A 72,089-nucleotide genomic window follows, 5' to 3' on the forward strand; every position below is an offset into this window, starting at 1 on the left:
TGGATGTTGTTGTGGCTCCGTTACCTGAGCCTGTGTCATCGGCAGGAGAGGACTCCGAGAGTGAAGGAGAGGAGTTGGCAAGGCCTCCCTCTCCAGGACCCTCCTCTCTGGCAATGCCTTCGGTGTCCGCCGAAGGGCAAGAGATAGGGCCAGGGCCAAGCACGTCCACGCAGCCACAGGTGGACAGTGATGAGGGAAATGAGTCTTGGCTGGATCCTCAGCAGCGTCGCAGAGATAAGCGCGCGCAACAGAAGAAAAGGCGTGCCAGAGATTAAGCTGAGTCACTGGACCACACCCCACAGGGTATAAAAGGGGGTGAGGTGGCCATTCAGACTCTGTGACGGACAAAACTAACTACTATCGAGTCACATTGCATCTTTGGAAACAACATTATCGGCCTTGGATTTATTTTATGAACTGGACAATTCTTGACTGTGTGTATTTTGTTTATTGAGTAAAGTTCTTGGCAAGCAGCTACTGGGTTGCTGCCAAGCTTCTTATCGGAAGAATTGGTTGTCTGCCAGTTTATTTAACCCCCGGCTGTCTGTTTGTGTGCGTGTGTGAGACGGGGACAGAACAGATGTCAGCAGCCATGGAGAAAGGCTGTCTATTCAAAGAACCCACCCGACTGGTCTTGACCTTGGACTTGACCTTGTCAGGTCATCACGTGCTACTAACAGACAATGTGACAGCCAAAGCGAATGTGAACTGACAGGGAGGCACCCATTCCAAGGTTCTGATGCATGAGGCGAAGGACTTATGTCTTTGGGCGGAGAGGCACCTGCTGTCATTATGAGTGGAACACATCTCCGGAGTCTCCAACACTCAAGCGGACCGAATGGCAACTTCACCCAGACCTATTTCACCAAATAACAGAGAACTTCGGACTTCCAGCCATAGGTTTATTTGCCAGTCCAATGAACACTCAACTTCTGAGATTTTTCTTCATGTTCCAGACACAAGCGGCCTTGGGCACCAACGCCCTTCGCTGCCCGTGGCCTTCCAACCTGTTATATGCCTTCCCTCTGACCCCCCTCATACCGAGGGTCATCAGAAAGATCTTGGAGGAGGAGGAGGAGGTGCTGTTGGTGGTACCTCACTGGCCATGGCGCCCGTGGTTTGTAGATCTAGTGACGCTTTCCATCTCTCATCCATGGAGGATACCACCTCACAGGATCTCCCTCAGCCAGGAGGCCATGCAACACCCGGACCCTCAGTGGCTCCAGTTGGCCGTTTGGCACTTGAAAGGGAGATCCTGAGGAAGGGACACTTTTCTGGTAAAGTGATTTCGACTATTCTATCTTCTCAACATGCATCAACGAACAGGATATACGAAGCCACATGGACATCCTTTTGTCACTGTTGCACTAAGGAGAAATTAGTTCCCACATCAGCGACAGTTCCAAGGGTGTTAGACTTTCTGCAAGTGGGACTTGATAAGGAATTATCCATGAACACCCTCCGCAGGCAGGTGGCAGCTTTGGCCACAATCCTACCAGGCGAGGGAACAATCCCTCTTTCACAGCACCCTAGGGTGCGTAGTTTTTTGAAAGGGTTATCCAACCTGTTACCCCCAACTGTCCATCGATACCCAACTTGGGATCTGTCATTTGTTCTACAGGTGCTCACGCCTCCTCCGTTTGAGCCCTTGGGGTCCGCCAGCCTCAGACTGCTTACCTTCAAGGTTGCCTTTCTGGTAGCGATCACATCTGCACGCAGGATCTCGGAACTGGCGGCCCTTTCTGTACAACAAGTTTTGTGCATTTTTGGACTTCCGGTTGGCACCACAGGCTTCGTGGACGGTCTCCTTAGACCGCCAGCCCCGTGACTTTGTAAAAGCTGCTTTGACAGCGCAAATCGGCTGTCTGGTGGCTGAAAAACCTCCCCTTTGGGAAAAGAAGGAGAGGAGAGCTGGTGGGTTAGAGTTGAGCTCCCCGAAAGTCCTCTGGAATAATTCCAGAGGCTTGGAGGGTGAGAGCTCCCCAGCCAGCCCGCCAAGAAGCTCCGAAGCCGGGACGACTCTGTGGAAGCAGAGCTAGAAGCCGCGATCCGATCCTGCTGTCAAAAAGTGAGTCTGATTGATTACAAGTGCAGGCAGAGCGGAAACAGGAGAACAAGCATTAAAAGTAACAGAGCTTAACTCCGGAATTACTTTGTTTCAAACTGAATTTCTTTGAGCTGGAGGCTGAAGATGGTGTCTTTGTTATGGTTTTGAAAGTGAAAGTCAGAAACGAAAGTGCTTATTGAGAACTTTCCGTGAGAGTGGATTAAAGCTGCTGGGAAGTGAGAGCTTGTGGAGAAAAGACTATTTTGTCTGATAAATTAGAGACTATAAATTACAAGCATTTTAAAGTTGTTCAAGGGACTTTGTGGCTTTGAAAAAAAAAAAGAAGGTTATGATTTGTTATATGGATGGCATGCTTATCTTTTATATGAAAAAAAAGTGGATAAAGTGTTTAAGGGTCATATACTCAGAAATGCGTTGCTGAGGGTTTGGAAAAAGTATCAATATAAGATAAATTATAAGATACCCATATGGGCAAATCCCAGACATGCAATAGAAAATATAAGTATAGAGCAAAAAATAGAGGTGATTACTTATAAAGAGCTTCTTCTTTTGGAAAGGGGTAAGCTGCAACTGAAATCTTTAGATGTATTAAAAGAAGAAGGGATAATTTATACTTGGTTTCAGTACGGTCAGCTTCAAGCTAGATGGAGGGAAGATCAAAAAATTGGTATTATGCAAAATGAGGAAAATCTGGTGAATCAGATTAGAGATCAAAGTCAGATGCATATTAAAAGGTTGTATAATGCATTATTGGAAATAGATTCAGAAATGGAATTGGTTAAGGATCGTATGATAAAATGGGCACAAAACTTTCAGGAACCAGTGATGATGGAAACGTGGGAAAAGATTTGGGTCAGAAATGTTAAATTTACGCAAGCACAAAATTTGAGAGAGAATTTTTATAAAATGTTTTATAGATGGCATTTAGATCCTAAAAAATTATCATGTATGTACTCGAATTTGCAAGCTAAATGTTGGAGATGTGAATGTAATGACGCAACCTATTATCATATATGGTGGACCTGTAAGAAAATCAAGGCATTTTGGATAAAAATTTGGTGGGTCATGCAGAATATTTTGAAAAGAAGGTTGAAATTTACTGCTCAATTGTTTTTACTGGGTATAACGATGGATTGTACAGTATTAGAGACTAAATTGATTTTGAACTTAATATCAGCAGCTAGGCTGTTGGTAGCGCAATACTGGAAGAAGGACTTTTTGCCTACTATTGAAGAGTGGATACTGAAAGTAACGAACTTAGCAGAAATGGTGAAAATCTCAGCGTATTTGAAGGACTATACACAAGAAAGATACGTATCGGAATGGAGAAGATGGATTGATTATATTCAAAATAAGTATCAGACAAGAAAATATCAAACAGCTTATGAATAAATGTTAAGTATTAGAAGTATTAGGTTATCTATAGTGGAGTTAAGGTTTCGGGGGGGAATTAGTAGTCTGAGGATAGGTAGGTTAATTTAGCTTATGATTGTTAATTGAAATACCTTGTATTTTGCTCTGGGAAGTCTGGGGGGGAGGGTGGGGGGAGGGGAGGGAAAGGGTGGGGGGAATATTGGGGGGGAATTCTTTTTTTCTGTAAAACTTTTCAATAAAAAAAAAAGGATTTGTGCATTTTTCATCCAAATAGGGTCATGCTCCGATTAGATCCGACATTTGTGCCTAAGATTAACACCTGTTTTCACAGGGAGCAATAAGTCATTTTAACGGATTTTTGCCCAAAGCCCAGACATCCACATGAACGATGCTGGCATACCTTGGACGTCTGCAGAGCTCTTCACAAATACATACAACGTACGGCCTCATTCATGTAGACTGAATCTCTGTTCATCTCATTTCAACCCAGGTCTATGGGCAAGTAGGTATCACCATCCACCATTGGACGCTGGCTGAAGGCGTGTATTGCGTTGGCCTACGAACATCAGGCCAGGCCTACACCAGGTTGCATCACGGCACACTCAACCAGAAGCACAGCCACTATGGCAGCCTGGCCTACGCAGGCCTCGATCCAGGAGATTTGTAGGGCGGCTACCTGGGCTTCCCCTTCGCCATTTATCAGGAATTACAAATTAGACATGTTTGCCTTGGCTAAGGCAGCGTTCAGAAGACGGGTGTTACAGTGGGTTCTGCCGGCCGAGGGGACCCTGGACCAATCTGTTTCCCGCCCTACGACGATTTAGCTTGGGTATATCCCATGCTTGGACTCTCCAGCGCACAGGAGAAGGAACGTTGGACTTACCTGAACGTTCTTTCTATGTGCGCTGCAGGAGAGTCCAATCCCACCCTGGTTCTGGAATGGTCCGGGGTCCAGGAGTGGTCAATTTCATCGGTTCGGCTATGTCCTCTCCAGATCCATGTCTTCATTGAAAAAACTGAGGCTTGGCCGGGCAGAAGAGGCGTGGCCAAAGAATTTACAACTCAGTCTCTGGCCAATCAGATGAATTGAATCCCATGCTTGGACTCTCCTGCAGTGCACAAAGAAAGAACGTTCAGGTAAGTCCAACGTTCCTTCTGGAGCAATATACAAAGACTTCAGATAGTTCAGTTTAAAAACCAGAACCTCAAGGATACAAAACAGAACCACTGTAGATATTCAGTCCACTGAATTGGTGCAGACAATAAGGTTAAGTTGTATTCTCATTATGTCCATTTAAGCTTCCTCCTAATTGAGCTAAGAATATGATTTTTGAAATATTTTCATGTTTTGGTTTTGAAATACTGATACTGGATCTATGAATTTCAAAGTGCTACTTTATATATTGAGTGATGGCTTTTTTTTTATCCTGTTGGGAAAACATGAATGGCCTTTTCTTCTTGTCTATTACATAACTGAGGTCCCCCCCCCTTTTTTTTTGTTGCATGGTAGGTTCTGCAGAGTAAACAGAACTTAAAAGAGTTTTTGGGAGGAGTGGCACAGAAACCATCCCACGAGATCAGTTAGGCAAAGTGTGAAGTTTCCTTACACTGACTTGGGTCATTGCTTGACTGCTGGCATTGGTATTGTCTGCATGGCATGACAAGTATTTTGTTGGAAGTTAGGATGATGATTTCCTCATCATTATGCTAGAACAGGATTTCCCAACGTTGGCCATGCTGGCTGGGGAATTCTGGGAGTTGAACCAAAGGTGCTTTTTCAAGAGGCAACTGGACTTTGTTTTTTCTTTGAAGACATTTCGCTTCTCATCCAAGAAGCTTCTTCAGCTCTGAAGAAGGATTTATACTCCTTGCAGACAGCTGGTCATTTGCATTCTTTTAGAGAGTTGTTGAGGCCACCTGGAGGTTTATCTGTGTCATTAGGGTCACCTGAGTGGTGCAAATGGGTGTGGAGCTTTCTTGGAACTGTTGAAAGGACTGTGTTGTAGACTGGAGTTAGATGATGTTTTATCCCTCCCCCACTGTTGAGAGAGGGCTGGTCAAACCAGCGGTCCTCTCTGTCCAAAATGTGGACTTTGCTGTCTTCAAAAGAGTGGCCTTTGTCTTTTAAATGCAGATGGACTGCTGAATCTAGTCCTGATGGGTTTGTTCTCCTATGTTTTGCCATACTTTTATGAAGTGGTTGTTTTGTTTCCCTAATGTACAGATCTGCACATGGCTCACTGCATTGTTCTGCATATACCACGTTGCTCAGTTTGTGTCTGGGTCAGGGGTGGGTTCTAAAAATTTTTACTACCGGTTCTGTGAGCGTGACTTATTTTGTGGGTGTGGCTTGATGGTCATGTGACAGTGGGCATGGCTTGATGGTCATGTGACTGGGTGGGTGTGGCCAACTTGATGTCACTCACGTCAAGGGGTGCCTCGCCTGGCCCCTCCCTTCCCAGCCATTCCTTGTCACACCCAGCCTCAACGTATCTATACTTCTGTAAAAATGTTGTTCACCTTTTTACAACTTTATTATCTGCATACTATAGCTGTACTTTCATGGACCACTGAAAGGAGGAAATGGCTCACATGCTTTGCCCAAGAGTGTGATAGGCAACAGGCTTTTAAGGGGTTGCCATAAAGAAGGGGGGGCAATGTATTTTCCAAAGGACCAGAAGGCAAAACAAGAAGCAACCTAAAACTAAGGAGAAACTTCCTGACAGTGAGAACCAATATAGGTGCAGAAATATTTCAGACATAATTTCACATATAAAATAGCCATTCGTGTAATACAACCTGCATATTGTTCAAAACAATCATTAGTATTATGGCTGATGTTTGACAGCAAGCCTAAAAGTCAAAGATCACAAGAGTGCTTCTTTCTCTGTATGTATACAAAACATCACATACCAGGAATAGCATATTAAGATGGACTTATACAACCTGATGTACAAAATAAACACACACATATTTATGCTCTGGACTATAGACATTGAATGCATGTAAATCCCTGAAAAATATGTGGTAGCCCTGGGCAAAAGGAAGGCAGTAAAATCACTCTAGGTGTAGGGACAGTGTAAAATATTAACACATGATAAATAATGGAACAATTAAAAATAATAGCACAGAGGGTTTTTTTTCTCTCTCTCCTTTCCTTCCTCTTTCTTTCTCTTCTATCTTTCTCTCTCTCTCTCTTTCTTTCTTTCTTTCTTTCTTTCTTTCTTTCTTTCTTTCTTTCTTTCTTTCTCTTTCTGTCTGTGTCTTTCTGTCTGTCTGTCTCTCTCTCTCTCACACACACACACACACCTCCCGCGCCACCTTCATTTTCTCTCCCTGCCCCCGCTCTTCTCTCTCCTGGGAAGAAGGGGACTAACCTTAAAAAAAAAAAAGCTCTGCTGCTGAGCAGAGAAAGCAGTACCTGGGAAAGATGTTGCTACAGAGTTAAAACAACGAAAAAAGTGCCCTTCCCCTGTTCCTACCCTCCCTCTTTTTCTCCCCACCAGTTTCTTTTAGCTTTGGCTCCGGTGCCAAAAAAGAGAATTCTCTTTTGTTTGTGAAGTCCCCCTCCGTTTTTTTCCCTGCCCAGCTGGAGACAGACAGGAGAGGGCTGCTGCTGCCCCTATCAGTCCCAGCACAGCGGCTGCATGCAACGCCGGCGGCTTCGGGAGGGAGAAGGGAGCCGGCACAGCAACCTTTGTAGCCACACAGCTGCAAAGCTTGCTGAGCTCCCCCCCATCCTCTGCCCCACCTGCCACCCCAAATTGCACCCTACTGTGAGACACGTATTTTACCGGAGAGTGGCAGCTCCGGGTCGTCTCTCAGCCATTGCGTGCAGGGAGTGCGAGGCAACTAACTTCTTGCACTCAGAAGTTTTTCTTTACTTTGCAAGGTTTTTCCCTGCACACAACAGCTGAGAGACGACCCGGAGCTGCCAGTCTGCGCTCTGCCAGGCGAGCAGCAGAGCAAGTAAGCCAACGATCTGCCGGCTTCCCATAATCTGCAGTTTACTCGTGAGCACCATGCTCACGAGTAAACTGCAGATTAGAGGCAGGCAGCAGTTCACAGGAAGCGAAAGAAACCACTGCCTCCTGCCTCCGTGCATCGAGGAGGCCGAGCAGCAGCGGGAAGAGCACGGGACGGGAGGTGCAAGAAGTGGCTGCCAGCGATGCCCTCAGGTGAAGATGTTGTGGGCGGGGAGGCTCGACCCCCCCCCCTTAGGAGCCTCAGTTTACTCGTGAGCACCATTGGCCTTTCTCCCTGCCTCTCCCGGCCAATGGTGCTCATGAGTAAACTGCAGCTAGGATCTCCCGCGTGCTTCCCTCGCAGACCAGGCCAGGTGGGGGAAACACATGGGAAGAGCTCTGGTGCCGCTATCTCCCGCGCGCTCCCCTCCCTCCCCGCGCGCATCGGTCCACCACCCGCAGCTGGTATCACCCCTCCACCAGCTCTACTTCCCCCGCCCACCCAGGCCCTTCGACCTTACCTTTGCCAGCAGCGGTGAGCAGAAGTATGAGGCTAGATTCTGCAAGTAGTGGCTGGCCAGGGCGGGCGAGTATCAGGCGAGCGAGGTGAGCGAGTGGGGACCGGTTCTGGGGCATGGCCAGCCAAAGGTCACTAACGGTTTGGGGAACCATGTCAAATTTCCGCTAATGGTTCTCCCGAACTGGTCCGAACCGGTAGCAACCCACCTCTGGTCTGGGTGTTTTATCCTTGGGGTGGACAAGCTTCTGCCTTAGTGTATTCTTGGGTTTGAAGTGTGCACATATGTTATGTTGGCTGAAGATCCTCCTGAGCTTTTCCGATATTCCTGCAACATATGGAATGATGACGCTGCTTCATTTATTGTTCTCTTTGTTTTGTTTTGTTTTTAAATATACTTTATTAAGTTTTTCCATTACAAAAGAAAATATACAATCTCTACCTCCTTCAGAGGCACAGTGTTTATACATATTAAAAAGTCATACATCAAATATACTTCATCCTTAGCTGTTCAAGGTTATATTCAATATATCTCATCTTTTAGATGTGTAAGCTAATCATGTCCTAAAGTCATGTTTTTATCCTATTCTTTAACCAATTATACCAATTTCCCCATACTTCATAATATTTAGATTTCTCATCATTATTTAGTTCGCTCGTCAGTTTTGCCATTTCTGCGCACTCTAGGATTTTATTTATTAACATTTCTTCTGTTGGTATGATTTTATTTTTCCAGTATTTCGCGAAGACTAGTCTAGCCGCTGTTGTTATCTGAATTATAAATTGAATTTTGTTGTTGTTGAAGCCGTCTCCAATTATACCCAAAAGAAATATTTCTGGAGATAAAACTACCTCCTGTCCCATTATTTCACATAGCCAGTATCGGATTTTGGACCAAAATCTTTTTGTCTCTGGGCAGGTCCACCACAAATGATAGAAGGTGCCAACCGCTTTTCCACATTTCCAACACATAGCTGAGAGATTTGGGAACATTTTCGCTAATCTAGCTGGTGCTAGGTGCCACCTGTGTAGCATTTTATAGTGATTTTCTCTAAATGTTGCTGATTTCGTCATTTTATAGTTCCTATTCCAGGCCACCTCCCAATCATTAAAATTTAGTCTGTATCCCAAATTTTTTCCCCAAATACTTAGCTGTTTTTTTGCTATGGCCTCTGCCCTATCCTCATCTAATAAGAAGTTGTATATTTTTGCTAACATTTTCTTATCCACTCCCCAAATAATTTTGTCAAAATTTCCATACTTTACTTCTATACCATGTTGGTCTCTATCTTTCTGGTATCTTGAATTAATCTGCAAGTAGTTCCACCAATCTAAGTTGAAACCATGGTCTCTCAGTATATCCAAAGATTTGAGCTTCCCCTTTTCATCTAGAACAGTGGTTCTCAACCTTCCTAATGCCGCAACCCTTTAATGCAGTTCCTCATGTTGTGGTGACCCCCAACCAAGGGTGGGTTCTAAATTTTTTTACTACCGGTTCTGTGCGCATGGCTTATTTTGTGGGTGTGGCTTGGAGGTCATGTGACTGGGTGGGCGTGGCTAGCTGGTCATGTGACCGGGTGGCCATGGCTATATGTATAGGGACTACTCAGAGGGCTGAAAAAAGTCATTTCTGACAGGTCCTCACACTTTTGACTGGTCCTCACACTTATGACCATCCTCACATTTATGCCTGTGCAGCATTCTTAACAACCATGTCACTCATTTCACAACTGCTTCTCTTCAACATGGTATAAGACAGGGCAAAAAACATAAAATGTGAGGACAGTCGTAAATTCGAGGACTGGTCAAAAGTGCGAGGACCAGTCAAAAATAACTTTTTCAGCCCTCTGAGTAGTCCCTGTGCACAAAAGGACTACCCAGAGGGCTGAAAAATGTGATTTCTGACAGGTCCTCGCACTTTTGACTGGTCTTCGCAGTTATGACTGGTCATCATTTATGCCCATTGTACCATTCTTAACAACCGTGTCACTCATTTCACAACTGCTTCTCTTCACCATGGTGACAAGATAGGGCAAATACGTAAATTGTGAGGACAGTCGTAAGTTCGAGGACTGGTCAAAAGTGCGAGGACCAGTCAAAAATAACTTTTTCAGCCCTCTGAGTAGTCCATATGCATAAAAGGATACAGCAATAGAGAGGGATGAAGGAAGGGAAGGGAAATTAGAGTAGGAGTGAAGGTAAGAGAGGGAGGAAGAGAGGAGGAGAAAGAGAAAGAAAGAGGAAGTAGGGAGAAGAAGAAGAGGGGGGAAGAGAAAGTAAGAAAGAAAGAGAAGACAGAGATGGTAGGTTTGAGGAGAAAGATTGCTGTACAATAAAAAAGATGAAAGGGAAGAAAGCCAACCCCAAACAAATATTAAGATATTAAGATAAAGAATGAATTGTTAAACTTTAAAGAATAAAAGAGAACAAATAGCAATAAATAGCAATAATTAGAAACACACATACAAACATACAACGTATTTTCTTTGAATAGAGTATTTGGCCGGTTCACAAATTTAAACAGTTGTAGGAGGTTAGCACCCACCCCTTTCCTAGAAGAATGAAATATTTTGGGAAATATGAAAAAGGCAGAATATTATATTTCCCTACCTGGATGAGAAATGGAGAAGCATATTTTACAGACAAAGCAGCTCCCACCTTCCTGCCCCCCACCCTTTGTTAATGGGCCAGAGGCAGAAAGTCAATCCTTTTGTTAGGGTGTCTCCTCCTTTCTGAAGATGTAAGCGAAATAATTTCCGTGTCAGGTAGATATGGACACCCACAGAGTCACGAACGTAGAGCTTCTTTAGCTTTGTCCAACACCTCGCAGCAGACTCTTTGCCCCGGAAATGGACAAGTTGCTGGTCTCCCAGTGTCAGGCCAATGATGCATAAAGCACGCTCGTTGTCCCTGTGAAACTTCGCTATCTTTTTGGCATCTTCTTCGTCAGCAGCATTCAATGCAGTTATGTCCGGTGGATTATTAACCATGTCCCACAGTCCTTCTTTTCGCAAAAGTAGACAGCATTTTGTGGACCAGGTAACATAGTTTGTACCATCCAACCAGGTTATGGTAGAATAACTTGTACCTTGCTCAAAAGCCATCATCTTGACTACTACACCCACTGCCTGCACTTCTCACTTCCACAAAAACAAATTAAAGAGCCCTGGAACGTTCTGGGCCCATAACCAATGTTAGGGTGTGTGTAAAAAGTATTTGTTGCTTGTGCAACGAGCAGAGCAGAAACACACAGGGAAGGAGATAAACGTGCAGCTCGTGTGAGAAAAATACTTTATATACAAGATAATAAGCAGTCTCGGTGTAAGTAAAACAGTCCAAGGTCATAAACAGTAATATCAGTCCAGTAAGTATCTTCCCTTACCAAAGCAAACAGACTTTAGTAACTCTCAGTATACAATACCATATAACAATTCAGTCTAACACCAATCAGCAGAAAGACGCAGGAAGCAACAGGAACAGGATCAATCAGGAATAAAGAACGCTTCTCTGCGCTGCTTATTTATGCACTGTAGCCTAATTACAGGGTTCAGCAAACCCAGATTACATGGCTCAGTTGTTTCTTAAAGAAACAGATATATTGCCTGACCAACAAGTTAGGAGTAAGCTACAAGCTGAACCTAACACCTTTGTCAAAGGACATTTGCAACACAATAGCAACAGAAACTAACACAATGGGCCCCATCAAGCCATGTGATCCTGTCCACCATTAAACCATCTTTCCAAGCAGTCTCCATGTTTCCAGTGTCTTTTTCCCCACTTGGAGCAGAACCCAGAAGGATATTTCTTCCAACACAGTATTTAGTCATTTCAATTAAATTTACAATTTCTATATTTCCTTTTTACCATATTTATTCCTCATCTATTTTTTTAAAAAAACAATATTACCCTTCATCCTCATCTCTAATCTTAATCAAAATTCAATTTTTCCCTTCTATTCTATATTATACCCCTTCGCATTGTCATCTATTTTTATATCCATCCTCACATTGGTTAATTATGTAATACAGTTTTTAATACAAATTCAACATTTTAATATAAATCAATTAGTTATATAACTATCTTTTTTGTATATTAATCAATATGAACATGAATATTCCAATTATTTCCATGCAATCCAATTTCTTACAAATCAATTAATTATATTTACCAATAATAATAAACCAAATAATTTCCCCCATATATTCCTCCAAACCACAACTTAACCAATTAATAGTATCTCAATTATTACAATTCCCTAGTTAAATAGAGCTTTTTTTCTTTTGTGTTTTAAAATCTTGGAACTCTCCTCTTTTGCCCTAAATTTCCCATTGTTTGCAGTTTTGCACCTACCTTTTTTGGTGAGGAAAAAGAAAAAGAAATCTCTCTGCCTCATTTTGTCACGTTGCAGCCTGCTTACTTTCAATTTCGCTTTTTCAGCATAGCTAGAGGGAAAAAAATCTGCTCCAGGAATTTACCTCTTTGCAGCTAGCTCTTTGAAGCCCCGCGGCAAGAATTTAAAGTTTTTTTCCCCCTCTAGCCATCAGCTGGGACTCCGGAGGCAGCAATAGATTGGGAGTGGGCGGGGTAAGCAAACGGCGACCGGGCGATCCAACAGAGGCAGAGGGTGAGGGTGAGTGAAGGCGTGGGGGGGGGCGAGAGAGGGCTTTGGCGACCCTTGTGAAATGGCCGTTCGACCCCCAAAGGGGTCGCGACCCCCAGGTTGAGAACCGCTGATCTAGAATATCTTTATATGTGCCAAACTTATAATCATCTCTCCTATTTGGGGCGGCCAACGCTTCCATAATGGAAAGCCAGTTAGGTACTTTAATATAGATCCTCTGTCTAATTTCCTCCCACGTTTGTATAAGTGTCTCTCTAATTTTATGTTTGTGGAAATAGGATTTTTTCTTGCTCTTTGAATCCCACAGGTGAGCATGCCACCCTTCTTGTAGATCGTGTCTTTCTAATGTCAGGGTTCTTCTGTTTCGTAGCGTGACCCACTCCTTAATCCAGATTAATTTCACTGCCTTTTGGTATACTTCCCAATCGGGGAGTCCGAATCCCCCCAAATTTCTTTTCCCTTGCAGTGTCTTAAATGAGATCCTCGATTTCTTTCCCTCCCATAAAAAATTTCTAATATATTTGTTCAAGTCCAGAAAGATTTTTTTATCTAGGGTCATCGGAATATTTTGGAATAAATATAAAATTTTAGGTAGGATGTTCATTTTGATTGCTGCTATTTTACCGATCAGAGACAATTTTAGCTTTTTCCATCTTTCTAAATCCTGGTATATTTTTTGCAGTAATGGGATGTAATTATCTTCTTTTAATGATGAGAATCTCACGGTGATCCATATTCCTAGATATTTTGTTTTCTTAACTACCTGGAGGCCTAATAAGTCTTCCACTTCCTTTTTTTGTGTGTCTGTCACATTTTTCACTATTATTTTAGGTTTTTTTCTATTAAGTTTAAGGCCCGCCACTTCTCCATAATTCTGTATTTCCTGCAATAGTTTTGGGCCAGTTTCTAGTGGATCTTCTATTATGAGGGCTACGTCATCTGCAAAAGCTTGAGTTTTAAATATTTCCTTCCTTATCTTTAATCCTTTGATTTCTTTATTGGCTCTGATCTTTCTAAGTAGCACCTCTAGTGCCAGGATAAAGAGTAAGGGGGATAGGGGACATCCCTGCCTCACTCCTTTTTGAATCTGGAATATCTGAGTCTTATCCCCATTCATTAATATGTTCGCCCTCTGTTTATGGTAGATGTTCTCAATCATCTTCCTAAAATTTGTCCCAAATCCCATTAGATTAATTTGATTGATCATAAAGGTCCAATTCAAGTTATCAAATGCCTTTTGGGCGTCAACAAATATTAGCACCAGCTGCTTTTCGGGGTGTTGTTCATAGTATTCTATAGTGTTTAGCACTGTTCTCAAATTATCTCTAATTTGTCTCCCTGGAAGGAATCCATTCTGATCTTTGTGAATCCAGCGATTTAAAATTTTTTTAACCCTCTCCGCTATTATATTCATGAACAATTTATAGTCTGAATTTAGTAAGGAGATGGGTCTGTAATTTGAAATCTGTTTTGGGTCAGCACCTTCTTTCAATATGAGCATCAGGTACGCTTCCCTCCAAGTATCCGGAATTGTTGTGCCAACCAGAGCCTCATTAAAAATTTCTAATAGTTCTAATTTCAATGTTTCATCAAGTTTTAAATATATTTCCCCAGGGAGACCGTCTGGACCTGGGGTTTTATTTTTCTTTATTTTAGAAAGGGCAGTTTTTAATTCTTCTATAGTGATTTTTCCATTCAACATTTCCCTTTCTTCTTCTGTAATTTGGGGTAAACTAGCTTCCATCAAATACTGTTCTACCTTGTTTGGCTCAATTTCTTCGTCTTTGTATAGTCGTTCATAAAATTCTCTTATGCTTTCTAATTTATCTTCTTCCTTCGTCAAAAGGTTGCCCTTGGAGTCTTCTAATACCAATATTTGATTTTTTTCCTTCTCTTTTTTTAATTTATAAGCAAGCCATCTCCCCGACTTATTGGCGTTCTCAAAGCAATAATGTTTAGATCTTTTTATTTTTTGCGCCATCTCCTCCTGGTCCAACAAATTCAATCTGTGTCTCGCCATCGACCACTGTTGTTTTACCGTCTCATCTCCCGGATGTTGCTGTAGTTCGTTTTCAGCTTCTACTAAATTTTTAATATGATCTTCCCTAGCCTTCCTTTTTTCCTTGTTTTTAAACGCCATATATGAGATGGCTACCCCTCTCACATAAGCCTTCATGGTATCCCAAACAATTTCTCTGGCTGTATCTTGTTTCCCGTTTTCTATGAAAAATCGCTTTACTTCTTCGTTCAATTTCAGTATGAACTCTTTATCGTTTAGCAAATTCGTCCTTAGACTCCATCTCTGTTGTTTTCTCTTAGTCGCATGGTGCCAGTTAACTTCAAGGAGCTTGTGGTCTGCCCAGGCATTTGTACACATATCAACCTTTTTAATTTCCAATCCTAATTTCCTAGTGGCCCATACCATGTCTATTCTGGACCAGGAGTTCTGCGGAATCGAGTAAAATGTGAATTGTCTATCCTGGGGATGCAAAGTACGCCACATATCTATTAAATTTATTTCATCCACCAAGTCAAACAAACTTTTTGGTAAGGGAGATCTTTTATTTATTTTTTTATTTTATCACTTTTATAGTCTCTATTTGGGTCGACAATTCCGTTAAAGTCCCCTAACATACATATTTCATTATGTGCCCATTTTGCAAGCTGTTCGTGCAATTTGCGATAAAATTTCCCTTGTTTTTTATTTGGGGCATAGACCCCTACCAATAACATCTTGGAGTTACCTCTCGTTATTTCTACTATTAGTATTCTCCCTTTTTCATCCTTATATTTACATTCTGCTTCTATTCCTTTCTTAACATATATAACGACCCCCCTTTTTCTTTTCTCAGCTAGTGACACAAATACTTTGCCAAATTTGGTATAGTCTAAGTAGTTGGCTTCGTCTTTTTTTATATGAACTTCCTGGATACAAATTATATCCGGGTTTTGTTTAGCCAATTTGGACAATATTAACTTCCTCTTTTTGTATTCGTTTAAGCCATTAACATTTAACGATAAGATTTTTGTATTGTTCATTCCTAGTGTTGGTATCTAGTCCCTAGTTCTTGTTTGCTTTTAAGGTTACTGCTCTTACTGGTCTAGTTTTTTTCCCTTTTTCTTCTGTGTCTTCCTTTTTCTTTTCTTCTTCTATATCTTCCCTTGTGCTTTGTTCTTGAGACGTTTCTTCTTCCGTGTTTACTGTTTCAATTTCCTCCTTGCTAGTTTGTTCCTCTTCTCCTCCCCTTAACTGATCCAGAAAATCTTGGGCTGCACTTAAACTGTCAATTTTGATTTTCCTTCCCTGCCATGATATTAACATTCCTTCTGGCAGGAGCCATCTGAATATTATACTTCTCCTATTTAGTTGGCTTGTCAGGAATCTATAGTTTTTCCTCCTTTCCCTAACTCTTCTTGGGATTTGTTTTAGGATATTCACCTCTTTTCCTCTATACATAATTTGTTCCTCCTGGGCTATATTATACAAGATATCTCTCACCTTTTTTCTAGCAAACCGAACGTGGACCTCTCTAGGGAGCCTGTTTCTTCTCATGTAGTTTGTTTGCGCTCTATACACCTCGTCAATCTCTCTAATTATTTCCTGCTTATCTTTTTGGAGGGTCTCCGCGATCAACTCGGCCATCTTGTCCCCCAGGTCCTCTTCTTTGTCCTCTAAAATATTTTGAAAGCGGAGATAGAACGAGGCCTTGTCCATCTCGAGTTGTATCAAGGAGTCTTCCGTTTCCTTATTCTGCGCCAAAAAAATTTGGTCAACTAAGTCCAATTTCTTCTCGTTTTTCTCAATCCTTTGTTCCACTTTTTGGATTCTATTTTCATTGCTGGCAATAGAGACTTGAATCTCATTCATTTTTGAATCTAATGTGTGTATGTCCATCTTTAATTCGGAATGACTGTTCAGTAATTTCTCTTGCATCGCAAGCATGGTTTCTTGGATTGATAACAGAGAAGATTGTACCGTTTGCAGCGTTGGGGTTACTGGGGGTTTATCTATTTTCTGCAGACCTTCTAATGACTTCTGGGTAGCTGGGGATGACATTGCTAGCGTAGGGTTGGATGGCACTTTTTTACCAGTTTTTGCAATTGTTGAAGTCAGGCTTGCCATTTCTTTCAAAGTCACTTTTTGGTCTCTTATTATTTTCTCTATATTTCTCCAGATAATCATCCAGTGGCACTTGCCACTATTTGTTCAGGGACTCTTCCTTAAATCCTATCGTTAACCTCCTTTTTCTTTTATTCCCAATAGACTCTTGATAGATTATAGTTAGTATATGATTGCACACTTAATATAATGGGATAGTTTTGACGCTTCCAACATACAGCAGTCTCTTTTCTCTAATCTCGTAATTATCAATTTATACTTTTAAAAATTTAAGTTTTACTTAATCCTAACCTAAATCTACTAATGACTTAAATAAATATGATAGTTTCAATATAATTAAATGCCTACTGTAATAGTTCACAGAAAAAAATATCTAAATGTTATAATAAATTAGCTTTCTTAATTAATTAATTAATTCCTAACAAGATAATCACATGCAAGCACAAACAGTTAATATATTGTGTACAAAAAATCAGTATCTATTTAAAAGTATCAATACTATATATTGTATATATATACTATAAATTAATATAAGTTAATATAAATATAAATAGGAACCCCAGAGTATTTCATTCATGAAAAAAATTAATCAAAAACCAAATAGCAATGTGCTAGTACGTACAATAACTTTTTTTTTTTGATCTGGATCAAGAGATTTGTTGCTATTATTGTTTTTTTTTTCCTTTTTCACGAAGGCAGCTTGTCAAAACCTGAGCTCTATGATATTTCTTAGTACTAGACTGTCAGTGAGTCAGCTATTTGAATTGTTCTTCAAGCAAGTCTCTGCAATGTCTGCGCTTCCGGTCTCTGAGATAATCAGGCACAATCCACAATCCACCGAGCTTCAGCCTCCGATCGATCTGGTGCTCTAATTCACAAACGGAAAAAAGTATTTCTTAGCTTCCTAGTTCTTCTCACCGATCTTCTCCTTGTGCGCGTGTTTTCGCCACCTCGTTTTTTTGTGTTTCCTCGCTGGCTTGTCAGGCACTTTATCTTTCCGATCAGCTCTCTACTTGTAATCGCCGCTCTTTCCGCCTCTGAGCTCCTCTCACCTGGCTCCACCGGCTCCTTCTTCGGATACCAATTTCACGACGACGGGGAAATCGCGTTGATCCATCTCCCACTGCAGCCTCCGATCTCCGATGCTTCCTATTCAGTTGTTGGCTTCCGCAGCTTCAGGTCGGCCATTAACAGGCTGACTCGCGTGTGCTGGGTCGACAGAGCTGCCCGGTCTTGTGATCAGTGTTGCGATCCTCCTTCACGCTCACCCGGCTCGCTCTCTTGTCCGCGGGGCTCACCTGGCACCGCGCCCCCGAAGGGATCCCCAAAACACAGCGATTTAAAGGGTTAAGGAGCAGCAGTCACTCACTCAACGCCATATCGCCGCGGGTCACCAACCGGAAGTCCTATTGTTCTCTTTGTTGTCTGTTATGGAGGAGCTCCTGTAGGGTGTTTTTTGAGATTTGATGAAGGCCCACTTGGGATAGCCACACATTCTGAGGACTTCCTTTATGTGTTTACGTTCTTTATCTTTCCCATCTTTGCTGGTAGGCAGGCCTTCAGCTCGGTGGTGTGGGGTTCTGATGACTCCCATTTTGTGCTCCAGTGGCTGGTGGGAATCAAAATGTAAATATTGATCTGTGTGAGTGGGTTTTCTGTAAATGGCAATGTTAAGGCTTCTGTCTTCCTTAATGTGTACCGCACAGTCCAGGAAGGCTAGACTATTTTCCTTAATATCTTCCCATGAGAATTTGATGTATGTGTCCAAAGAGTTGATACGTTTGGTGAATGCTTCCAATTCCTGTGTTTTGATCTTGACCCAAGTATCGTCCACATACCTATACCAGTGAGTAGGTGGAGTTCCTGTGAAGGAGTCTAGGGTTTTGGTTTCTACCTCTTCCATGTAGAGATTGGCCACAATGGGGGGCACAAGTAAGCCCATGACACAGCCGTGTTTTTGTCTGTAGAAACCTTCATTGTATTTAAAATAGGTAGTGGTGAAGCAGAGGTCCAGCATGGTACATATGTGGTCTGGGCTGAGGTTGGTTCTGTCACCTAAGGTGCTGTCTTGTAGCAGTCATTTTTTCACTACCATGACAGCTTTGGTAGTTAGAATGCAGGTGAAGAGGGAAGTCACATCATAGGATACAGGGGTGGGTTTTTTTACTACCGGTTCTGTGGGCGTGGCTTATTTTGTGGGCATGGCTTGATGGTCATGTGACAATTATTTAGGATTTAGCAGAGGTACTGGTCTACCAGGCTGTACCAGACTACCCATTTATTTTTGCAGGCACTGATCTACTCCTGTATTTTTGCGGGCACTGATCTACTCCTGTATTTTTGCAGGCACTGGTCTACCCATTTATTTTTGCAGGCACCGGTCTACTCATTTGTTTTCTTTTACCACTGATCAGCTGTAGGGCAGCCCTTTGAAGCCCCACGGCAAGAGTTTAAACAGTTTTTTTCCCTCTAGCCATCAGCTGGGACTCAGGAGGCAGCAATAGATTGGGGGTGGGGCCAAATAAAAGGTAAGACTAACGTGGGGGTGGGGGGGGTCGGGGGGGTCAGGGGGTCAGGGGGGTCAGGGGGGCAGAACCGGTTCGGTGACATATCGTCACCGCTACCGGCAGGGTGGATTTGATTTAAATCAAACTGATTTAAATCACGATTTAAATCACGATTTAAATCACTAGTCAGTAAGGCTTGATTTAAATCATAGTTTTCTACATAAAGACTAATTCTTGCTGGTATAACTTTAATATGCAAGTAGATGAAGATTTTTAGAATAACAACTTTTCATATTAGTTTTTTTATCCCCAGTTTAATAGGTTAATCATTCATATTTGGACAACTTTTCTGTAGTACTTAGGAAGGAGAAAAATAATCATTACCTTAATAATAACAATTTAAATAGATTTATTCAACTGAAACAATAACATTACAGCATATGTTATTTGCTTAAACAAAAATCCATGTTTGTTAACTAATTTGGCTAAACAAAATATATATATTTTAAGAAACTTAGACTGTCAGCCCAGCCTACACATGAAAAACTTAAATACTGTCCTCTGTAGCTCACTCGTCATCTTCATCTTCTTCTTTGTTCATAATCTGGAAAAGAAAAACAAGCTTTCCTGCTTTATCGGGTCCCAAACGATTTCTCAATTTAGAATGAATGAGTCCAAAGGAAGAGAATATTCTTTCAATGCGGCTGAATGCGACCCGGCTGAATTAGCTAACTACCGTCTGGTCTCCAACCTTCGTTTTGTGGCGAAGGTTGTTGAGAGTGTGGTGGCACGACAACTGTCTGGGCACCTGGATGAAGCTATCTATCTAGACCCATGCCAGTCGGGCTTCAGGCAGGGGCACAGCACAGAAACGGCATTGGTCGCGTTGGTGGATGATCTCTGGAGGGCTCGGGACAGGGGTTGCTCCTCTGTCCTAGTCCTATTAGATCTCTCAGCGGCTTTTGATACCATCGACCATGGTATCATGCTGCGGCGGTTGAGAGGGTTAGGAATAGGGGGCACCGTTCTGCGGTGGTTCTCCTCCTTCCTCTCCGACCGCTCACAGTTCGTGTTGGCAGGGGGGCAGAGGTCGACCTCGAGGCGTCTCGCATGGGGAGTGCCACAAGGGTCGGTCCTCTCGCCCCTTCTGTTCAACATTTATGTGAAGCCGCTGGGTGAGATCATCCGTGGTTTTGGGGTGAAGTGTCATCTGTACGCTGATGATACTCAGCTGTACATCTCCACCCCACATCACCCCAACGATGCCCTTGATGTGATGTCTCGCTGCCTGGAGGCCATGCAGGTCTGGATGGGGAGGAACAGGCTCAGACTCAACCCATCCAAGACCGAGTGGCTGTGGCTGCCGGCGTCCCGATATAGTCAGCAGGTGCCATCGCTGACTATTGGGGGTAAATCTTTGCCCCCCACAGAGAGGGCTCGCAATCTGGGTGTCCTCCTGGATGCACGGCTGTCTTTAGAAGAGCATATGACGGCCGTGGCCAGGGGGGCCTTTTATCAGGTTCGCCTGATTCGCCAGTTGCAGCCCTTTCTGGACCGGGATGCCCTGCGCACGGTCACTCATGCCCTTGTTACTTCCCGGTTGGACTATTGTAATGCTCTCTACATGGGGCTCCCCTTGAAGAGCACTCGGAGGCTCCAACTGGTCCAGAATGCGGCTGCGCGGTTGGTTATGGGCGCAACTCGTTGTCCCCGTGTGACACCCCTCCTGCGTGAGCTGCACTGGCTCCCAGTGGTCTTCTGGGTGCGATTCAAGGTGTTGGTTACCACCTTTAAAGCGCTCCATGGCATAGGACCCAGGTACCTTCGAGACCGTCTTCTGCCACCAATAGCCTCCCACCGACCAGTCCGCTCCCACAGAGAGGGTCTCCTCAGGGTGCCATCAGCCAAGTTATGTTGGCTGGCGACACCCAGGGGGAGGGCCTTCTCTGTGGGAGCCCCAGCCCTGTGGAATGAACTGCCCCCGGAAATACGTAAGATCTCCGACCTCCGGGTGTTTCGCTGCGCATTGAAGACCCTGTTGTTCCGCCAGGCCGGGCTATCAACATAATAATTTTAAATTGGGGTATTTTAAATTTTTGGGGTTTTAAATCGGCCAAATCTATTTAATTATTTTAATTTTTAATCATTGTTGTGTCTTGTGTTTTTAAATTGGCTGTACACCACCCTGAGTCCTTCGGGAGAAGGGCGGTATAGAAATAAAATTATTATTATTATTATTATTATTATTATTATTATTATTATTATTATTATTATTATTATTATTATTAATGCCTGCAGAAGAAGCTACTGCTGTTAAAAGTGAAATCATTACTTGAACAGTCTCTAAATCCAAGTGCTTAAGTGACTTCCACCAGTTCACTGGTGTGACTTTCTTTAAAATATCTTCAGCAAACATATATTTCTTGAATGGTTCCCCCTTAGCTTTGAAGTTTATTATAGTTGGCATTACAGATGGATGATTGCTGGATACCCATGTCATAGCTAACTCCTCTTCCTCAGCACTTAAGTTTTGACCCTGATACTGGATATTGACAATATTTGCCAAAAAATGAGCTGGAGACAGTACTTGTCCCATTCGTTTTTTTAATGCTTGTAATTTAATTCTGTCCATGTGTAGTTCTGTTTTTAAGTGTTCACTCAGTTCCTTCCAAATTTCAACAGCATCAGCAATAAAACAGCTATTTTTCTGTATTTTGTTTAAAGCTTCAGAGATGGGTTTCAGGATGCTCAGCATATGTTCAACATTTCTCTTAAGCCCAATGTTGAGGATTTTGGCCGTGACAGCGCCATCTATTTTATCTTGATTTTCTTCACAAACTGTCATCAGAATAGGCCAGTTCTTGATATACTGCTCAAAACAGTCCACCACAGAGTTCCATCTAACATCTTGTGGGAGCATTAGCTTGGTTCCACCCATCCTTTTCAGAGCTGCTGCAGCAAAATGATTGTTACGGAAGTATTTAGCAATTTCAACAACATTAGTCTTTATTTCTGGAACACTTAAGTCTTTGGCTAAGAGGTGCAGCAAATGAGCACTGCAACCATATGTTGTTAGCTTTGTATTCCCTTCCTGCTCTTCTAAATTTCTTCTCATCTTGGATACATTTGCAGCATTGTCTATGACCAAACTACGTACTAGACATTGGAATTTTTGTTCACATGTTGTTATAGCTTTTACTGCCACTTCTTGTAAGTATTCTGCTGTGTGTGCATTTCCTGACGTATCAATTGTTTGTGCAAGGAAGACTTTCCCTTCTTCTGTTGTTATACAAGCACATACAATAGGATCATTGTGGACAGTACTCCACCCATCAATACTTAGGTTAACAATTCTACCCTCCAGAGCTGTTGCACATTGCTCCATTTCTCTGTCATACACTTTATCCAGCAGTTTCCCTGCAACATCTGCTCTGCTGGGTGGACTGTATCCTGGTCTCAGTGACTGAACCATATTAATGAAATGTGGGTTCTCAGTCAGACGAAAAGAAGAGTTCGTTGCATAAACAAACTGGGCAATTTTTTCATCAATTAACTCTTTTTCTAATCTGCTAGTTTTTATCACAAACTTATCTATGGTGATTCCAGGAGGGAAGGGTTTTTTCTTTCTTTTAGGTGATAGTGATATGTGGCTGTGGGTGTCTGATGATGATGATGATGATGCTAAAGAAGCACTATCCTGGATGGATAACTCTGAAACTGTAGAACAGGAGGATGGTGATCTTGAAGGTGGATAGTTTCCAGAATCCATGAATTCCCCTAAACAAAAAATCAATGCTGTTATTTTATTGTTTATACAATTTCTGCTTATTGTACAGAGCACTGCCCCAAAAGGAATATTTGTTTTTCTTCATAACTGTACCAAATGACAGTAACATGCAGTAATAATAAGAAATATAATTTTGCTCAAACATGACAGTTCAAGGCAGTCTTTAGAAATATGATTCAATAAAAATGTTTACCAACCTGAAGATCCTGCCTGTTCAAATGTGTTTCTTTGGTCATTTTCATCACAGCACTTCTCATGATGTTGCCTCATTCGGGCCACCAGGCCTTGCATTTCTTTGTTGCAGTGTTTGCAGTTTACACGCATGCCTGCCTTACCGATAGGTAAAGGAACTTCATTAAAATATTGCCAAACTGGGTCTCTTTTATGGCCTGCCGCCATTATAGGTTTGTTATGATATTTTCAGGATCAGACTCAATAAATAAGTTGAGAATTAGATGTTCAAATAAAGCACTGTTTATTTACAGAAGGCATTCTATATTCACTGAATAATCACAGATAGAAGCGTGGAAGGAATGCATACAGCTCCTTATATATACAAGGGGTGGAGCTAGATATGGGAGTGGTGAAATATGAATATATTAAGTAGTGAAGAATAAGTTAACCCCTGATACCCTGGTCATGTACTATTTACATAATGAAGAATAAGGCATTTACTTGTGACAAATCCCCCTCTAAATGCCGATTCGATATATTACAACAATTACATTCAGATTCAGAACAATATAAAACTTGTAACTTAGAAGTCAAGTATTTATGCTGCTTAGAAGGCAAAGGCTTTGTCAATATGTCAGCTATTTGCTCTGATGTTTCGCAATGAACTGCTTTAATAAATCCATCCTGAGATAACTGCCTCACATGTTTGAATTTTATATCTATATGTCTGGACCTTTGTCCAATAGCATCAGATCTAGATATTTCAATAGCAGCCTTGTTATCTTCATGCATGATAAATGGTAATGTAGGTTTCTTCCAAGTGTTTGATAATAAGTCATTAAACCATATAAGGCTATTTGAGGCCTTAGACAGACAAACATATTCTGCCTCAGTCGTTGAGGTGGCTACTAAATCTTGTTTACCAGTATGCCAGTAAACTGGACAATCGTTAAGGAAAAATATATAGCCAGATGTGCTTTTTCTACATGTGGTATCGCCAGCCCAGTTCGCATCGGCGTAACATGTGAGGATGGGCTCTTTGACATTATTAGGTTCCAATAGTAAACAGAAGTCTAAACTATTCTTTAAATATCTTAATATTCTTTTGACAGCTTCCCAATGATATAGTAATGGTTTGCTGACGTGCCTAGACAACAAGTTGAGAGGCAAAGCAATATCAGGCCTAGTCCAATTGGAAATATATAGAAGGGAACCTATGACTGATCTGTAAAGTGTATTATCTTTAAATTCAGGGGATGACTCGTCTGTGTTCTTCAAAAAATCAGTTTGCATGGGAGTGTCACAGGGCTTAGCATTATTTAAGTTACATTTGTTCAGAAGTTCTATAATCTTGTCTCTTTGAGAAAGTTTGAATCCCCTTTTTGTTTTACTGATTTGAACTCCAAGATACTTATTTACTTTACCTAATGATTTCAAAGAGAAATGTTCATTTAGTTTTGTTACAAATGTCTCTCTCCTCCCTTTGTGTTTACCTATATACAAAATATCATCCACATAAATTAATACAAATTCTAGAGAATCACCCTCTTTTTTGACAAAGAAACAATTATCAGCAGTAGTAGCATTGAAATTCATAGTTTTGAGTACTTTTACTAAACATTCATACCATCGTTTGCCAGATTGTTTCAACCCGTATAAACTTTTGTTTAGCAACCAAGTTTCATTTTTGTTTGTGTATTGACTATGAGGTGCTCTTACATATATTTCTTTATCTAATTTTGCATGTAGATATGCAGTCTGTATGTCGTATTGGAATACATCAAGGTTGAGTGCTGATGCTATAACCAGAGCTGTCTTAACACTCTCAGTTCTTACTGTGGGAGAGTATGTGTCTGTATAATCCTCGGGATATTTTTGTGCATAACCTTGTGCAACTAGTCTAGCTTTGTATAAGGTGTTGCCTCCCTCTAAGTTTTTGATTTTATATATCCACCTAGTGCCAATAACCGTTTTGTCTTTAGGTGCAGGTGTAGGTGTGAATACATTTAGTTTTCGTAAACTATCCATCTCTTTAGTCATGGCTGATTCCCACTTTTTCTTTTCTTCGGGGGGAAGTTTTAACACTTCCTCATATGTGTTTGGTGTTGATGTTTCTCCATCCATATACATTACATAATCTTTGTATTTGTTTGGCACTTGATTTCTGTTACTTCTGATCGTTCTTTCTGGTTTACTATCATTGTCATGTAAATACCTTGCTTCCTTTTTAGTTAATGAATCTGTCTTTATTTTGTGTTGACTGTTTGTCCATGTTTTGATTTTGTTTTTATGTGAGTTGTGATTGTATTCTTCTCTAGTCTTTTTTTCTTGATGTTTAGTGTCTGGATTAGTGTTTGGGAATATTTCATTAAGATGTATTTTAGACCAGTTGGCCTGTTCATGGAACACAGCCGTTCTGGAAACTATAAATTTGTTATTATTATCGATAAATCTGTACCCTTTTGTGCCTGTTTCGTATCCCATGAATCTAAGTCTTCTGGATACGTTCTCACCTTTACGTCTCAATTGCTTAGGTATGTGTACGTCTGCAGTGACTCCAAATATGTGCATGTGTGCTATTTTTGGTTTCCTACTATACATTACTTCATATGGTGTCTTGTTTACAATGCTGGACCAAGTTCTATTTTGTGTATAGTTGGAATATTGTAAAGCTTCTGACCAGAATTGTTTACCTAAGCCAGCATCTTCTAGTGTGCATCTAATCATGGTTTGTAATGTTGAGTTCTTTCTCTCTGCCACTCCATTTTGGAATGCAGAGAAAGGGCTAGATGTGTAATGTAACATTCCTTTGTCTTTTAGCCATTGGGAGAATTCCTTTGACATGAATTCACATCCCCTATCTGTCATAATTTGTTTTATTCTAATATTATGTTGCGTTTCTACACGTTTGTAAAACTCCTTAAATTTCTGAAAAGTTTCATCTTTGTGCTTTAATGTATAGACAAACCCATAACGACTATAGTCATCCACAATGGTTAGAAAATAACGTTTTCTATATGTGATTGATGGTGTTAATGGACCAACTAGATCCATGTGTACCAAGTCAAAAATTTTGTTGGTTGATCTTGTTGACTTTCTGGGTTTGGGACTAGTTTTGAGTTTTGTAGATTTACATACTGAGCATTCCAAATAGTTTTCACAATTTTTTTATTTTAACACCTTCAGCATGTTCAGTCATCTTTTGTACTACAGAAAAACTGGCATGTCCTAATTTCCTATGTAAGACATGAGCACACTCATCATGAATTGGTTTACCAATTTTAGGTTTTTTGTCATTGGGTGTGTCTTTGTGATTATGAATTACCTCATGTTCCTCATTGTCACTATTACTATTGTCTCCATTATCTATGTCATTGTTATCTTCCATGTTGGAATCAATGTTGTGTAACCATCTCTCTTTTGTCATTAAATAAGGTAGACCTCCTTTGATAACCACAGTACCTATGCTTATTCTGTTTTTCTCTAATGTTGCTCTTCCTTTTGAGAACACAATATTTATGTCAGAATCTCTGCTTAGTTTTATTGCACTAAGTATGTTATGAGGTATTTCAGGTATTAACAATACCCCCTCTATTTTTCCTAGGCCAGGTAAGGTTATATTCCCTCTACCTATGACTTGGACCTTTTCTTGATTAGCTACTTTAATTACAAATTTATCTTCTACAAATGAAGATAATATATTTTTATTATTTGTAGTGTGATTAGTTGCTCCAGAATCGATAAGCCAATCGTTGTTCTCTGGCTGTTGTATGTTAGTGTTGTCATGTTTGTTTAACCCATTCAGTGAACCAGACCTTCTATCCTTTGAATTATCCCTGCCCCCTCTATGTTCTCTATAGTTGGGTGGACTTCTATATCTATGTCTATCAATGGATGACTGTCTGTTGTGGTATCTATTTCTATAGTCTGATTTTTGTCTTTCTCTTAGGAGTTTAGGACAATCTCTCCTATTATGTTCCTTGGATCCACAGTTGTGGCATCCAATTGGTTCATGATATCTTTCTTGAAATGCTACCTTCTTATATTGTTTATGTTCCATGTGATTGTTACAACGACTCCTCCTTGAATTGTCTTCAGCTATTAGCTTATTAGATAGATTTTCTATGGATAAATATCCTAAATTGATTGTGTCTAAATGTGATATATAGTTATCCCACGATGGGTCTAATGAGTTAATGATAACACTCTTCATTGTTTGATCTGAAATTATCTCCCCCCTTAAATGCAGTTCTGCTCTAATTTTGTTTAAAGATATTAAATGTTCACTTATGGTAACCCCTGGCTTTATCCTAGATGAGAAGAAATCTTTAGACATTCTTGTTGTAGTGGCTACACTTTCACTGTGAAACAATTTAAACATGCATTGAATAATTTCTGAGACAGTCAGATTTGGCTTAATACTGTGATACATGGCAGGAGATATACTGGAAATTAATAAGAAAAATGCTCTATGGTGTAGGCAGTCCAATTTTAGAGTCCAAGGTCTTTTTGGGGGGTTAGTAATAAAAAATAATAAGTTTTCTTTTAGAAAGACAACCTGGAGCTGCTGACACCATTCTTGCAAATTAATACCATCTATTCTGAGTTTTGGGAAGTCATTGGGCAAATTCCCAATATTGTTGGATCCATTACTTACAACTGGGGGTAGTCCGTGATCTTGTAAATGTTGAAAGTTGCAAAATGGCGTGGGAATGCTTGCAACGAGTCTGAATGGTTCTCTCCGTTCCTCATGTCCTCCGAAGCTGTCTGCGTAGTCTTGCACATGCGCGTTGTTCATTTCGTTCCTGAAGCCGTCGTGAGAGGTTCTCGCTGCTGCAGCTCCCTCGCATTGCTCTTCTTCCGAGGAATCGGTCTCCGGCTCGATCTTGGGAGTCCTGGTGATAGCGGGCGCTCGCTTTCTTTCGTTGAGGACGCTGGTCCTTGGGATCGTCTGTGGCGTGGGGTGGTATCTGCAGGGCTCTCTGGGTTCAGGCGTCGGTGCTCTCGTCGTTTGGATAGAAGCGGGTAGATTTTGAGATGTTTGCTTGCTTGCTTGTCTTTTCGTTGATTCTTTAGTGATTTTCAATTTTGGTCCAAATGCTGCAAAGAGCGTTTTCATTGCTGACTTTACTCGCATATCTATTGAAGCTTCTTCGATCTCTGTGTCTGATTCTTCTGAGGTGTAAATTTTCTCCCTTTCATTTCTTGCATCGAGTAAGGCTTTTCGCGCCAGATATTTTGAATCCTGCTTTCTGATTGGCTCTGCTTCGCTCATCTTAGGGGTCTGTTGAAACCAAGATGGCTGCCATTCGAAATTTTGCACGGGACTGTTAGTCTTCTTTTTTGCTGTATTTTTATCTGCAGGCAGATCGCTCACCGTTTTTGAGTCTTTAGATTTATCAGTAACGATGTGCTTCTCTCTCGCTGCTCCGTTGTTTTTTAATATGTCTTGGAGGTTCGCGACGAGGTTTTCATCGTTCTTTTGGCTTTTTAAGAGTTTTAGTATATCTGACCTGAGTTCGTTGTTTTCTATTTCGTTTTCTTCTTGGTCATCAGTTTCATCCATTATTTCTTCGTTGTCTGTAGTGCAGTCTTCAGATTCTCTCGATATTGCATTCGTGGACTCATCGATTATTTCTTGATCTGCTTCCATTTCTTTGCTGTATGCCCTGGTGTTGGGCCTATCTCTTTTGTTTCTGGAGTTTTCTCTCTCAGACATATTTAAAATTTTATTGAGTCAATTCAACCATCACTGAAGGGGTTGATTCTGTATTCATAGGTTTGTAGAACAATAGGATTAAGGTCTTTTTCTCAACTCTGTTCATGTTATAACCTTTTTGCTGTGAAGAAGAGGCATGTGATCTCTGCTGAGTCAAATTCAGTTTTGAGAACTGCAAAAGTAAACCAAGTATCTGTGATAATATCTTGTAGGCAGAGAAACTGCCCAATAATCTTACCAAAACCTCTGGAAGAGCATGACATTGTGAATGGATTAATGGAATTTATTTACCAAAAAAATGAAACATATACAGCCTTATTCTACATAATTAAAAAACTAATCTTTATTTCATGATGGAATAACCTTTGGATGGTAATATATTTTCCTCAAAAAGCATTTTATTTAAAAAAATCTGATTTAAATAAAAAAATCCGATTTAAATAAAAAAAATCTGATTTTTTTAATTTTTTTTAAAAAATCATTGATTTTTATCCACCCTGGCTACCGGCTCGGCGGAACCGGGCAGAACCGGGAGGAACCCACCACTGATAGGATACCATGGTTTCATCCAGGTCCAGTTTTAGTTTCCAAACCTTTCTAGTGAAGTCCTGTGAATTGTTGATGTGATGGGTGGTGTTGTTAACTAGAGGAGCTAATAAGGTGGTTAGATGTTTTGCAGTGTTGTAGGTGACAGAGTTGATGCTGCTGACAATTGGTCTGAGTGAAGTTCCCTCTTTGTGGATTTTGGGGAGTCCATATATGCATGGGGTGACTTACCCAGGGTAAAGACGGTAATATTGTGGCCTGTCAGTGGCATTGTCCTTCAGTAGGTGTTGCAAGAAATCAATGACCTTTTTCTTGTAACTGCTGGTGAGGTCTCTCTTCAGAGTCTCATATGTAGCAGTGTCCTTCAGAAGACTGTTCACCTTGGCCTTGTAGTCATCTGTGTTCAGGATGACTGTGCATCTTCCTTTAAAAGCTGACGGGATGGTGATGTTTGGGTCTCTTCCTAGGGATGTCACTGCTCTCCTTTCTTGAATTGTGAGGTTGGAAGGGGGTGTTTTGGCACTGGTGAGGGCTGCAGATGCCTTCATCCTTAATTGTTCTGCTTCTGGTTCTGTCAGTTTATTGTTCCTGATGGCTGACTCTGTGGCTGTGAGGAGATCTACAATTGGTAGCTGTTCTGGTGTTACTGCAAAATTCAGTCCTTTGGCCAAAACATTATTTTCTGTTTGGGTAAGCTCTCTGTCAGGCAGATTTCTCACCCATCCAGGAAGTATGCAAGCCTAATCAGTTTGAATAACAGGAATTTTTCCAAATACAAGTAGCTTCTTATGTTTTCAGTCTTTTGCAATTTGTGCATTTTTCTTTTAAAATGTAAAGCTGGATCAGATTGTAGATTGTTTTAGAATTTAGAAGAATGGTATAACCTCACCATCCCTTAAGCAGGAAAGTAAATAGCTATGAAGCAGCTTCCTCATGAATGGCAAGGCCGGACACGCCGCATCAGCAGCAAGAACAAGAAGATAGTGAAGGTCAGCTGGGGGTGCCGGAACACAGGGCAGCAGGGGTCACAAAGCACAGGGGGCCAAACAGGCAAAGATGGGAGAGATAGATAAGTGGAGGGAGTTGAAGGGCCTCATCACTTGTAAATGCAGACAGACTGCCAAGCACCCAAATTTGGATCACATGACCTCTAGGACATAGCAATGGCCATAACTTTGGTGACCGGGCATAAGTACAGTGGATATAAAAAGTCTACACACCCCTGTTAAAATGCCAGGTTTTTGAGATGTAAAAAAATCAGACCAAGATAAATCACTTCAGAATTCTTTCCACCTTCAATATAACATATGAGTTGTACAATTCAGTTGAAAAACAAACTGAAATCTTTTAGGGGGAAAATTAACAAGAAAAAACATACAATAACGTGGTTGCATAAATGTGCACACCCTCTTATAAGTAGGGAGGTGACTGTGTTCAGAATTAACCAATCACATTCAAACTGATGTTAAATAGTAGTCAGTACACACTTGCCATCAATTAAAGTGAGTGTTGTGACCTAGGTTTCCTGAGTCATTAAAACACACAAGTAGTCCCAAAAACCTCTTTTATTGCAACAGCTGTGAATTACGTTCATTCACAGCTGAGTCCCAATTAGTTGCAAAAAGTCCTTTGGGAGAAGTCCTTCGGTATAATCACCAACCTTTATCTCCCTTGACACTCTGCCAAAGACCTACTTGGCAAAGCCACACGGATTCCAGAATCAAACAGAGATGCCGACTGGGAACAGAATTAACAACGTTGCTTTCCTGCAAAGTGCCCATGTGCCTTTGCTCCTCTTTTAAGCCTTATGGGAGAGGCCAATCATCTCCAGACTTTACTCCCAAGTCATCCCTTTTGTTTTAACTGTTTGTGCCTTCTGGCAGCTCTGCGCATGTACGCACTAGGAAAAGGCTCCTCCTGTTCCTCTGCCTCTCTGCTGTCCAACTCTGGAGGCTCCGGAGTCCGCGCATCACTCCCAGATGGCCCTGGCCCCATCTCTGCCTCCGATGCAGAGCCCTTGTCCAGGCCTTCCCCAGACTCCAGGACTGGCCCATGTTCCTCCCTATCCTCCTCACTGTCTGACTCTGCTGCCAGCTCCGCAGGCTGCTGGTGGACCACAACAGTGAGTCTGATCAAGCCCATATAAAGTTCAGCAGTTCTAGTAGGGTTTTTCTGACATTTACTCAGTTGCAAAAGCCATGGTCTGCAAAGACCTTACAAGGCATCAAAGGGATCTCATTGTTGGAAGGTATCAGTCAAGATCACTGGAGAAAGCAATTATGTCTGGAAGAGTTAGTGGTAAAAGGAAACCAGGCCGTCAAGGAACACAGTGGCTGGACACCATCAAAGTTTTGATTTTCTATGGCTGGACACCATAGAAAAACTCAAGTAGTGCAAGATCGGAAGATGTGGAGAGACCTGGCCTATAGAATCGCCAAGAGTCAGACACAACTGAATGGATAACATCATCATCAGTCAGGAGAAGGGTACAAAAAATTTCCAAGGCATTGGATATACCATGGAACACAGACCCTCCAGAATTGATGAAAAAACAAGATAACTGTTCCTAGAGGCTGCCAAGAGGCCTACAGCAACATTAAAGGAGCTGCAGGAATTTCTGGCAAGTACTGGATGTGTACTACATGTGACAACTATCTCCCATATTGTTCATATGTCTGGGCTGTGGGCTAGGGTGGCAAGACAGAAGCCTTTTCTTACAAAGAAAACCATCCAAGCCTGGCTACATTTAACAAAAACCTGCATCAAGTCTGACAAAAGCATGTTGGAAAATGTGTTATGGTCTGATGAGACCAAGGTTGAACTTTTTGACCATAATTCCAAACAGTATGTTTGGTGCAAAAACAACAATGCACATTACCAAAAGTACACCATATCCACAGTGGGGGAGGGAAGGGGCCTCTTCCCAACCTCAATTTCCTGTTTCCACCTTCCCACCATATCGTCGGGCCCCACTTGTCCAGCCAGGCTAGTCCCTGGATCACAGCTTCTGTCATTTTCAGGATGATCACGAACCAGATCATCTCCCAGTGCTGACCCATCTCCAGCTTCACGGGCTCAGTCAAGTGGGTTACTGGGGCCCCTCCTATTAGTGAGTGTTATGAATAAATGCCTATGTTTGTATATGGCAGTGCATGAGTTAACCCCACCTCCCTCACCTAGCCCTTCCCTTGACCCCTCCTTACCTTGACTCCGCCTTCGTGGTACATAAGCCCATGCCCAGGGACTGACCAACGCTGTTCCAGATGTTCACCTGAAAAGAGAAGACATGGTATAAATAAATGCCTTTGAAATAAAGACAAATCGTATTTTGTGATTATTGGGCAAGGTCCTTGGAAAACAATTCACAGTGAGCTATCAACTTGTTCAAACCTCATGGCCCTGGATAGCCTCCTTGCCCAGATTCCCAGACTCAGCACTGTGGGCAGGCTTATTAACCATCAGGTGCAGCCTGAGTCTATTAGGGTCTCAAACTCCCCCTGAGCTCCCAATTTGGGTGCCACGATTCTCATGGGGAGCACAAAAGGGCGGATGGATCTACTCACCATCAGGTCTCTTTCTCCTTCATCCTCGCTGTTTTATGAGGTGGGTGACTGGTCTCCTTCAGCCAGAGTTCCCTCCCCTTGGGTGGGGAAGAGGGGACCTCGACAGCCTGGCGTCCCAAGCTGGACTTCTCTGGTGGCTTCCATGGCAATTTTTTCGGCTTTGCCTGTGCCATCAGCCCCACTTTTGGTTTGGGCGCGGCTGCCAAGCATTCGGCTGCTCGGTGCCCCAGCTGACCACATCGGAAACACTGGATGGGGGCTCGGGTTGGTTTTGTGGGAGCACTGGTGGGCATAGCTGAGGCCGATTGCCTCCCAGCCAGTCGGCTCTCTTGACTCTTTTGCGTCCTTGCTTCAGTGTTGCTTCTTGGCCTGCAGGCCCGCAGTTCCACATCCAGTGCTGTGGCGGCTTGGTACCACTGTTGTAGCCGATCAGGGAGGCCTCAATATGCACAAGCCTGTCTTAGCCCCGTTGAGGCCCTCTTTGAAGTGGTAGACCCTACATGGCTCAGGACCAGGCTATCTTCGAGACCGCCTTCTACCACATAGCTCCCAGCGACCGGTAAGATCCCACAGAGTCGGTCTCCTCTGGGTCCCGTCAGCTAAACAATGTCTCCCTAAAGGGAGGGCCTTCTCTGTGGCTGCCCCGGCTCTCTGGAACCAATTACCTCCTGAAGTCCGGACCACCCCCACCCTATTGGCCTTCCGGAAAGCGGTGAAGACCTGGCTCTTCCAGCAGGCCTGGGGCCATTGATCTCGTTATAGTGATCTTGCGAGACCCGGCCACAAATTGGAGTGTATGTGTTTTAACGTTTTAATGTTTTAATGTCTTCTTTTAACTTTTGTACAGGATATTGTTGCATTGTTTTATTCTCTGTTGTAAACCGCCCAGAGTCCCTTGGGAGTTGGGTGGCATAGAAATGCGACTAAATAAATAAATAAATAAATAAATAAATAAATAAATAAATAAATAAATAAATAAATAAATAAATAAATAGACGAGCATCCGCTCTGGCCAGTGCCACAGCCTCCCTGCGACCATCAGGAATTCTCGAATGTCACTGGCTGTCCCCTCTGCTTTAACTCCTGTATCTCCCCCTCCGCCTGTTGGGGTTTCGCCTCATCTTCGAATCTCGCCCTCAGCTCCCCCAGGAATCTTCCAGCATCCCTCAGCTCAGGGGCGTCCTCATCGTAGAGGGTAGCCACCCATTCTGCTGCCTCCCCCTCAAGCTTGGCAGTTATCGTGCTCACCATTGACCTCTGGGTCGGGTAGACTAGGTGGTAATGATCTAGGTGAGCCAGGACGTCAAGGAAGATCGCCAGCTGGTCAGGGTTCCCATCAAACATGGTGGCCGGGGTGGGGGAGGCTCCATGTAGTGGGGTGGCTGCAGCCAATATGCTGGCTTCCACCAAGGCCCTGGGGGAGGGGAAGGGAGCCTGATACCACCTGGGGCTGTGGGGGAGGGGCTGCAGTGGCTGCTGAGCTGGGCTGGTCGCTCCTGGGGTCCCTGACTGGGACCAGGGCTTACCCTTGTCACTGCCACTGGCGAAGATCAGGAGCTACTCCTGGGACTTGTCCCCGCCACCATGGCTCCCTGCTGCATTGGTGTGGCTCGCTGTGGGCTCCCCCCTCATTGTCAGTCGAAACTTCGGGCTGGCGAGGCAGAAGCTAATGGGACTCAGGCTCCATTGTCCCAGAAGCGGCTGGGTAGCTTGGTGGATCACCTCCTCCATTAACCTCCAACTGGTACAGAGGTTCCATACCCCAGATGGTTGCATGGTCGAACCACTCTCTCAGCTGCTATACCAAATAGCTCCGAAGTACAGTCAAGTATTTCCACTCCCTTGGCTCATCCCAGTCTACTGCTCTCCTTTCCCTCCACTGTGAGGGTTGGACCCTCATGTATATGGGCGCCACCATGGGGACTTGTGCTGCTCCAGGGGCTCTCCTCTATCAGAATTCATCTGTTGCGAGGAAGGGGCTTCCCCTTCTTCCCACGCCTCTGTCAGGTTGGACTTCTCCAGCCACACTTTTGGCTGTGCGATCACCAGTGGGGTGGCCTCGCTCACTTGGGCTCCCATTGGCATTGTCACCAGTTCCTCAACTGGCTTGGCAGTGGCCTCTTTCCCCTTCTTCTCAGCCATCTCTTCCTGAGGATTTCCCTTCCTCCTGAATTGACTGGGTGGAGGGTCGGGGCTCAGGAGTCCCGGAGGTTTGACGAGTTTAATGTGTGTTGGTTTAATGTCATGGTTCCAAGTAATGCTTCCAACCAATTCAAGACTCTGAGGCCTTTCCTCAAAAATCCTGTTTATTGGGTACATCATATCGGCACAGTCAAATGTAAAACCAACACTGAATAATTCCCGCGTTTTTGGTATAATGAAAGAATAGATACTGGCCACCCCCCTTGTGTCACAGGTCACGTTAGCCAGCCAAGCAGGTGATGGACTTCTCAGCACTCCCTCCTGCCGTTGCTAGGGCACGTTGATCTGGCCTTGGTTCTCAGGAGTCTTGTTATGTCTGCCACATTAGAGGAAAACATTCTACATTCCTTAAGTCCCCCCCCCCCCATAAGTATGGCAACTAAGAAACGAAGCAAGAAAAACATGGCTTCAGCTAGAGTCATTTTGAGAGTTGACAGGAGGTGTCTGTGGACTATGATGGTAAAAATGGCTAGATTCAATTTGGAATGGAGAAACACCCTTTCTGTAAAGCTATCTGTTGCAAATAAAAAGTTTGTGTTAATTTTCTTACAGTGCAAATGTGTGTGGGCTGTGTGTGTGTGTGTGTGTGTGTGTGTGTGTAAAAGCTACCAGTGGGGGGAAATGCCAAAAGAAATAATTTAGAAATGTGAAATGTAGTGATTTCAATTTCTTTTGTTTTAAAATGGCAAGTAAATGAGCAGAGCCAAATGACTGAAGACATGCATCTTTATACTGGTCAGCTGAGAGTAGGGCAAAGCCCTAGGAGTGTCTCAGGAGGGCGGTACCTGTTTTTGCATGCAAAACCACTCAAAAGGCTTTAATTACTTGAAGCAACTTGCTGTCATGCCTATGCTGTTGTTTCTTATGCTCTCTGACTAATAATTTCATATGTAGTAAGCATGTTCTTTTTTACAAGAGATACATCAGCGATACACATTTGTTATTACAGGATAGCTGCACTGTTTGTGATCCTATATTTATAACTAGTCTAGCATTAGAACTTCATTGTTCATTGGACAATGTACTCATGCAATATACTCATTTTACTAAAAAGCAAGCAAAAAGCTATAACTAGCTAGGATTCAGGCCCAGTTATGGGACAGAAATGGCATTGGTCGCACTTGATGATGCTCTCTGAAAGAGTGGGATGGGGGTAGTGCAACCATCCTCATTTTCCTTGACCTCTCAGTGGCTTTTGATATCATCAACCATGGTACCCTTTGGGTCAGCTGCAGGGGCTGGGGCTGGGCAGCACAGTTCTGCTCTGGTTTGGCTCCTTTCTCTGGCTGGTCCCAATTGCTGTTGATAGGGAGTGAGAGGTCCAGCCCTTGGCCGCTATTTTGTGGTGTGCTGCAGGGCTTGGTACTTTCTCCACTTCTTTTCAACATCAGGGGTGGTATTCACTTACCTTTGCTACCGATTCGCAAATGGGAGCGCGCGCTTATAAATGATAAACTTATAAATTCATCTATAGCCTAACTTTTACTTAATTTAGCCACTATAGATACATATAGTTGGTCGGAACGCTAGGACTCCTGCCCACTACCGTGAGAGGGCAGTGGTGTTTCTTCCGATTTTGTTTAATCTGGCCGTGTTTCCTGGACATTTTGGGACTATCATTGTGGACCCCTCGGCCATAGTTATACCATCATCCCAGTGTTTTGGATGTACTCATGGTCCAAGCTTCTTGTGCTGCGAAATTCCCCCCTCTCGCAGGTCTGGCCCTCCATGTTATCGAGGGCCTATCTTGATGACGGGTTTTGGAACCCCGAGAGATGGCATGCGTCAAAGAGGGGATTAAGGGGTTTTTTAAATGCATTATTAACTAAAATTTTAAGGGGTTCAGAGATGACCAGAGTGGGAGTGGGGGAGAACCCACAAGGGTCAAGGCCGGGTCTGGCAGAGGGCAGCGGCAGTGGGGATGCAGGGTTGGATATCAGGGAGGGGGTGAGAGCTCAACCTTACGAGGGCCGTATGATCTGTACAGTGGGTGGGAGGGGCAGATATGGTGGAAGCAGGGGGCCATATCATGTTATGGGAGTGTGCTCTCGCTATCTTCGAGCGATTGCGCACTCCGGTCCCCAAGGCTTTACTCGTTCCCCAGGTAGCACAGACTCTCAGGGCCTGGGCCTTTGGCTGTTGTTGTGCAATGCCAGATCCGTGGTAAATAAGGCCCCCCTCATTATTGATCTTATTCAGGAGGGGGGAGCGGATGTGACGGGTATTACGGAGACCTGGTTGGGCCCAGAGGGGGGGTGCCCCTGGTTGAAATGTGCCCACCAGGTTTCTGGGAATTTCATCAGTCGAGGGCCCAGGGGAGGGGCGGGGGGGTGGCGGTTATTATTAAAGAAAGTCTATGTCCGAGGGAGACCACTGTACCTCAGATAGCCGGATGTGAGTCCCTCCTTGTGAAGTGGGGTCGTGGGGTGCAGATGGGCCTGCTGATCACGTACTTGGCTCCCTGCTACATGGCAGTGGCCCTGCCCGAGCTACCTGACGTGATAGCTGGGGTGGCGGTTGATACCCCCAGGCTTATGGTTATGGGGGACTTCAATCTGCCATCTGTCAACGAAACATCTATGGCGGCTTGGGAGTTCTTGGCTTCCATGACGGCCTTGGACCTGACCCAATTAGTTCAAGTCCCTACTCACTTGGGGGGACATACTCTGGACTTGATTTTTGTCTCTGGTCAGTGGCAGAGTGATCTGGAAAGAGGGGATTTAGTCATCGAGCCCTTGTCATGGTCTGATCACTCCCTCCTTCGCATGGACTTTCGAACCGTTACACCCCGCCGCAGGGAGATGGAACCAACTAAGTGGTTCCGTCCCAGGCACCTGATGGACCCGGATAGGTTCCTGATGGAGCTTGGGCCATTCCCCGAGGCTCTGGCTCACGGCGCGACTGAAGAGCTGGTGGCCGCCTGGGATAGTGCAGCCGCCAGAACTCTGGATCGTGTCATGCCTTTGCGGCCTCTGACCCGGTGCCGATCTCAACTGGCTCCCTGGTTCTCCGAGGAGCTGAGAGAGATGAAGTGCCAGAAAAGATGCCTGGAGAGTGATTGGAGGGCCGGTCGCTCCGAATCTGACCGAACACTGGTGAGGTCTCATATTAAGACCTACCTAGTGGCGATAAAAGTGGCAAAATTTAATTATTTTTCTGCTCTTATCGGGTCTGCAGAGAACCGCCCAGCTGCCCTGTTTAGGGTGACCCGCTCCCTCCTTCATCTGAGAGCGAGGGAAGACCCCTTGCAGGGCAGGGCTGAGGATTTTGTGCAATTCCTGCATGACAAAGTCACTCAGATTCGGGAAGGTCTGGACTCTGATTGGGTAGATCTGGATGGACTGATGGAGGGGAATCTTGAGAATGTTATCTGGGAGGGGTTTGACCCTGTGACTCCCGAGGACGTGGACAGGATTCTGGGGAGGCTTAGCGCTGCCACATGTTTATTGGATCCGTGTCCCTCCTGGTTGGTGCTGGCCTCCCGGGAGGTTACACGAGGCTGGCTCCAGGGGATTATTAATGCTTCTTTGAGTGAGGGTTACTTCCCCCCCTCTTTGAAAGAGGCGGTGGTGAGGCCTCTCCTCAAGACGCCTTCCCTGGACCCGGCTGTATTAGCGAATTATCGCCCAGTCTCCAACCTTCGCTTCGTTGCGAAGGTTGTTGAGAGTGTGGTGGCGCGACAACTTCCCCAGTACCTGGATGAAGCCAATTATCTAGACCCATTCCAGTCGGGCTTCAGGCCAGGGCACAGCACTGAAATGGCATTGGTCGCATTGGTCGATGATCTCTGGAGGGCTCGGGACAGGGGTTGCTCCTCTGTCCTGGTCCTATTAAATCTCTCAGTGGCTTTTGATACCATCGACCATGGTATCATGCTGCGACGATTGGAGGGGTTGGGAGTGGGGGGCACCGTGTTGTGGTGGTTCTCTTTCCTCTCCAACCGTGTGCAGTTTGTGTTGGCAGGGGGGCAGAGGTCGACCCAGAGGCGCCTTGTATGCGGAGTGCCACAAGGGTCGGTCCTCTCGCCCCTTCTGTTCAACATTTATGTGAAGCCGCTGGGTGAGATCATCCGTGGCTTTGGGGTGGAGTTCCATCAGTACGCTGATGATACTCAGCTGTACATCTCCACCCCAGACCACCCCAATGATGCCCTTGATGTGATGTCCCAGTGCCTGGAGGCCGTGTGGATCTGGATGGGGAGAAACAGGTTCAAATTCAACCCCTCCAAGACTGAGTGGCTGTGGCTTCCGGAGGCCCAATATAGTCAGCTGGCACCATCGCTGACTATTGGGGGTGAAACCTTGGCCCCCACAGAGAGGGCTCGCAACTTGGGTGTTCTCCTGGATGCACGGCTGTCTTTGGAAGATCATATGACGGCCGTGGCCAGGGGAGCTTTTTATCGGGTTCGCCTGGTACACCAGTTGCGTCCCTTTCTGGACCAGGATGCCCTGCGCACAGTCACTCATGCCCTCGTCATGTCACGTCTGGACTACTGCAACGCTCTCTACATGGGGCTCCCCTTGAAGAGCACTCAAAGGCTCCAGCTGGTCCAGAATGTGGCCGCGTGGGTGGTTATGGGTGGGACTCGGCGTACCCATGTAACACCCCTCCTGCGTGAGCTGCACTGGCTCCCGTTGGTCTTCCAAGTGCGATTCAAGGTGTTGGTTACCACCTTTAAAGCACTCCATGGCTTAGGACCGGGGTATATACGAGACTGCCTTCTGCCAGCAACAACCTCCCCCCAGCCAATACGCTCCCACAGAGAGGGGCTCCTCAGGGTGCCGTCGGCCAAACAATGCTGACTGGCAACACCCAGGGGGAGAGCCTTCTCTATGGGGGCACCAGCCCTTTGGAATGAGCTGCCCCTAGAGCTTCGTCTTAGCCCCGACCTGCGCACTTTTCGCCACACCCTTAAGACCCTTCTGTTTCAGCAAGCCGGACTGGCCTAATATGAATTTTAAATGGGTGTATGTGTGTTTTAAATTGATGGCCAAATTTTATATATCTGATTTTAATTGGTTTTAAATTTTATAAATTCATGTGTTTTAATATGGCTGTACACTACCCCGAGTCCCTTGGGAGAAGGGCGGTATAGAAATTTAATAAAACTATAAACTATAAACTATACCCACAACACGTGGCTTTTTTCCTCCCCAAATTCTGCTGATATACTTGAAGAATTTAAAATGTCCCATCTGTTTCCTTTTAAGAAACTAATATTTAAAGCATTTTACACTGACAACTTGCTCTCTCCTGAATTGCTCAAATCAGCTAATTCAGTGAATTATAACTCTGGTCTATGAACCACAAATTGTCTGTGGGACCACAGCAAAAGCAATAAGAGAAAATACTCAAGTTAATTGCTTGAATAGGCAGTGACTATTTTTGTGCTCGTTAAACCTGAAAGAAACTTTGTTAAATTAATCTTAGTCAATTGAAGGAATTCAATTCAGTTCAATCCAATCTGTGATTGCATATTTTAATTAATAAGTTTAGACAAATGCTTTATTTTTTGAGAGCACTTCTAGTGAATACAGTTGATTCTACAGTCTACAGTTATTGGAAATTGAAAGATAAATGAGTAAATAGCCTTTCTCATGAGTGAGCTATAACTTCTTTTCAATCAATAAAACATTCTTATACTTTAAAGGATTTCAAACAAGTGTGTCAGATTTTGCTGATACATATTCTTTAATGTTATGAGTAAATGCCTAACTTTGTATATGGCAGTGCATGGGTTAACCCCTCCTTCCTCAGCTAGCCCTTCCCTTGACCCCTCCTTACCTTGACTCCGCCTTCGTAGTACATAAGCCCGTGCACAGGGTCTCACCAGTCCAGTTCCAGATGTGCACCTGAAAGAAAAGAAATAAATGAAAGAAATAAATACCTTTGAATTAAATACAAGTTGTAGTTGTGGTTATTGGGCAAGGTCCTTGGAAAACAATTCTCATTTAATAATCAACTAGTTGAACAAAAAGCTTTGTTTTTCATCTCAAGAAGTATAAAAGTGAAAAGGCAACATTTGAGAAGGTGGACTTGGATGATATAACTAATGTATGTGGAACCAGGTTGCACCCAAGTATGTTTTTTCCAATAAATGATCTGTTCCTCTGCTGACATAAAATGCCAGACAACTGTGGCTGTAGTATGCAAAACCTCTGCCTGTTTTATTTCATTTATTTACTTTCTCAAGTCTAGTTCTTCCTATTCTGGTCTGTAAAAATTCAGGCAACAATTAGATGGCATTAGATACAGAAGACTCTTAACTGGTGCAGTCCAGTTTTTTGTAGACCATATTTGATAATCATGTTCTCTGCTTTTCAGCCAAGATTGCCTTATAGTTAAAATACACTGATAGCAGCGATGGAATTCTCGGCGGATGCCACCCTGGACACAGCCAAATTCGTTTCCAGGGCAATGGCTTCAGCGGTGATGGCCAGACACATGCTGTGGCTTTGCAACTGGTAGGCAGATGCCAAATCAAAATGGAGGCTAGCCTCTGCACCCTTCACAGGTGGCAAGCTGTTTGGAGAGGCCATGGAGACCATCCTGGTAGAGACCAAGGACAAGAAGAAAATCCTGCCATCCTCTCCTGGTTGCCTCCCAGTTTGATTCAGTCTTGTATCCAGGAGAGATGTAATTTCTTTTTGTTGAGCTATTAGAGAAGTAGTTTAGGTAATTGTATACTTTGGATTCTAAAGGCAGAGAGAGAACTGTCAGAGAGATTTAAGCAAACTAATTTCACCGTGCAAGGACCAGAGTAGATCAGCCTGCTGGTCAGAACAGCTGAGAGGAGTGGAAAACTGGAGCTTCGGAAGCAGCGCTTCCGGGGCGTCCAGAGGGAAGGAAGGTCAGTCTCCTCTATTATTATCAATAATCAGCTGTAGTGAGAACAAGCGGAGCAAGCAGCTGGGAGCCGAGAGCAGCTCGAATTGTAAAGAGTACCGCGGGAGCATGGAGGCTTGGAATTTAAAGATTTTAAAGTTCTTGATCGTGAGAGTATCCTGAAGGAAACTATTTATTTATTTATTTATTTATTTATTTATTTATTTATTTATTTATTTATTTTTAAATTTGTATACTGCCCTTCTCCCTGAGGACTCAGGGCGGTGAACAGCCAAGTAAAAACATAAACTACAAACATTAAAATACAATTAAAAAGATATATATAAATTTGGCCCCATGATTAAAAACAATAACAGACAATTAAAAACATTTTAAAAAGTGTTAGGCCAGCCCGGCTTGCTGGAAAAAGAAGGTTTTAAGGGCACGGCGGAAGGCACCGAGGTCTTGGATTCTCCTTATCTCTGGGGGCAGCTGATTCCAGAGGGTAGGTGCCCCCACAGAGAAGGCCCTCCCCCTGGGGGTCACCAGCCTACATTGTTTGGTTGATGGCACCCCGAGGAGGCCCTCTCTGTGGGAGTGCACAGGTCGATGGGAGGCCGTCGGTAGCAGCAGGCGGTCTCGAAGATAACTAGGTCCTATGCCATGGAGCGCTTTAAAGGTGATAACCAACACCTTGAAGCGCACCTGGAAGACCACTGGGAGCCAGTGCAGCTCACGCAGGAGAGGTGTTGTATGGGAGTGCCATGCGGCTCCCGTGACTACCTGCACGGCCACATTCTGGACCAGTTGGAGCCTCCGGGTGCTCTTCAAGGGGAGCCCCATGTAGAGAGCGTTGCAGTAGTCCAGGCGAGAGGTGACGAGGGCATGAGTGACTGTGCACAGGGAATCCCGATCAAGAAAGGGCCGCAACTGGTGAATCAGACGAACCTGACAGAAGGTGCCCCTGGCTACAGCCATCAGATGTTCGTCCAAGGACAGCTGCATATCCAGGAGGACTCCCAGATTGCACGCCCTCTCCGCGGGGGCCAAAGACTCGCCCCCGATAGTCAGTGATGGAGTCAACTGACTATATCGGGATGCCGGGAACCACAGCCACTCAGTCTTGGAAGGGTTGAGCTTGAGCCTGTTCCTCCCCATCCAGATCCGCACAGCCTCCAGGCACTGGGACATCACTTCAAGGGCATCGTTGGGGTGGCCTGGGGTGGAGATGTACAGCTGGGTGTCATCAGCTTACTGGTGGTATCTCACCCCAAAGCCACAGATGATCTCACCCAGCGGCTTCACATAAATGTTGAACAGAAGGGGTGAGAAGACCAACCCTTGAGGCAATCCACATATAAGAGGCCTCGAGGTCGACCTTTGCCCCCCTGCCAACACGAACTGCAACCGGTCTGAGAGAAAGGAGGAGAACCACCGTAACACGGTGCCCCCCATCCCCAACTCTTCCAACTGGTGCAGCATGATACCATGGTCGATGGTATCAAAAGCCGCTGAGAGGTCTAACAGGGCCAGAACAGAGGAGCAACCCCTGTCCCGAGCCCTCCAGAGATCATCTACCAACACGACCAATGCCGTTTCCGTGCTGTGCCCGGGCCTGAAACCCGACTGGAATGGATCTAGATAAGACGTTTCCTCCAGGTACTGCGGAAACTGTCGTGCGACCACACTCTCGACAACCTTTGCCACGAAGCGAAGGTTGGAGACAGGATGATAGTTGGCTAATACTGCCGGGTCCAGGGAAGGCTTCTTGAGGAGAGGCCTCACCACCGCCTCTTTCAAGGCCGTGGGGAAGTAACCCTCACTCAACGAAGCGTTAATAATTCCCTGGAGCCAGCCTCGTGTAACCTCCCGGGAAGCCAGTACTAACCAGGAGGGACACGGATCCAGTAAACATGTGGCCGCACTAAGTCTCCCCAGTATCCTGTCCACATCATCAGGGGTCACAGAGTCAAACTCTTCCCAGATAACGATCTCAAGAGTATTCCTCGCCACCCTGCCCGAATCTACCCAGTCAGAGTCCAAATCCCCCCGGATCTGAGCGATTTTGTCATACAGATATTGTCCGAAATCCTCGGCCCTGCCTTCCAGGGGGTCCTCCCGTGCTCCCGGGTGGAGCAGGGAGCAGGTCACCCTGAACAGGGCGGCCGGACGATTCTCTGATGACGCAATAAGAGCGGAAAAGTAATTAAACTTTGCCGCTTTTATCGCCACTAAGTAGGTCTTAATATGTGACCTTACCAGTGTTCGGTCAGATTCAGCGAGACTGGCCCTCCAACTGCTCTCTAGGCGTCTTTTCTGGCGTTTCATCTCCCTCAGCTCCTCGGTGAACCAAGGAGCCGTGAGGGATCAACACTGGGTCAGAGGCCGCAAAGGCACGACTCGATCCAAGGCCCCACCAGCCGCCCGATCCCAGGCAGCCACCAGGTCCTCGGCCGAGTCGTGTGCCAGATCTTCAGGAAATGGCCCAAGCTCCATCTGGAACCTATCAGGTTCCATCAGGCGCCTGGGGCGGACCCACCTAATTGGCTCCGCCTCCCTGTGGCGGGGTGTAGCGGTTCAAAGGTCCAGACGAAGGAGTGAGTGATCTGACTATGACAAGGGTTTCATGTCTATATCCCCTATAATAAGACCACTCAACCACTGGCCAGAGACAAAAATCAAGTCTAGAGTGTGTCCCCCCCGTGAGTGGGGCCATGAACTAACTGGGTCAGGTCCATGGCCATCATGGAAGCCATGAACTCCCGAACCATCTCCAACGTTTCACCAACGGACGGCAAGTTGAAATCACCCATGACCATAAGCCTGGGTGTATCAACTGCCACCGTGGCTATCATGTCGAGTAGCTCAGGCAGGGCCATTGCTACGCGGCAGGGAGCCAGGTACATAAGCAGCAAGCCCATCTGAACCCCATGACCCCATCTCACAAAGAGGGACTCACATCCGGCAATCTGTGACACAGTGGTCTCCCTCGGACCAAGACCTTCTTTAATAATAACCGCCACCCTCCCACCACTCCCCTGGGCCCTTGGATGATGGAATGCTCTGAAGCCTGGTGGGCACATCTCAACCAGAGGGACCCCTCCCTCCGGGCCCAACCAGGTCTCCGTAATACCCGCCAGGTCCGCTCCCCCCTCTTGAATAAGTTCGTAAATGAGGGGGGCCTTATTTACCACGGACCTGGCATTGCACAGCATCAGCCGGAGGCCCAGGTCCTGAGTAACTGTGCCACCTAGTATCCGAGAGGAGCCTTGGGAACCGGGGCGCGCAATTGCTCTCAAGTAGCGAGTGCGCACCCCCGACACATGATATGGTCCCCTGCTCCCACCATATCTGCCCCTCCCATCCACCGTGCTGATGGTACATCCCTCATTAAGATAGCCTGCCTTCCCCTCCCCAATCCCTCGTCCTGCACCCTCCAAACCGTTACCCCGTGCCGGGCTCGGCCCCGACCTTGGTGGATTACCCCCCCCATCCCCCTTGGTCGCCCTTCCAGTTCCCCTTAAAAAATTATTAAAAGCCCTAATTAAAAAAACCCTCAATCCCCGCTTTAAAACATGCCACCTCTCGGGGCTCCAAAGCCCGTCCTTAAGGTAGGCCTTCGATAAAGTGGAAGGCCATCACCGCGAGAGGGGGGCATCTCGCAGCGTGAGCAGATCCGCCGAGGTGTAAGCCATAAAGTATGACGAGGTAAGGGAGAGTAACTCTGGGTGTCAGCGATGGTCCTAGAGGTGCGAGATAGCAATACGGTTGGATCTGGGCAAAACTGGAGCCTCTCACTCTCTCACAGCGATGGGGCGTCCAGGTCAGATAGCTGCAATGCAAGCAAATGGCCACAGCCGTTCTCTCACAGCGGCTGGATGACATAAGGCCAGCAGAGTTCAACTCTTTTCCTGCAGATGGAGCAGCAGCCATTGTCCAGGACTCTCAGTTTCTCCTTCCAAACCTGCAATCTCCCTTTCCCCACGCCCAGGCCAGAAGGCGGTAATCGGGAGGCAGGGCTGAAACAAACAGCAGCAACGAGGAGATAGAGATCAAACAACACTTTGGGGTAAGAACAGCTGGCGAATCAGTCTATCTGATAGCCGCTGCAACCTACTTAGCAGGCTACCCAGTTTGACTGGTGCCACTAAAAGGCAGAGTGGATTGGCAGGCATTCTGCAGAAAAAGTGAGTGCTGGCGAGTCGGCTTGCTGGCAGCTGCCATAAGTAAGTGGCTGGAGTGAAACGTGTTGTGGTCCCCCAGCAGCCTGCGGAGCTGGCAGCAGAGTTGGACAGTGAGGAGGCTGGGGTGGAACATGGGCCAGTCCTGGAGTCTGGGGAAGGCTTGGACGAGGGCTCTGCGTCGGAAACAGAGATGGAGCCAGGGTCATCTTGGAGTTATGTGCAGACTCCGGAGCCTCCAGAGTCGGACATCAGAGAGGCAGAGGAACAGGGGGAGCCTGTTCCTAGTGCACGCATGCGCAGAGCTGCCAGAAGGCAAGAACAGTTAAAACAAAATATGACTCGGGAGTAAGGCTTGGAGATGATTGGCCCCTCCCATAAGACATAAAGGAAGAGCAAAGGCACGTGGGCCTTTGCAGGAAGCAACGTTATGGATGGTGTCAGTTTGTACTTTGAAGCTCTGTTTTTGACTCTGTGTTTCCGTGTGGCCTTGCCAAGATAATTGCCCATTAGGTCTTTGGCAGCGTGTTAAAGAAGATAAAGGTGGGTGTTTATCAGCCTTATCCGAAGGACTGTGGCAGACGGTTGTCTTACGCACTGGGGAGACTCAAACCTCAGAGATTATTGAAAAAATGAAATTATTGATATCCCTAACGCAAGGACTAGTCATGTCCTTGCAACAGGGTAATCGGAAAAAGTCTATGGCATCAGGCTCAGCCAATGCCTGGCACTCCAAAGTGAGGGGATTGGAGAAAATTTAGGGAATCTAACTCCCCCACAGACTACTTAACATCCCTACAGAGCAGAGATGGGATTTCAGGAGAGGATGAGCAGAGAGAATGGAGCCTTTCAGAAGATGAGGGATCGGTTCCTGATCCACTGGCATTCACAGGGCTGTTCCGCTCCCCGCTATTTAAACCCCTCTTGTTTAAGGTCAAGGCCACAGTTAACATGGGGAATGACCCTAAAGCCTCAGAGACTTCTCCAGGCACAGTAGATCCAAACATGCTTCTGTTTGCACAACCAGTGACGCAGAGTGAGGAGATTTCCTCACCAAAATTGTTTCGTTATGTGGTCCAAAAACAATGGACTCAACCAGGAGCATATCCCAACCCAAATGGGAACGACAAAATTTTTTACAATATAGACTTCCAGCGGCTCCGTAGGACGTTGTGGACGCTCCCTGGGTGAGCGCTAGCCCCGCGACTTTGTTAGCCGCTAGAACAGCAAAAAAACAGCTGTCTAGTGGCAAAGAACCTTCCCCCCTGGGAGAAGAGGGGGAAGCGAGCAGCCAGGTGCAGGGTAGAGCTCCATAAGAGCCCTAGAATTAATTCTGGGGCTTGAAAGGTGTGAGCTCCCCAAGAACCTGGGAAAGCTCCAAAGCCGGGACGCCTCTGCCAGAAGGCAGAGCAAAACGCCACATCCGCCCCTGCTACCAATTGATACAAAGTGAAAATTGAAGCAGGCAGAACAAAGACAGGAGACTACATAATTGCAAGTATTTATACTTTAATTCCTTTGAACATCGCTTCTTTTCGAGCCTCTAAGAGCGGAGCTGGAGTGGAAAGGGAGGGGAAGATGGCGCTGGCTCGTTAAGACAAAGAGACGAAAGTGAAAGTTAAGAAGAAAGTTCTTACAGACTTGTTAACTCATTAACGCCTATCAGCTAACAACTCCGCTTAAAACTTTTTGGATTTAACCTTATATCTTGGACTTTGGGAATCAAAATTTAAAGATTTTAAAGATTTTCTGATTTTTCCTTGCTGGCTATAAGAACTTTAAGAATTGTTTCTGAGACTGTGTGATCTTAAAATGGCTTCAAAGCAGACAAAATTGGTGCTGCCTAAAGCAGGGAGTGCAGGAAGCTCCCCAGCTCAAACTAGCAGGTTGCAAACTTTATTGCCTCCAGCAGATACACAAGCTCAATTACAACCACAATCACAACCACAAGCACAAATGTTAACACTTGAGATGTTTCAGGAAGCCATGAAAGAAATTAAAGAAGGTTTTAAAGAGGACATTGCATTTGCATTTAAAGGAGTCTCAGAACAAATGGAAGAAATGAAGGACATAATTAAGACAAGAAATAAACATATAAAGGAAGATATAGTTCTTGCACTCCAGGGACTGGCAAAACATGTTAGTCATGTAGAAGATAGAATTGATGAGGTTGTTCAAGCCAATGAGATTTTAGATGGTAAAGTTGAGGAATCACAAACTAAGATTGACAAAACAGAAGCTGAAATGTTGTTGACACAATACAAGATGATGGAATTTGCTGTGAGAATAAGAGGCTTGAAAGAAAATTCTAAGGAAATCTTGAAAGAGATTTTTGAAGAGGCTCTGGCACAGTTTATAGGAGAGCCCAGAGGAGAACTTGAATGGCAAATTGACCGGATCTATCGTGTTAATTCATGGGTAGCTAGACAAAGGAAATTACCAAGAGATGTTGTAATTTACTTTGTCACCAGAAGGATTAGAAATGAGATTTTACAAGCTGCTTATAAAAATAAGTTGCAAGTGGCAGGACAAGAAGTTGCAGTATTTAAAGAAATACCACCCAAAATGTTGAAATCCAAGAAAGAGTATGCTTTTCTGGCAGATGAGCTGAGGAATCGACAGATACAATACAGATGGGAAGTTCCAGTTGGATTATCGGTGGACTATGCAGGAGAGCGATATCGTCTCAATACAATATGCAAAGCAAGAGATTTTTATAGTAACATACTAAAGGCTGGACAACCACCAGTGGCGGGAGTTAAAAAAGCAAGAGAGGCGACAGAGGGAAGGAAAGAGGACCTGCAGAAGCAATTGGAAGGTGGAGCTATGAGTATGCAGGAGGAGGTACTGCAACTTTCAAGTGCTGTCCAAGCATGGGATATAGTTGAAAAACAAGAAGAAGGCAAAGATCAAAGACAAACCAGAGCAGCTACTAAACGTAAAGTTGAAGAGTTAAAAAAGTTACAAGAGCAGGCTTTATCACAAGAAGTGAATACTGGCACAGAAGCTGTGGGAGGGGCAAGACCCAAAAGGAAATTCCAAGAGGATTATCAAGCGGTTCTCGCCAAGCTTCGAGAGTCTGAAGATGGCTTCTAGGTTTTTTTTTTTTTTATTGCAGAAGTTTTACAATTACATTTTCACCCCATTTTTCCCCCCATCCCACCCCCCTCACCCCCCCTAACCCCCCCAAACCCCCCTAACCCTCCCCCCCTGACTTCCACAAAATATAATCCCATCAAAATCCCCTTTTTATAAAACTTGAACCCCTCAGACCCCCTTGAAATTTTTTTTATCTTCACAGTTTTCATACATTTCTATTTTTATATAATACTTTCAATGAAAAACTACTTGGTACTTTCTAACTTGATATTTGTTCTGCACATAATCTATCCATTTTTTCCATTCCCATTCATAAGTCTCTTGTGAGCGATCTTTTAAATATGCTGAGATCTTCGCCATCTCCGCAAAACTGGCCATCTTCAAAGTCCATTCTTCGATAGTGGGTAAAGCTTCATTTTTCCAATATTTACCTATCAATAATCTCGCTGCGGTTATCATGTACAATATCAACTTGATTTCATCCAGTGTAAAACCCTTTACTATACCCAATAAAAACAATTGTGGAGAAAATGGAATTTTTTTCCTCAAAACATTTTGCATAACCCACCATATTTTTATCCAAAAAGCCTTAACTTTCTTACAATTCCACCAAACATGATAATATGTAGCATCTAAACAATCACATCTCAGCCGCCATCTGCCCGCATCTGTAAAAAGAACCTCTTTGTATAAAAACCCCCCGAGTGACATTATATTTGTATTCCACAAAGTATGACCAAGATCCAGCCATAGCGGTATTTTATAATCCCATTTGAGTCGGTGCTTCTTCCAAACTCTCATCAAAGAATCTCTAAGTATATGACTTTTAAATACTTTATCTACTTTGTCGTCGTAGAATAAGTAAGCATGCCATCCAAATTCAAGATCAAAACTTTCTGCATTCAATATTCCAGTCTTTTTCCTTCCAAACCAATCACTTGTTAAAGTTAAAGCTGCTGCATCATAATATAACTGTAGGTTTGGAAGTTTAAGACCTCCTCTTTCTGAAACATCTTGCATAATTTTCAATTTCACTCTCAGCTTTTTCTCGTTCCAGACAAACTTATTGAGTCCAGTTTGCCAGACTTTCAATTGTTTATCACTTTTAAGCACCGGAATCATTTGAAACAGGAAAAGAAATCTTGGCAAAATGTTCATCTTAACTGCTGCTATTCTTCCAAGTAGAGACAGCTGCAGTTTTTTCCAAGTCTCCATGTCTTTCTGCACCTCTCGCCACAACACCTCATAGTTATTTTGAAACAATTTCATGTTTGATTCTGCAACCTGAACTCCTAGATATTTTACCTTAGGTACAGTCTCAAAACCTGCCCTCCTTTCAAGCTCATGTTTACGATCTTGTGTCATGTTTTTAACTATCATTTTAGTCTTTTTTGGATTCAGTCTAAAACCTGAAACTTTACCATAGTCTTGTATAATGTCCTTCATCAGGATTATTGATTCCATTGGTTGTGATAGGGTAACAACCAGATCATCTGCAAATGCCTTTATTCTGTAATCCTCTTGCCTAATCATTATACCTTTCAAGATATTAGAGTCCCGTATTGTATTTAACAAGACTTCTAGTGTTAGAATAAATAAAAGTGGGGACAACGGACATCCTTGTCTTGTTCCTTTTTCAATTTTAAACTCTGTTGTCAAACTTCCATTAATAATGATCTGTGCCTTTTGCTCTTGGTAAATTGCTGAAATCGCCTGTATAAATTGATCCCCAAAATCCATCTTTTTTAAAGTCTTTAGTAGAAAATTCCAATCCACTCTATCAAAGGCCTTCTCTGCATCCAAAAAGTCCAGCACTGCAGGAATCTGTTTATTCTTCTCAAGATATTCCAATAAATCTATTACTTGCCTTACATTGTCCTTCATGTGTCTGCCCTCGATAAATCCCGCTTGATCATCATGAATCACCTTTTGGATTACTGGCATCAACCTGTTGGCTAATACTTTCGCATAGATTTTATAATCTGTATTCAAAAGAGATATTGGTCTATAATTCTCTGGTTTTTTAGGACCGACTTGTTCTTTTGGTATCAAAGATATGTAAGCTGTTGTCCATGATGGGGGTATTTTACCCCCTTGTTGAATATTGCAAAATAAATCTCTGAGTTGTTCCACCATTTCAGCTTGCAAAGTTTTGTAATACACTGCGGTCAAACCATCCGTGCCAGGAGCTTTGGCTGTTTTTAACTGTTTAATTGCTACTATTATCTCCTCCTCTGTTATAGGATAATTCATTCTTTCCTTTTGTTGATCAGTAATTTTTGTAACTCTTTTATTGTTTAAATATTTTTCTATAAGTCCATTCTGCACCTCCTCTTTGGCATATAGTTTGGTATAATAGTCCACAAAAGCTTCTTTAATTAATTTTTGTTGAAAAATTTCTTTCCCTCCAATATCAATACTATCAATAGTCCGTATACTTTGTTTTTTCCTCAATGTGTAAGCCAACCATCTGCCCGGTTTATTAGCGTTACAAAATGTATTATGCTTCGCATATTGTAAGTTTGTTGCAACTTGTTCCGCCATAAGCATTTGAAATTGGTCTTTCAAAAGTTTTATAGCACTGCTTATTCTTTCATCTGTTGGATTTTTAATAAGTAACTGTTCTTTATTCTTTATTTCTATTTTCAATTCAGATCTTTTCTTTTGTCGAAACAGTCTATGTTTAGAGTTCATGTAGATAAGTACCCCTCTCATATAAGCTTTACTTGCATCCCACACAATTTCAATTGGGGTACCTTTATTCAAATTTATTTCAAAAAATTCTTTCAAATGCTTTTTAAGTTCTGTTGTATTTTTTTCATATCTAAACAAGTTCTCATTTAATCTCCAAGAACGTCTCTCAACCTTATCCATCTCAATTTCTATCCATACTGGGCTATGGTCAGTCAAAGTTCTTGGAAAAATCTTTGTTCTTTTTGTCTTGACAAGTAAATCATCTGACAACAAAATGAAGTCAATCCTAGAGAAGGATCTGTGTCTGTCAGAAAAAAAAGTGTAGTCCAATTCTTTTGGATTATGTATTCTCCAAACATCTTTTAGTTCCATATCTTCTTTCATGTCAAAAAAGGTCTGTGGTAATCTGATCCTAGACTTTGCCAAACTCTTTTTATCTAATTTAGAATCAATTACTCCATTCCAGTCTCCCATAATTAAAATAGATCTGTAGTCCCATTGCAGTATTTTAGTATGTAACATCTTATAGAAATGGTCCTGTTGTTGATTGGGAGCATAAATTCCAATCAGAAGAATTTGGCCATTTGCTGTAAGCAATTCAATTGCTACAAACCTACCATCTTCATCTGCTTCTATAACTTTAGCTGTTAACTTTTTATTTACATAAATAACCACACCATTCTTTTTTTGCAAAGTTGAAGATATAAAATGTGTTCCTAGTTTGGAGTTTATCAAATATTTTTGATCTTGAGTTGTGATATGCGTTTCTTGTAAACAAATTATATCATTATTAAATTGTTTCAAATATGTAAATAATTTCTTCCTTTTCTGTACTGAATTCAACCCATTAACATTCCAAGATAAACACTTAAGCATCATCTCCCTCTTTTTGGAGCAAGGAGCAGAATAATTGAAGGTCATCCGAAAGCTTCGATCTCGCTCCCCCCATGGCTCCAGTCTCTTGTGCAGTACTCTTAACTGCCTCCTTATCTTGCCTTTCCTGTTGTTGTTGTTGCTTTTGTTTAAGTAACTTAGATTGAGCTCGAGTTATACGTTGATCCTTAACTTCAATCATCCGAACCGAATCCAAGATTGGAGAAGATTCCAGCAAGGGCTCATCTAAAAAACCTCCTTCTGCACCTTGCACTTCTTCTAATTCCTGCTTGGACTGTTCTTGCAATTCTCGTTGAGGTTGCTTCTCTTCACTCTCTTTAATCTCCAGAACTGTAGATGTACGTGGAGATGGTGTTCTTTCCTTGAGAATAGTAGTGTAAAAGTGCTGTGCCTTCTCCACGGTATTCAAACGATGTCTTTCTCCCTTATATCTGAAAATTATACCAGCTGGTGCGTCCCACCGGAAAGGTATCTGTAAATTTTGCAATTCCTTAACAAGAAAACCAAATTCTTTTCTAGCTTTCAGCATTTTAGGAGGTAATTCTTTATAAATTCCAATTCGTGAGCCCCCCACTTGCACAGAAGTGTAAAAGGATTTTTGCAGGATATCATTTCTTATTTCTCTATCTGTAAAATATATGACCACATCTCTAGGTAATTGTCTTTGTCTGGCCACCCAAGAATTCACTCTGTAAATTTTGTCTATTTTGTGAAAAACCACATCAGGATTGACTTGTATAATCTTGGCCAGGGCCTCAGAACAAACTTGTCTCAAATCCTGTCTTTCCTCCTCTCGAATTCCTCGAAGCCGTATAGCAAACTCCATTGCCCTGAATTGTATCATGACAATCTCGTCTTCAACTCTTTGCATTTTATTGTCAACATCAGCAATTTTATAATCATTGTCTTTCATCTTAACATTAACTTCTAATTTAAGTTCTTCAACTTTAAAATCAACTTTCCCGATAAATTCTGCCAGGCCAGATGCCACTTCTGATATTTTTTTGGTCACCTTGTTTTGATTCTGTTTCACCATATCTTTAACTTCATTAATTTCCTGCATAAATTCCTGATGTGATTTTTGAAGTTTATCATCTATCTCCTCTTGAGATTTTTGAAATTTATCATCCAAAGTTTTAGAAATAAATTCTTTTAAATCTCCCACATCAAATTCTTTTTTCTGAGTCTGTAGCTGTTGAGCAGGGGGAAGCTGCGTTTCATGTTTATGTGTGGGGGATCCCCCCCCTGTTGCCTTCCCTTCCTGCTTCTTTGAAGCCATCCTGCCACATAATCTAGTTTTTCTAAAGAGGGAAGTTCCTTTTCCTTTCCCTCCTGCACAAAAACTTCTAAAAAAGTCCCCCAGATTTGATCAAATAAAAGCTGAAGTAAAGCAAAGTCAAGTATTGAAAAAGGAGAAATTTTTCGCTTGTTTCTCTTATTACAAACAAAGCAACTTTGTAGCAACTTGGAAACTTTGTAACAAAGCAAGATAACTTCACCAATCCACACTCGCTGGCTCGTTAACTCTAAGGCTGAGCGCCATGTTTTTTCAAAGCACTTTCACTCATTCGCATTTTTCTCAGATTAAAAAGTCAACAAAGCGCTGATACTTGCGTTTCCAAGTTTCAGGGTTCAGGTAATTTCGCTGTTTATTAAGGCTGGTTCTTTTCGCTTTGAGTTTCCTGCAGCCGGCTTGTTCTGCAGAAGCAGAAACGTCCCACGTCGCCCGGAGTTTCAGCAGGCTGGAAGGGAGCCGCGCCTGTTCTCTCCCCAGAAACAATTCCCTGGGGGGTTACAGGGGCTCGACCTGTGCCCTGCGATCTCTACTTCAGCAATCCTGAGGATTTTGAAGTTTTCGAGCCGCTTCTGGGTCGCGAAGCGGCTCTACAGGCAGCGGGGCTGGCGGAGCTTCAAAAGGCACCGCCGTCGCCGAAGACAAGACAAATGCCATCTGTAAAACATCTTATAAAAATTTTCCCTCAAATTCTGCGATTGCGTAAATTTAACATTCTGAACCCATATTTTCTCCCATGTTTCCAACATTACTGGTTCTGCAAAATTCTGTGCCCATTTAATCATGCAATCTTTAACCAATTCAGTTTCTGAGTCCCTTTCTAACAAAACATTATATAGCCTTTTGATATGCATTGGACCTTTCTCTTTTATATGTCTAACCAACTCTTCCTCATGCAACATAATACCAGTTTTTTGGTCCTCTTTCCATCTCAGTTGAAGTTGATTGTATTGTAGCCAAGTTAAGTTAATCCCTTCAGCCAACAATGTCTGTAGTGTCTTCAGTTGCCATCTGCCCACATCTGTAAAAAGAACCTCTTTATATAAAAACCCCCCGAGTGACATTATATTTGTATTCCAAATAATATGACCAAGATCCAGCCACAATGGTATTTTATAATCCCATTTGATTCGGTGCTTCTTCCATACTCTCATCAGAGAATCTCTAAGTATATGACTTTTAAATACTTTATCCACTTTGTTTTCATAAAACAAGTAAGCGTGCCAACCAAATTCGAGATCAAAACTTTCTATATTCAATATTCCAGTCTTTTTCCTTCCAAACCAATCGCTTGCTTGAGTCAAAGCTGCTGCTTCATAATATAACTGTAGGTTTGGAAGTTTAAGACCTCCCCTTTCCGGAACATCTTGCATAATTTTCAATTTCACTCTCGGTTTTTTCTCGTTCCAGACAAACTTATTCACTCCAGTTTGCCACTCTTTCAATTGTTTATCACTTTTAAGCACCGGAATCATTTGGAACAAAAAAAGAAATCTTGGCAAAATGTTCATCTTCACTGCTGCTATTCTTCCAAGTAAAGAAAGCTGCAGTTTTTTCCATGTCTCCATGTCCTTTTGTACCTCTCGCCACAACACCTCATAATTATTTTGAATCAGTTTCATATTAGATTCTGCAACCTGAACTCCTAAATATTTAACCTTTGAAACAATCTCAAAACCTGCCCTCTTTTCAAGTTCATGTTTTCGATCTTGTGTCATATTTTTGACTATCATCTTAGTTTTTTTCTGGTTCAGTCTAAAACCTGATACTGTACCATAATCTTTTATAATGTCTTTCATCAGGATTACTGATTCCACCGGCTGTGTTAGGGTAACAACCAGATCATCTGCAAATGCCTTTATTCTGTAGTCTTCTTGCCTTATCACTATACCTTTCAAGCTAGTCGAATCCCTTATTATATTCAACAAGACTTCTAATGTTAAAATAAATAGCAAAGGGGATAACGGACAGCCTTGTCTTGTACCTTTTTCAATTTTAAAGTCTGTTGTCAAACTTCCATTAATAATAATCTGTGCCTTTTGCTCTTGGTAAATTGCTGAAACCGCCAATATAAATTGATCCCCAAAGTCCATTTTTTCCAAAGTCTTTAATAGAAAATTCCAATCCACTCTATCAAAGGCTTTCTCCGCATCCAAAAAAGCCAGCACTGCAGGGATCTGTTTATTCTTCTCAAGATATTCCAATAAGTCTATCACTTGCCTTACATTGTCCTTCATATATCTACCCTCTATAAATCCCGCTTGATCATCATGAATCACCTCTTTAATTACTGGCATCAACCTGTTGGCTAATACTTTTGCATAAATTTTGTAGTCATTATTCAGAAGAGATATTGGCCTATAATTTTCCGGTTTTTTAGGACCTGCTTGCTCTTTTGGTATCAAAGAGATATAAGCTGTTTTCCATGATGGGGGTATTTTACCCCCTTGTTGTATATTACAAAATAAGTCTCTGAGTTGTTCCACCATTTCTGCTTGCAAAGTTTTATAATACACTGCAGTCAAGCCATCTGTTCCCGGAGCTTTGGCAGTTTTCAGTTGTTTTATTGCTGCAATTATCTCCTCAGCTGTTATAGGATGATTCAGTCTTTCCTTTTGTTGATTAGTAACTTTTGTAACTCTTTTATTTTCTAGATATTTTTCTATAAGTCCATTCTGTATGTCTTCTTTAGCATATAGTTTAGTATAGTAGTCTACAAAAACTTCTTTAATTAATTTTTGTTGATAATTTTCTGTCCCTCCAATATCAATACAGTCGATAGTCCACATACTCTGCTTCTTCCTTAAAGTATAAGCCAGCCATCTGCCCGGTTTATTAGCATTACAAAATGTATTATGCTTTGCATATTGTAAATTTGTTGCAACTTGGTCCGCCATAAGCATTTGGAATTGGTCTTTCAAAAGTTTTATAGCACTACGTGTTCTTTCATCTGTTGGATTTTTAATAAGTAACTGTTCTTTTTTCTTTATTTCTACTTCAATTTCAGATCTTTTCTTTTGTCTATTCAGTTTATGTTTAGAGTTTAGGTTTTTAACCTGGAATGTTAATGGTTTAAACTCACTACAAAAAAGGAAGAAAATATTTCACCACTTGAGACAATTTAAAAATGAAATAATATGCCTGCAGGAAACACATATAAGGACAACTGATCAAAAATATTTAATAAATACAAAATTGGGAACACATTTTGTTGCATCAGCCCCAGAAAAAAAGAATGGAATAGTGATTTACTTGAAAAGAGATTTGATGGCTAAATTAGTTGAGGCAGATCAACAAGGAAGATTTCTGGCAATTGAGATAATGATAGAAGGAAAGAAAACACTCTTATTGGGGATATATGCTCCTAACCAACAACAAGAGAAATTTTATAAGTTGATACACACAAAATTACTACATTGGGATTATAATTCATGTATATTGATGGGAGATTGGAACGGAGTGATAGACCCTAGTATTGATAAGAAAAGAATAGTACAATCTACTAAATTGCGATCCAGACTGCCTAAGACTTTTTTCAACATGATGGAGGATATGGAATTAAGAGATATTTGGCGTGAACGGAATTACAGAGAACAAGATTTTACATTTTTTTCAGATAGACATCAATCCTTTTCAAGAATTGATTTTATATTAACTACAAATGATTTTTTTTCCAGGGTAAAGAAGATAAAGATTTGTCCCAGAATTTTAACTGATCATAGTCCAGTTTGGATGGAACTGGAGTGTGGGGAAAGATCTAGGAGATCTTGGCGGTTAAATGAAAACCTTTTCAGATATGAGAAAAATGTAATAGAATGTAAAAAACTAATGAAGGAATTTTTTGTTTTTAATATGAACAAGGGAACATCTATGGATATGGTATGGGATGCTAGTAAAGCATACATGAGAGGAGTTTTGATAAATATGAATAATGCATATAGGCGTAGACAGGTGGAAAAAAGGAGGGAATTAGAAGAAGAGATCAAGAAAAAAGAAAGGGTGTTAATTGATAACCCAGGGGATAAGAAAATCAAAGAAGAGATCAGTCTATTACGTGGGCAATTTAATATGATGCTTTCAGATCAAGTGGCAACCAATCTACAATATGCTAAACATAATACTTTTTGTAATGCAAATAAACCAGGTAGATGGTTGGCATACATGCTGAGGAAAAAACAAAAATCTCGTACCATAGAGAAAATAGAGTACAAAGGTAAAGAGGTTTATCACCAAAATATGATTAAAAAGGCATTTTTAGAATTTTATGCAAGACTGTATACTGCAGATAAAATACAAGGTGCAGAGATAGAGGCATATCTGGATAGACAGGATATTCCTATAGTTACAGAGGAACAAAGAGAATGGTTGAACCAATTAATAACAGAGGAGGAGATCCTCTCAGCAATTAAACAGTTAAAAACTGGTAAGGCTCCTGGCACGGATGGATTAACAGCTGTGTATTATAAATATTTACAATTGGAGATGGTTGTACCTCTTAAAGAATTATTTAATAGAATTCAGTTGGGTGAAGGGGTACCACCTTCATGGAAAACAGCTTTTATTTTGTTAATTCCAAAAGAAGATCAAGATCTGACACATCCCAAGAACTATAGACCCACATCATTATTGAATACAGATTATAAAATATTTGCTAAGATATTGGCAAATAGGTTAATGCTAGTAATGCAAAAAATGATTCATGCTGACCAAACTGGTTTTATACAAGGTAGACAAATGAAAAATAATGTAAGTCAAATTGTTGACATATTGGAATATTTGGAAAGGAATAACCAAATCCCTGCGGTGCTTATATTTTTGGATGCGGAAAAAGCTTTTGATTGATTAGATTGGTTAATAGGATGCAATTTTGGAATTGCTTTATGCAGTCCATAAAAGCAATATATCAGGAACAGACAGCTCAGATAATTATTAATGTCAGTTTGACAGAAACTTTTAAAATTGAAAAAGGTACGAGGCAGGGATGTCCTTTATCGCCATTATTATTTATATTAACTTTGGAATTGTTGCTAAACAAAATACATAATATAGATGAGATAGAGGGAATCGAAGTTAGAGACTATGAATACAAGGTACGGGCATTTGCAGATGATTTGGTTATGACCTTAACTCATCCAGTGGAATCAGCAAAGGTTTTGATGGATATAATGAAACAGTATGGTCAAGTATCTGGGTTTAAGATAAACATTGGAAAAACAAAGATGATAGTTAAAAATATGACAACAAATCAAAAAGAGGAGTTACAAAGGGTAACGGGATGTGAAATAGTCAAAAAAGTTAAATACCTAGGAGTTTATATTGCATCTTCTAATGGTAAATTGTATAAGTATAATTATGAATTGATATGGCATAAAATACAAGCTGAAATGGATAAATGGAAAAAATTACAACTGTCCTTGTTGGGTAGAATAGCAGTTATAAAAATGAATGTTTTACCTAGGTTTTTATTCCTCTTTCAAATGATACCAATACTAAAAAAGGATGCCAACCTGGAAGAATGGTAGAAAGGTATTAATAAGTTTATATGGCAAGGTAAGAAACCAAGGATAAAACTGAAAATAATGCAGGATATACGAGAAAGAGGAGGATTGAAAATGCCAAATTTAAAATTGTATTATGAAGCAGCTGTTTTATCAGCAATTAGTGATTGGATTAATTTAACAAATGGAAGGATATTGAATATTGAAGGGCATGACCTGGTCTATGGTTGGCATGCTTATTTAGTGTATGAAAAAAGGGTGGATAGAGCATTTAAGAGTCATATACTGAGAAATGCTTTACTGCGTGTCTGGAAGAAATATCAATATAAGTTAAATGAAAAGATACCTATATGGACAGCACCCAGGCATGCAATAGAGAATACGAGTATAGAAAGTAGACAGGATGTAATTACATATAAAGATATTCTCATTATGGAGGAAGGTATATTAAAATTAAAACCTGTGAATGTGTTGAAAGAGGAGAAAATAATTCAAACTTGGTTTCAATATGTACAATTACAAGCCAGATGGAGAAAAGACCAGAAAATTGGTGTTATACAAAGTGATGAAAATTTAATTAAACAAATTAGAGACCAAAGTCCAATGCACATAAAAAGATTGTATAATATATTGATAGAGATGGACTCGGAAACAGAGTTAGTTAAGGACTGTATGATAAAATGGGCGCAGAATTTTGAACAGCCAATAATGATGGAAACTTGGGAAAAAATATGGGTGACAAATGTGAAATTTACTAAAGCGCAAAATTTAAGGGAGAACTTTTATAAAATGTTTTATAGATGGCATCTAGACCCAAAAAAGTTATCTCGTATGTATCCGAATGTACAACCAAAATGTTGGAGATGTAATTGTGAGGATGCCACTTATTTTCACATTTGGTGGACATGTAAAAAGGTTAAAGCATTTTGGATAAAAAATTGGTGGATTTTACAAAATATTCTTAAAAAGAGGTTGAAATTTACACCACAGCTGTTTCTGCTGGGTATAGTTACGGATTGTACAGTTATAGAGACTAAATTGATTTTGAATTTAATAACTGCAGCAAGACTGTTGGTGGCACAATATTGGAAGAAGCAAGATTTACCTACAATCCAAGAGTGGACAATGAAAGTTACAAACCTAGCGGAAATGGCAAAAATCTCGGCGTACTTGAAGGATCATTCAAATGAAAGATATTTAAGAGACTGGAGAAGATGGATAGATTATATTCAAAATAAATACCGGAATAAGAAATTGCAGATAGGTTATGAATGACTATATAGATATTTGATGTGTCTTTAAGTAATCAAGTTAGGCGGGTAATTAGGGAATTGAAGGAACAAGAGATGTGGAATGTTATAATTATTTAGACTAGGATTGATCATGATTGTTGAAGGTTATATCCTGTAATTTGTTCTGGGAAGAGGAGGGGGGAGGGGGGAGTCTGGGGCAGGGAAGGGGGGGGAAATATGTAAACTTTTTGTAAAACTTTTCAATAATAAAAATTTTTTTTTTACAATATAGCCTCAGACTTCTCAGAGAAGCTGCAATTGCCAGCAGTAGATGGGCCGATCACAGCCTTGAACTCGACTAACATAGTATCCCAGGACGCAGCAGACAGTCTGAGGCCAGACTCACTGACTATTGGGGGCGAATCACTGGCCCCCACGGAGAGGGCGCGCAACTTGGGCATCCTCCTGGATTCACGGCTGTCTTTAGAAGAGCACTTGACGGCCATGACCGGGAGGATTTTTCATCAGGTTTGCCTGATCCGCCAGTTGCGTCCCTTTCTGGATTGGGACTCCTTACGCACGGTCACTCATGCCCTCGTCACCTCCCGCTTGGACTATTGTAACACTCTCTACATGGGGCTCCCCTTGAGGAGCACCCGGAGGCTCCAACTGGCGCAGAGTGCGGCCCGCGCGGGTGGTAATGGGAGCGACATGGCGTTCCCATGTGACACCTGTCCTACACGAGCTGCACTGGCTCCTGGTGGTCTTCTGGGTGCGCTTCAAGGTTTTGGTCACCACCTTTAAACGGCTCCATGGCTTAGGACCTGGGTACTTGCGGGACCGCCTACTACCACCAATAGCCTCCCACCGGCCGGTACACTCTCATAGAGAGGGGCTCCTCCAGGTGCCGTCGGCCAAACAATGTCGACTGGTGGCCCCCAGGGGGAGAGCCTTCTCTGTGGGGGCACCTACTATCTGGAACGAGCTCCCCCCGGAGATACGGAGGATCCCGGATCTGTGCACCTTCCGCCGCGCTCTTAAGACCTTTTTATTCCACCAGGCGGGCCTGGCCTAACTCTCTCCCTCTTGTAAGTTTTTTTCTGCTGATCTATAGCCACCTCGTGTTTTCAAAATGGCGTCTCGCAGTCGCTCTTCTTCTCACACCTCTGCCCATTCCTCCCTCAGGCATCAAGCCTCAGAGGCTCCAGTCACAAAAATGGGGAAATCAAGGTCTAAGGGACCCTCCACTAGACCCCAGCCCTCTGTACAAGCCTCTACTTCATCTGCATCTGATAAGGATGCCATGAGGTGACAACGTGCCTTAGAAAAACAATTTGATATGGCCCAAAAAAGGGCGGAGGCTGGCAAGGAATCCTCCTTCCCTGTCTGCAGCAGGGAACCAACTGATCCTTTAGATAAGAATAATTTGACTCTGGAAACCCAGCCAGAACAGATTGGCTGGTCTCCTTCTGAATCTACCACCAGGCAGGAGCTTCAGGCAGCGAGTATGGATACCTCCTTGGGAGTAACCAACCCAGAGCCAGGGCCCTCTCATCGCCATACGGCTTCTTGCGCTTCTGCCACTTTCGCTTCTACCGCGGCAGGGTTCCGTCCGGAGGAAGGCCAAGGCACTGCACTGTCACAAGACCTGTGCGATATGATTGCCCAAACTATCACTAAAGGCATTGATGCTGCCCTTACCCAAAGGGGTCTCTTAGCCCCTTTGCCAGCGGCAGATCCGAATCTAAAGGCCATTCCAATGGGTCATTCTGACAGGGAGTACATTCTGGACCCTCACTCTCCTTCACCTTCACAACATAGTGACATGTCGCGTATGGGCGAAGAAGAGGATGTTAAGGATTACAATCTTTCCGAGGACGAAAGGGTCATCCCTGACAAGCCAGCTACCACAGGTCTGTTCCGTCATGACCTATTTAAAACCTTATTGTATAAGGCAAAATTGACAGCCAATATGGGGGCGCTTATTATGAAGTTTCCGAAAGATGCCCTAATTAATTCATGAGCCATGAGCCAAACTTCAAAAGAAATACAGTCATTTATTAGGAGCACCATTTCGGCAATATTCAGATGCAGTTAGAACTAATCCCACGTAGATTTACGTTCCCCTATGACCCTGTCTCTCCCCTCCTCCCTGGCCATGTCATAAATCACATTCTCCAATTAACCACTTTGGCTGGCTGTGAAATCCAACACCCTTCTTCTGATTGCGGAAGAAAGCATGTATGGAATGTAGCTTCCGTTAGGGAAATCAATTAGCTCTATCAGTTCTCCCTCCCTCCTGCTCATGGCAACTTGAAAACTTTGCAAGTTGACATTCGGCTCCCCTCACTTCCTGAGGGCGACCTGCGCAAAGCAAAACAATTTGAGTACAGATGTAGAGTTTAGGGACGTGACCCCCCCACCTGGCTTGTTTGGATTTTCCGCGTGAAATTTGGCTATAAGGCGATTAGCCTGGATGTTTTGACTCTTTACCCAAGATGCCTCTGATATGAGGGCACCTCATTTATTAATTGCATGAACACCGCTGGGGCTCCCTGCAGTCCGAAAGGCATCACCTTGAATTGGAAGCTCCCTAGGGGGCAGTTGAATGCTGTTTTCCACTCGTCTCCCTCCCTGATGCATACTCAGTAGTATGCTTCTCTGAGGTCTAGTTTGGTGAAGACTTTTCCTTTGGCCAGGTGAGATAGCATGTCCTTCATGAGGGGTGGGGATATAGGTTGTGTACACACACTGCATTGATATCTCGAAAGTAAACACACAATCTCATAGTCCCATCTTTTTTTTCTTTGAAGAGGACTGGCGCCGCAACCTGTGGTTTGGCTGGCTCGATGAACCCCCTTTCTAGGATTTTGTCTATGTAGTTGTGCATTTCTTGCATTTCCCGAGGTGTCATGGCATACAGTTTGGGCTTGGGTAGTTTTGCCCCAGGGATGATTTCGATGGCGCAATCTGTCTTGCGGTGGGGAGGCAGGACGTTGCACTCAGCCTCACTGAATACTTCTGCAAGGTCTTGATATTCCCTCCGGATCTGTTTGGTCTCTGGGGTTTTGTCGGATGTGGCTGCCAGTTGTTCTGGTGTGCTCTTTTGGAGGGTTCCCTGCATGGGTGGTATTTCTGCTCGCTGGTGTGGGAGGGGTTGGGGCCCCCTTGCTATTCTCAGTCTGCGGGTACCCCCTTGCCACCAGATGGTCGGTCCCCACTTGTCTAGCCAGGAGAGTCCCAGTATGACTGGATCTGTCATTTTGGGGGCTATTACGAATCGAATTACTTCCCAGCAATCCGCTAGCTCTAGCCTCACTGGTTCGGTCAGGTGAGTGGCATAGGCTCCCTCCATTAGGGACCCATCAACCTGTTCGAACCGGATTGGGTGGGTCAGTCTTTTTGCTCTGATCCCCAGTTTTAGGACTGTGGTTAGGTTGATCAAGCATCTAGTGCAGCCTGAGTCTATCAGGGCTTGAAAGGCCCCCTGGGTCCCTGTTTTTGGGGCTGTGAGGCATATTGGGAAAACGAAAGGGTGGACTGGTCCCCTCACCATTGGGTCATTTTCGCCCTCGTCCTCGCTATCATAGGATTCTGGCAACTGGTCATCATTGCCTGGTGTTCCCCCCCTTCGTCTGGGTGGGAAGGGATCCCTTCAGCCTGGAGGGCCCTCCGGGACGTGTTGGTGGCTCGTTTGGGGCCTCGTTCCAGCTGTGCCCTGGGTGGTGGCTCTGACCTAGGCCTTGGGGCTGGGGTCGTGCACACAGATACTGTGTGGCCCTTCCCCCCACATCTGTAGCACTTCAGCAGGCTTCGAGGGAGGGTTGGTTTTGGGGTCTGCCGTGGTGCTGTGGTTCCCCATTGGCTGGGTGGTTTCAGACCGGGTTGCCCCCTCTCTTTCGTGTCTGGTTGCTCTCTCATGTTGTTGGCATGCAATGCACTGTCGACTTTTATTGCTACTCGGAACCACTCAGAGAGCTGGTTTGGGATGTCCAAGTAAGCGGTTACCTGGGCAATTTGATTGTCCAGGCTTGTTCTGAAAAAGTGCACTAGCAACCACTCTGGCAAAGGGGGTAGCCTCCCAATGACTCTCCTAAATTTGTGGATGTGCTCTTTAATGGGACGGCCCCTCTGCTTTAGATAGCTGAGCTCATCCTCTGCATACAGGTCTTCCTCTGCCTCCTCGAATCTGGCCTCTAGCAGTCGTAGGAAGTCATCTACATCTTGCAGTTGGGGGGCTCTCCTCTTGTGGAGGGCTGCTAGCCATTCCCTTGCTTCCCTCTCTAGCCCCTCTGTGATGGTATTCACCATGGCTCTGGGGGATGGGTAGAGGTGTCCATAACATTCTAGGTGGATCTCAGCTGAGTCAAGGAATAGAGCTAGCTGGTCTGAGTCCCCATCAAACTTTCCTCTGAACTGGGGTAGTTTATTCAGCACTGCTCCTCTCTCCCCCTGTTGGCCTCTATATGCTTGCATTTGATGTAGCTGGCCCTCTTCCTCAGCTCTAGTTTGGAGGGAGAGAGGGGTTTGTCTGCCCTGGGCAGCCTGCCTGCTGCGTGGAAAAGACACTGGTTGCAGCCTCCTTCTGATGGGTGGAGAAGGGGGGCTGTGCTCCTGCCTGCTTCTCCTCACTTCAAAGGGATCCACTGCTCCTCCCCTCTCCTTTGGCCTGCATGACGGCCCCTCATCGGGAAGGGTGGCCTGGTCAAATTCCTCCCTTGGCTGCTCTCTGGAACTCCTCAGGGGCTTTGGAAGCCTGGCTTGTTTCCAGTCCAACCTCCACTCCACTCTTCCCAGCTAACTCAGGGGCTTCCCCTTTTCCCGGGCATTGGGGTGGGGGAACTCGACCTCAGCTGCTTTAGGGATTAACTCCCACCAATACTCATCTTTTCTTGCTTCCGCTGCTGGAGCAGGCATCTCAACTTTGATGTCTGAGGGAGGCTGCACTCTGGCTGCAATTAGGCTGTTGTAGGAAAAGACGGGACTAGGCCAAGCTCTTCAATGCAGGAAAGTTTTTATTATGCATAAAGGTTCAAACAGCAATATCACAGCAAAATGTTTGAACCCCGAAGGGTTTACAAAAGCATTGTTTTTATACTCTAAATTACGTATACAGTCAGGTCCAGAAATATTGGGACATCGACACAATTCTAACATATTTGGCTCTATACACCACCACAATGGAGTTGGAATGAAACAAACACAATGTGCGTTAAGTGCAGACTGTCAGCTTTAATTTGAGGGTATGTACATCCAACTCAGGTGAACGGTGTAGGACTTACAGCAGTTTGCATATGTGCCTCCCACTTGTTAAGGGACCAAAAGTAATGGGACAGAATAATAATCATAAATCAAACTTTCCCTTCTTAATATTTGGTTGCAAATCCTTTGCAGTCAATCACAGCCTGAAGTCTGGAACGCATAGACATCACCAGATGCTGGGTTTCATCCCTGGTGATGCTCTGCCAGGCCTCTATTGCAACTGTCTTCAGTTCCTGCTTGTTCTTGGGGCATTTTCCCTTCAGTTTTGTCTTCAGCAAGTGAAATGCATGCTCAATGGGATTCAGGTCAGGTGATTGACTTGGCCATTGCATAACATTCCACTTCTGTCCCTTCAAAAACTCTTTGGTTGCTTTTGCAGTATGCTTTGGGTCATTGTCCATCTGCACTGTGAAGTGCCATCCAATGAGTTCTGCAGCATTTGGCTGAATGTGAGCAGATAATATTGCCCAAAACACTTCAGAATTCATCCTGCTGCTTTTGTCAGCAGTCACATCATCAATAAATACAAGAGAACCAGTTCCATTGGCAGCCATACATGCCCACGCCATGACACTACCACCACCATGCTTCACTGATGAGGTGGTATGCTTAGGATCATGAGCAATTCCTTTCCTTCTCCATACTCTTCTCTTCCCATCACTCTGGTACAAGTTGAACTTGGTCTCATCTGTCCATAGGATCTTGTTCCAGAACTGTGAAGGCTTTGTTAGATGTTGTTTGGCAAACTCTAATCTGGCCTTCCTGTTTTTGAAGCTCACCAATGGTTTACATCTTGTGGTGAACCCTCTGTATTCACTCTGGTGAAGTCTTCTCTTGATTGTTGACTTTGACACACATACACCTACCTCCTGGAGAGCGTTCTTGATCTGGCCAACTGTTGTGAAGGGTGTTTTCTTCACCAGGGAAAGAATTCTTCGGTCATCCACCACACTTGTTTTCCATGGTCTCCCAGGTCTTTTGGTGTTGCTGAGATCACTGGTGCATTCCTTCTTTTTGAGAATGTTTCAAACAGTTGTTTTGGCCATGCCTAATGTTCTTGCTATCTCTCTGATGGGTTTGTTTTGTTTCTTCAGCCTAATGATGGCTTGCTTCACTGATAGTGACAGCTCTTTGGATCTCATCTTGAGAGTTGACACCAACAGATTCCAAATGCAAATAGCACACTTGAAATGAACTCTGGGCCTTTTATCTGCACATTGTAATTGGGGTAATGAGGGAATATCACACACCTGGCCATGGAACAGCTGAGAAGCCAATTGTCCCATTACTTTTGGTCCCTTAACAAGTGGGAGGCACATATACAAACTGCTGTAAGTCCTACACCGTTCACCTGAGTTGGATGTACATACCCTCAAATTAAAGCTGACAGTCTGCACTTAACGCACATTGTGTTTGTTTCATTCCAACTCCATTGTGGTGGTGTATAGAGCCAAATATGTTAGAATTGTGTCGATGTCCCAATATTTCTGGACCTGACTGTATATCATCTGGGAGGTACATATAGACATATATGGTCTTAGGAGGAACTGAAAGACGCCTAGCCCAGACATTTGGCAATCGATAAAAAGGGAAAAGGGAGTCACATGAATATACAAGGAGTTGCATACACTATCATATGTTATACATGACATTTAGGGTGGAATGCAGAAGTGAACAACAGGATGCATCTGTCTGGGTCAGTCTGCTCTTTTACAGATAAAAATACCTTGTGTCATCTCAGCAACTCCTTCCTGGCAGAGGGAGGAACATTCAGCCTTGACCAAAGTTTTAGGCCTTTAATATCAAGACTTTGAGTCTGAACCAAGACTTTGGTCTGAACCCCAAAGTCTGGTCCTCCTCACTCCCCCCTTTGTGACTCATCTGACATATCCAGAAGAGTCACATACTCAGGTTCCTCCCTCGGTTGGAGTTTCTCATATTCCCACATCGCCATTACCTGGGCTGTTGCCTTTCGCTCTGCCAATAAAGATAAACTATTAGAGATAGTTTTAACAAAAATGGGTAGAATACAGTGAAGTAATACACAGCCTGCAGCTATTAATCCAATAAGGCCTACAATTGCTTGCAAACCGGGTAACTTTGGCCACCATCCTGAAAACATATCCTTCAGATTCAGACCTTTCCATGTTTGTACCGGTACATGAGCTATTTTAACCATTTTATCAGTAATTTCTTTTATGACTCTACCACTCTCATCTATCTCAATGCAGCAATTTGTTAGATTAAATTTTCCACATACTCCTCCTTCCTTAGCAAGCAAATAATCTAAAGCCAATCTATTTTGCATGATATAAGTTCTTGATTTAACACTCTCTCTAGCTAATTGAGTGAGACCTTTTACCGTTTCATTGGTGATTATTTCAACCACAGCCTGCAGACGAATTAAACAGTTCAGGATATACACAGGAGTTTGATAGCCATACAAACCATCTTCAGCCCATGTAGCTGGTCCATATACCTGTATAATTCTCTCTGCAGGCCATTCCTCCTCTCCCCACTTATGCTGACTACCACCAACATTAACCTTTCCTATAAGGGATGTGTCTACATGTCTCCTTCGTCTGTTCTGATTTCCAACTTCATCATACACTGGAACACCCAGGATTTGCCTAGTCTTTAAAGGAAGTAGAAAGAACCCAGGTCTAATTATTCCTAATACACATGTCCCACACCAATTTTTAGGTAGGTATCCGTATGCCATCTTTCCACATATCCAATATAGTCCATCGGGCGCTAGCCATTCAAGGGTTTGATTATCAGGATCATTCAGGGAGGGTTTGGGGGGGGCTAGGGAGGGATGGGGGGGAAAATGGGGAAAAAAATGATGTTTGTAAAACTTTTTCAATAATAAAAAAAAAAGGATCATTCAAAAACGCCAGCCCTTTAACTTTAAACAGGGCCTGCTCATCAACACCCTCTGTGGCATTACTTCCCGACCACCATATTTTACTTTCCCACTTTCCGATGCATATTAAGTTTCCAACTTCTTTGCATCCCTTTATACTCTTCCTTTTAAAGCATATATTGCCTACCAAATTGGTGGTAAGTGTCCAATCTCCATCCTTTCCTTTATTATAAGATAAATTACCTTGTTGGTCCATTTCCAATACCTTAGAATAGTTCAATTCCTGGGCTTCCCACAGCCATTTTTCTCCCATGTTGGTCCCTCCACAAACAAAACAATTAGATACATTCAAAGTGTGAGCTATGTCTTCAGCTAACTTAACAAATGTATTAGTTACATATTTAGGGATTTCTGGTATGTTGAGTTTTTCCATCTCCAAATAAAATGACCAAAATAGTCCCTTGGTATCCTGTAACTTCCTGGTGACTTTAGTAACTTTCCAGCTAAGTGTTACATGAGGATCCGTTCCCTTAGCATAAATTCCTAATCCGTACCTTACATCCCATGTTCTAGTGGGAGTACAGGTAAGCTTAACAGGATTACATCTATTCTTTTGACAATTACTGGTTGTTACTCCTGTTTCTAGCTTACACTTCTGATTGCCTACAGGAGGATCCCCGGACCACATAGTTACAGAAGACCAGTAGGGGCAATAACTATAAGTATTTTGGTCATGACATTCACCTTGACTATAACACATATATTTCTGGTCCAGCATATAGCTTCTTTCCCAGTCCAAAGTCCCACATGAGGCTTTCCAACAATTCCGATTAATGGCTAGGCAAGCATCGAAAGATAATTCTACTTGCCTATTTAAAGACCGGAACTCAGTTTTATTTAACAATTCCTCCCTTCCACATTCAGTTGTATAAATTGACATTTCATATGTGATTATTAACTTAGCTTCAGCAGGGTTATAGCATTGTACTTTACCATTTAGCATGCACATATGATAGATTGTGGTGTTTACCTGACATGTGGAAGGCGTATAGGTTAAACAGCCATCTGGTTTACTAGTGTGATATATCAAGGTGTTAGAGATTAATGTACCCCGTATTGTAGTTCGAATGCATGGACTGCATTCTTCTTTTCTTTCCAATTTAGGCTTCACTTTGGGTTTTATTGTGGGTTTCATTACAGGGGATGCTATTACAGGAGTTATTATAGCTGTAGTAGGAGAGATTCTTTTAGTTCATGATGCAGGAACCTGTGTGGTGGTTGTTGCTCTTTTAACACGGTTTTTACTCACCTCCTCTACTGTTAAACCTCCTCTCTTCGGGGTATAACAGAGCACTCCTTCCGTACCATTACACCTGTAAACTACCATGGGGAGTTTTGAGCCAAAAACACAAGTAGTCAAGTCAAACCACTCACAGGAATTCGGTATTCCCGATCTCAGCCGGATGGCTGCCCCATCCTTACTAACACAGGGAATACAGGGTCCAGATCCTAGATGACTTGCAAGTTCCCTACTTTTTCTTATTTTCTTCTGACCTTGCACTGTTGCTTCAAAATCAAAGAATTGCACCTTTAAGATACATGTCCCTTGCCACCCAGGTTTCAATTGAGCAGGGGAAGCAACATGTTCCCAGCCCCAATACCGGGGTGCCCCACAGTTCAGGGTCAGGGAAGAACTCCCCCCCTTGTGCGGGGTGGTAGCACAGATTCCTTTCCTCAGAACATAACCCACATATTGACACACTTTAGAATTGGTGTAACCTCGAGTTTGGCAGGTAAGCATTGCTATTTTGTCAAATATCCTTGGTGTTTTACAGGGATGTGGTAAAATACCATTCCAGCAGTCTGGAGTGAATATGATTGGTGGTAAACCATCACAGCTACCAGCTCCAGTGTTGTAGGATTTTACTATACGGGGTTGTTCCTCTGGATTGCTCCACATACCCAAATTACTGAAACATACTGAGTTACTTTGCACTCCTATAAACAATACACTTACCCACAGCCACTCAATACCATATTTCACAGACATACTTATCTGCTTCATGCTCCTCCTGTTTCTTCTGTCTGGCGTCTTGCAGTATAGCCTGTATGGTAGGGCTAGGCTTAAGAGTATAATAGGAGGGTTCACCTGCACAGATTACGTGATAATGTTGTAACACGTCCTCTATGATTATTATATCACACTCTACAGTACAATGTATGCAAATAACACAATCAATACAATGTGCACAGCAACAGCATCCACACTTACATTTGCAAAACCAACACATACAAGCACTAAAAGAAAATGAATAATAAGCACAGATAAAACTAAAAACTTCTTCATCCAATCTTCCTCCGTGCGTAGAAAGTCAGCTTCCGGAGTGACTTAGCAAGGGTTTCTTCCTTCCTCAAGGAACTTCAACCACGTGATCAATTCTGGAGGAGGGGTTGACTGGGGTGTTTGAACCAAAATATTAAAGGGTTCGGGCTTTCCACAAAATCTCAGTCTATATTGATAGAATATAATTGGGGAAAGAGATAATATTGCTACTATCCAGAGTCCCCACATCCAATACTCCCACATGAGTCCGTACCAATCTTCTGCTGTGCGCTGGGAACCAGCTTCCGGTGTGGTTCAGCGGGGCAAACGTTCCTTCTTCTTACTGCCACTCAGATACATCAGCATACACTCTTAACAATAACCTATATACATATAGAGCACACTTTTATTTAGTTGCGTTTAAAAGTAAGCTTAGTTGGATTTTTCGGGTCCATGGACACCTTCCAGCTCATGTCTGCTGCTGCTTTGACCCGTGTCCAATGGATCCAAGACTTGGACTCTGCAATCTTAATAGCAAGTGGAGAAGACATAACAACAGAAAAAGGTCCTTTCCATCTCCCCTCTAGCTGCTCTTTCTTCCAATGCTTTACCCACACTTGATCTCCCGGTTTAAAGGGATGGCAGTAAGTCACTAATCTAGGGGGTACCTGTTCCATTACATATCTCTGCAGTTTCTCAACTTGCTTATTTAGTTCTTGTACCATTTCCATATTCCAAACACCCCCCTTATGTCCTAA

The 72,089-nt window shown here is 43.1% G+C and overlaps 1 pseudogene; it reads right to left on the minus strand.

Moving 5' to 3' along the window:
- Positions 1-5,378: 5,378 nt before the first annotated feature.
- On the minus strand, positions 5,379-32,625 carry LOC139317714 (uncharacterized; annotated as a pseudogene).
- Between the last annotated feature and the right edge of the window lie 39,464 nt (positions 32,626-72,089).

Source organism: Pituophis catenifer, unplaced genomic scaffold, assembly GCF_029215685.1.
Source record: "Pituophis catenifer annectens isolate HBS135680 unplaced genomic scaffold, rPitCat1.0.hap2 SCAF_5, whole genome shotgun sequence".
NCBI lineage: Eukaryota > Metazoa > Chordata > Lepidosauria > Squamata > Colubridae > Pituophis > Pituophis catenifer.